At 47.3% G+C, this 60,240-nt stretch overlaps 1 protein-coding gene across 1 annotated transcript; it reads right to left on the reverse strand.

The window, feature by feature from the left end:
- Positions 1-3,511: 3,511 nt before the first annotated feature.
- Positions 3,512-30,089, reverse strand: WDR44 (WD repeat domain 44; the record flags this gene model as incomplete). Its single annotated transcript, XM_082488203.1, has 20 exons — positions 3,512-4,588; positions 5,024-5,155; positions 5,839-5,966; positions 7,394-7,509; positions 8,981-9,082; positions 9,243-9,434; positions 10,378-10,500; positions 11,319-11,432; positions 12,599-12,663; positions 12,759-12,897; positions 14,390-14,541; positions 15,538-15,644; positions 15,950-16,033; positions 17,043-17,179; positions 18,129-18,221; positions 18,316-18,446; positions 19,121-19,751; positions 20,229-20,303; positions 23,282-23,318; positions 30,013-30,089. The coding sequence occupies 20 exons, from the start codon at positions 30,087-30,089 to the stop codon at positions 4,494-4,496; spliced, it is 2,730 nt and encodes a 909-aa protein (XP_082344329.1). The 3' UTR covers positions 3,512-4,493.
- Between the last annotated feature and the right edge of the window lie 30,151 nt (positions 30,090-60,240).

Genomic DNA, 60,240 nt, shown 5'->3' on the forward strand with positions numbered 1-60,240 from the left:
GAGATATACAACCAGAGAAAGTGGAAAAAAGAATGAAAGATGCCAAGAAAACACCGTGAGGTTGGTCAAGCACTGGGAGAAGTTGCCCAGGGAAACCGTGGGGTGTCCATCCCTGGAGATATGAAAAGCCCAACTGGACACGGTCCTGTGCAACTTGCTCTAGCTGACCCCGTCTGAGAATGGGGGTTGGACTAGAGCGCCAGAGGTCTTCCTGAACCTTGAGTATTGTATGACTCTGTAACAAGCTCTTCTGATAATCACCATAATACAATGACAGCCTTTATTCAGGAGAGAACTTCGGGATATGCTTAAATTTACATGTGAACCCTACAAAAGTCAAAGGAGTTACCGTTACTGAAAGAACAAATGTCTTTGCACAGCTCTAAGCATATGCTCATCACTTACTGCAGTTAAAGAAAAAACTACCCACAGGCTTAAACAAGTACTCAGATCCTTTTCTGAATGGCATTTTGTCTGTTCTTTTGTACGCAGCACTTGGCTTCACTAGTTTTTCGTGCTCCATTTACTCAGCATTATAGTCTGATCAGACATCCACGCAGAAGCCTGAAGCACTGTCACTGAAGACACATAGAGGAAAAAAAAACGACCAGCTTCTAATCACGTGAACTGAAAAGCCTCTGCAGCATCCTGGCGGCTGGCCAATACTATTAGCAAAATACTCGGAAAGCAGAAGTAGCAGCTATAGCCGTTAGCATAAAGAACCTGGAATCACAACTCCAGTACCACGTCCTCAGAATTCGTCAACAGTTCCCTACAGCCTTCCGCTTTGTTCCCACGTTCACAAAATGAAGCCATGTGCTTACACGCAGTTCTCAAACAAGTTACTGTATATATAACTAGAGAGAGAAAACATATAGAAAACAAAACATTGACAAAATAAATTTGCATTGCTTGATATTCCAGTAAAAAGCAGCATGCAAGTTTGCTCCAGAAGAGAGCAGCTTAGCATTCACTTACGCTCGCAAGTTCACTTTGAATCACGTTTGAACAGTGGCCAGTTTCCAACATTTTCCTGACCACATGTGCAGCGAATTGCTAATGGCAGGCAAACCCCCCCCCCAGCAGCTTTCCCTGTGCTTGATAAATCAATTCTGCCATGTCTATGGCTAATGTTCTTATGTTTAATAGTGTTAGCATCATCTCAGAGGCCGAGTTCTGCATCGCTTTCAGTTAAAAAAAACCCCAAAAACGTCAGCAACCAAAAGAAACAAATACCCCCACCCTTTTTAACTTGAGAAAGTATGACTTGTGCAGCATTTAAAGATCCGATTCTAGCATTATTCATCTACTTGAACTGCTGGTTTTGTCCTCTGCACACGCACTGGGCTTGATGCCCAGCACTGAAAGAGACAAAGGTAGTAGAGAAACAGCTCCGGTTCCATTCACAGCTGCTTGCTGCCGAGAGCCAGCTACAGTGGGAATTAGGTGTTGAAGGGAAGAGTTCAAGTGATCTGTGACACTCCAGCCAGGTCATTTGATTGATTCTTGGGAGGGGATGGAGTTAATTCGGACACCTCCTGCACCAAGATTCTGTACCATGACAATTCCTCGCTTTTGCCTCCTGGGAAGTTTCAATCATATTCTGTGAGCAGAATTTTGATTACGTGGATATCAACAACTTCTGTTAAAGAACAAAAGGTTAAGTAAGCCCTGGGAAGAAGCAGTCCAGAGAGGAACCCTCCAGCACAAGGGAAGCATTTTATTTTAAACGGACCTCCACCCATGCTTTGCTTGTGTTCAAGGGAACATCACTTCCCAGTGCCAGGGCACTACCTGATGTACCTGTGAAGGCGCTCAGCTGAACAAAACAGGCTCCGCAGAGTTAGTGACATTTACCTGCAAGGAGAACTCAGAGGCTCTAGACAAAAGCAGAACCCAGCTGTGTAGGGCACCAGGCAAGCCTTAAGACCCAGCAGTGGATGAGACAACAGAATGGAGCACCACTCACACTGGAGTACCACTTAACTGATGCAATGTTGTAAGAAGAGGGAAAGAAACACTGATTTCTGAATGATTACAGATGTGCAGCACAGTTCAACTGGGGAAAAAGCAGAGAGACTACTGGATCACTGCAGAGGAGCACCAGAACTGAGTGCTAGAAGCTAAATAGCAGCTAAATTCCAAGCTAAATGGAAGTCAAACATCTTCCTCAAGATCAGCTTTGTTTCCTGCCCGCACAAGATCCTGGATAATGAAAAACAACAATAATCTTTTTTTATGATCACCTGAGTACTTAACAGGTCCAACACAGCACCTTAATAGAGCTTCTGGCAGCTACAAGACAAAACTACAGTTCAACTTAGGTCTCCAAGGCAGTCATGTTTAAATCTTAAGAAAACCCAAAACATTCAGATCATTAAGAAATTACAGAGGAGACTGTGTAGAACATTTAAAACAACCTGCCAAGATGCAAGCCAATAATGTTGCAGGATCCTTCCTGAAGCCCACTGAGTCCCAAATCTACATCAAACACTGCACGTTGACAGTAGACAGTTCTTCAGTCACTCTGAAAAACTGGGCTTAGAGCCATCCTCTTACTTGTATTTCTTACCAGCTCATAAATGCTCCCTCCTCTTGTTACTCGTTGTTAATTTTTGCAATTGCTGTTTTAACTATAATATGGGGAAAGCAGGAATGGGACAGCAGCACACCTAAGAACATAAGCATACCCTAAAAAACCAATCCTCCAGTCTGGGCTTCTAGTTCCAGAGACAGGATGGCCATATGTGCCAAGACACTAGAGGGAAGGCACCTGTAAGCAAAGCGACAGTATTCATAGTGCACAATGCAGCTTCTTAGCTCGCATGTGTCACTAAATATGTAGAGTATCTAGTGGAGTATCTATAGCAAGCTCACAGGAATCAGTCTTCTACATACATAACTTATTACAGAAACTCATTTTTGGAGTCACAAACCAAATGCCATCTTGTGCTTCTCCTGTCAATTCAGTGGAGCTCAAAGTAACAAAAAACCCTTGACAGTTCAGCTTGTCTCATCTATACAGGTATTTTCAAACTTACTGCAAGTGTGCCAACTGAAAATAATTTCACGTAGCATGTACCATTTTTGTATTGATTTTTGTCTGAAGGTATACCCCTTGCAAGCGCCTTTTCTTGCAAGACAATTTTACACAAAGTCATGGTCAAATTCACGTGAGCAAAAAAGAATTAAAAGATTGAGACCCATCTCCTGCCTTTCCATGACTTCGTTCTTCCACTAATGGGAAGGAGAGGATTCTTTACACACTTTTGAAGTCTCCTCCTCACACTGAACTATCATATAACTACTTTTAATTCTGCTTAATATCCAGTTCCAGTACCCCATTACTTCAGAAAGGCTATCATCCAAAAAGTGACAAGACCAGGAAAAGCAAAACTCAAAAGTTAACAAGTGTACGCAAGATCAATGATCAGAGAAAGAGGTCAAAACTACATAGACAAAAGGCAAATTCATGGATCAAAATGGAAAAGAAGCAACAATTCCCAAGGGTGCGACCAAGTTTAATGATACATCTGTTCTCTGAAACACTTGACCATCAATAACATTTCATGGGTTACTGTGCCCAGAATGTTACTTCATAGGTGTTTTATATGAATATTTACAAAGACTTTCAAAATTCAGTGGCACTAGACAAACGAGAAGAACTTAAAACTTTAAGCTACAATGCTTAAAAAATGTAAACAGTTTATTTTACATAGTTGTAAAATATAAGAACTTTCTAATGTAGCTTAATTTTATCTGGAAGGTGAATATATCCTGGTGCCCGTGAACAAGGAATGAGAGAATTCTTTACACAAGTATTGTGCTCCAGTGTGCAAAAAATTATACATAAGAAAGGAATCTAAAGTCCACAACAATTAAAAGACAACAAAAAAATTTGCATGTCCCGAAGTTGAGAAATTTATAAAAACATTTACACATGGTTGCTGACCCATCAAAAACTTGCATAACTTAAAATTCTGAACAATAGCTACTACAAATTCAAGGTCTTTCTCAAATGGAATTTTGTGCAAAGATCAGACTAAATCATTCAGCATTTTTCTAGCCATACCTCCTACCTTCCCTTCCCATCCCCATTCCTGACACCTAGTGGCAACAAGCACCACTAAAATCCTTTTGATATATATTCAAATTAGTGCATGTAACCAAAAGGCACACACATGTGTGAATACATTTTCGTGCAGACACCTGTGCAGGTTCACAATTACATTGCAAAATGACTGTTCGTAGGAAGTTTAGAGTCTAATGTTTGGCAGGATTATTCTTACACATTCCTTTCTACTCTACAAGCCCAGGTGTTAATAGGTAGACACTGCTTTCCAAGGATCCAATATTTGAGTAGCCTTAAAATAAAGATTTAAAAATAAATCAGCCTGTAACATTATTATATTAGATACTTTGCTTTTGCCCGCATTGTTTATGGAATTTTAATCCCACAGTACCATAGCTTTACGCTGTCAGTTGCAAAACAACTAAGATACATATTTCTTTTTGTTAATGAAGACTTTGATTGCTCCAGTAAAGTCAGCCGATAAAAGCACTTCTGTGTGATCTGTCTTCAAAGCTCCTTAATAAGGAAAGAGAACAAACTGTTAGTTCACTAAGGAAAATAAAAACATATAAATCAAGCTCTCATTAGAAGACAAGCTATCACTGTGACACCCTTCTTCCTCTATCGCACTCCCGTTACCTAGCCAATACTTCAACAAACTTCTGCATTTCTAGGAGAGGGACTTTTTCATTATATGTTGGTACAGCTCTACCTCTTAGCAGCTCAAGTGTGAAAACAATAATCCTAAAGTACACAGGACAACAGCTATACCCCTCACTTCACATTCTCAAGTTTTATGAATGCAACAGCTGCCAAAACGTTCAACTGCTAAGGCAGTCCATTGCAAGGACTTTTCATCTCAAGAAACCCCCCTCCCAAATTGAAAGTAGTCTTCATAATCTTTTCCTTCTTATACCACGGTATCAAGCAGAGCTTATCTTAAACACCTACCAGAGGGTATGGTATCTGATGTTTCACAATCTTCTCCCTTACTTTCAGCTTCTTGCTTTTCAGAAGTTTCCAGTGACACCATCAAACCAGGATTGGGAGCAAAAATCGCAGATGTGACCACTGCATTGTGCGCTTCAGAAAAGACAATTCAACTTTGATTACCTTGTTTTAAGGAATTGGCAACTTTACAAGAGTAGCAGGCACAAATTTTAGTAAATACCCAAGAATCTCAGTGCTAGTGGCACCAGGTAAGCTCATCATTCAAGGAGCGATTGTCATTGTTTTATAAGCTTAGGGATCTCAGAAGTTCCTGTAAGTGCCCAAAACTAACTGCCAAGAGCTCCAAAACATGTTTCATATAAATATGGTCCCATGTTTCCCAAAGACTGTGTGTGTCAGAGATAAGAGTTGCTCTTTTTTTTTTTAAATCCTGCCATGAAAGAAAAAACATTTGCATTGTTTTCAAAGCCACTTTTCCAAACAGGATCTAAGGATTAATAATTATTTTGATTACCACAACCAAGTTGTGCCAGTGAAACACTACAGTCATTCAGAATCTCATACCAGAGCTGGACAAACTCTTAGCTACTCTGCCTCTTGCCATCGCAATCATGCATCTGTAGAGAATTTCCTGTGGACACAGTTTTCTGACAGAGTCCACTTATTGAAAATCCACCAATTACAATGCATCTTGCTAATGATTTCTTCAAAATAAATGAACAGCACTGCTGAGCAAATAAAACTGAGAAGATAAAAATATTTAATTTTTGAAGTCATAAGCTTCAATAAAGCAAAGATCAAAAGTTGATTTTTACCTTTAATGCCCTCCCAGAAGTCATTACGGTCTCTTCTTACAGATGTAAACTTGCTCAAGTCATGGTATGTACTCCAAATATAAACATACTTATCTTCTGAACCACTTACAATGTAGGTGAAGTCATGGCTAAAGATTCAAAAAAGGAAAAAACATTACTTCGCTGTTCAAGCAACTGTTACAGTAGTTCTCCAGATGACTTGCAGCTTTTACAAGTGCAATCAGGTTAAGTTCACGATTCAATCTGATCCTTTATTGTAGGGACTGCAGCTCAAAAAAATACACAGTCCTTAAATGAATGGGCATGTAAGCTTCCTGATGCTGTCCCTCTGGAAGAAAAAGCAGTTCTGATGAACAGCACACAGAAGCTGTTCTCCCGCAGCTTCCGACGTTAAAAAGGATTAGTCTAACAGCTATACGCAGCAACATGAAAATGGCATAATCTTCGAGTGCAATTTGCATCTGTTTGACTCTGGAACCTGTGTGAACACCTGAGATGGTGTAACAGGAATTGTTTACAATGCAATCATGGGCAAAAAAACCCATTCATGAAGGTGGAAGATGAAAGGCATTAAACAAGACTGTAAGCAGATCACTGTATAACAAGCACTGACAGAGACAAAACAGTACCTGCGGATTCAACTCAAGTATTTACTTTTAATTCATCTACTGCATGAGTATGCCACATACCTAAACTATGATACAGTCCTGTAAGTAGAGATCACTTCATTTGGGAAATTAATCTTGAGCAGGGGGACTGGACCAGATCATCTCCCAAGGTCCCTTCCAACCTCAGCCATTCTGTGAAATACTGGGTCAGCCTTAAAGATGTTCTCAAAGGCCAACAGCTGACAATCAAGATTAAACTCGGAATTATTCCTTAAGCACTGCTGCCCTCCTCTGCTCAAACAACCAGGTTAAACACATACCCAAGCATCTTCCCCTTTCACTTCTGCAAGACTCACAGAAAGAAGGACAGAACAAATTTTTCCTGTCTACTCCTGCTCTTTTACTACCTTAAAAAACAGTATTTCCATGACACTCACAGTAATATACACAAACTCAGAAAAGCATCTTAGGCCAGAACTTAGAAAGAGGAAAAAAAGAATTCTAACTCAGATTTGCAGGCTGTTTCCTGACAGTGATGATACACAGGCAGTGGCGAATAGCCTTGGGCAACAGTTGGGTAACCAACACGTCTGCAACAAAACCTGACAAAATTAAGGAAATAAACCCTATTTATCATGAAGAAGAGAGAAGATGCAGCATCCCAGCCCCACCAGTTCTACCACTGTTCCTGTATTTACAGCAATAGTAATGGACATGCATCGTACTGGCAATACAAAAGGATTCCCTCATTCACAGCAGCTCTCTGCTCACTGGCAGCTTTGTCATTCTTGACCAGAGCTTTCAGTTACCTTTGTAGTCCCAGCCAAGTGACATTTCAGAGGTTCAGTTTCATACTAAGGTACACAGATTATTTAAACAAAAGCCTCTGTACTTCAGCCATAGTATTTCCCAAATCCAACAACTCCATTGCTCTAATACTGTCTTACCTGAAGCTGGCTTTGATTTGGCTGCTGCTGTTGACATAACCTTTGTATTTCATAGATAAAGACAGATCTCTTAGGTCATACAGTCTGATTCTGGAATCATTTGATGTCACTAGAATCTAGAAAAGAAAGAAATAAAAATTTAGAAGTGGAAACCATTAACACACCCAAGAAGGAGCAAAAGAGTTCATTCAAACTGTCAGAATTCCAGTTCTTTTGATAAGGGGGGGGGGGGGGGGAGGAGTGACCTACACAAAGAATAGGCTCAAAGAAACAGAACAAGGTTTAGGACAATGACATTTTTCTTTCTCAACTTCCCTGTCAAGATCATCCTGACTGGTCTGAACCAGAACAGCTGCTCTTTACTGAAGTGAAACATGGGCCCAAAGAACAGTCATCAATTTGCAAAGGTTATTTTGGAACACATTCCACAATAACATAACAGAACAGCTGTTCCAGTGAGGTAAATTTCTGAAGCATCATGACCTATCAATCACAAAGCACCATTCAGGGACCACCATATACTATATAAGCAAACTGGGCTTTTCTCTTGGTTGATATGACTTTGCTTCCTTTTCACATTTTTCAGATCAGAAACTTAAACGTACTTATAAGGAAAGGAGAAGTCTAGGAAAGGGTTGTCAAAATGCGTACAGGCATTCAGCTGATTAGCCCTTTTATGGTACCTTAGAAGTGAAGCAGATTGCAGGTTAGCAATAATTCTCAAGATGATACTAGCAGAAGGGTATAGTGGAGTAGGAGGCAAATACTGACTCCTACTTATGTACTCATTTTATGCAATAAAATTGTGACAACTCTTGAAACACCACCGCCATCAGATTGCAGAACTTCCTATTTGTTTTCAAAAGAATTCATGCTGGCTGTGTGTCATTACATCATCTAACATGCCAACACACAGCATCTGATGCAAACCCAAAGACACTATTGATTTCTAAATCTTCTGCATGTCTTTGGAATTAAATCAATTCTGCGTCATTGACAAGAGTATAATATAGGTTGTAACAGCTGGTGATCTGCTACTCTAACAGAGCCAGCTGTTGACCCCACATCACCCCTGAAATTTTGTGTAACAAACTCTTCAACTTTATATTATGACTTTAATACTGAAGAGCAGTCTTTTGCATGATGAGAATTTGATCTTTTCAAAGTAAGACTTCAGTTTGGAGCGAAGCTAAACAAAAGGAGATCCTGAAGAACAGAGCACACTTGTTTAGATATCAGCTTCTGAGTTCTCAGCATTTTCTCAGCTTCTGTATGAAGCATGTTTGCAAATGAGTATTAAATTTGAGAGGGGTTAGTTATGCCAAAGAAATTTTCACTGAAAGCCACTGTAAGCATTTTCTCAACCTTACATTGACCAAAACATAATGTCATTAAAAAATTTTCTATTTTACCACTATTTATTATTCTATTAGTCTAAATCAGCTAAAATTAGTGCTCATCTTCACGCTGCTAAAAGACTTCTGATTTAAGTCGTTGACATAAACAAGACTTAACACAGATTTACTAAGCATTAGATATAAATATCAGACCCCAGTACTAAGCCAAAGTTGCACCGAAAGACAGTACCTTATTCTCTCCAGGCAAGGGTTCAATGCCAGTGATTTTTCTTCCAACTCTATTTCGGCCTCTGGTAGAACGCACATGTATTTGCGTATGGTACTTCAAGTGCTGAAAAGATTAAAATTTATCCTGATTTGAAATAATTGTGTAAAAACTTTAAACTATTTTGCTTCAAGTTCTAGTAAGTTTGGTTTTTGATATTTAAATAAGCATGACTTAAATCCATTAGTTATTTAACAGGAAAAAAATAGTCTCCAAAACATTTTACCTCTGTGTCATAGAAGATGCATCTTCCATCATATGTGCCTATGACTGCGTATTTGCCATTCTGACAGAAGTTGGCAGCTGTAATCAATTTTGTCTGCCCATCTACTTCATTCCATAATGCCACTTTTTTGTCAGGAATGTTCCAGAGTCGGAGTTTCCCATCCAATGAACCACTTAAGAAGTACCTGTCATCCTGAGAGGACAAACTACATCAACCTCTGCTTGCACTATGAGTATGCCCCGATTTCCTTAAAATCTTCCCACCCCATTTCCAAACAGCTTCTCTCCAGAACCTCCCAAATAAGAGCTCTCAGATGAGTTGATTATAATGTTTAAGACGACTGAAAAGACAATGTTAAAATTACTGTAAGTGGAGTTCCGCTTCTTACAGATTTTTTACAAGATTACACACATGCAGCGTGTATACCACAAGTCAGAAAACTGTTCACTGTTACCGCAGTTTCTTTGTACCCTCTCAACATAATTTAGAAAAATACAAAATTGGTCAGGAGTTGAAAGCTCCTTTCAGAGTTCCCAATACATCTACCAGTTATGTATGCTCAGGGAACACCAAAAAAAGCTTTTCCTCTACTTGAGTTTTGTTAATATTAGGAAGTTTTATTACAGTATTTTTTAAAAATCATCAAATCAAATCGGTTTGAAGGGATCTCTAGAGGTCTTTGTTCCACTTCCCCTGCTCGTGGCAAGGACAGCCTCAACAGTTTGATCACGCTGTAGGGGGCTACATCCTGTCAAGTTTTAAACATCCCCAGGGATTATGTGATCTCTGAACAATCTGTTCTATTTCCTTATGATTTTTTCCACTAATATTTAATCACAACATCCCTCATTGGTAAGTCTGACTTTTCACAAAGTTACTCAAAACTATACCAGCTGTGACATTATAGACAATTCACTTCCCATGTCATGCCTACAAATGGTTAAACCACATGGACACTTCTGGTAAAGTTTACTGAAGATGAACACTTATAGTTCCAGAATATTATCCAATAGGGATATTTTTCAAGCGCACAAACTCTACTATTCAATTGTTATTTTCTATTGAAAATAAAGGGGGAGGACTCTTGTAATTGCAAGTTCTGCCTCTCTAGAAGAAAAAGAGCAATTAAACTTACCCTTGGATGGAATGCTATAGCAGTGACAAAGTCTATATGCTGGAAACAGCAAAGACATTCTCTTCTCGATATGTGCCATAGTCTGACAGTTTTGTCCATAGAAGAAGAAAGCAGGAAGTAATTCTGTGAAACAAGAGAAGTCCATGGTTATTAATAGACACAAAAGTAACAGAAAATTGAAAAGCAAATCAGATTGGTAACATCTTACCAATTTCTCTGTTGCTGTGCAATTCAACATTTTATCCTTTCAGATAAAATGTTTTATCCAAATTATCATTACTGACTGGTGCTCTTCCTGATGCTCAGTTACAGAACATTTTCTGGAAGAACCTCAATGGATATGTTAACTACTTGGAGAGTAGTTAAAGTATTCAGAGAATAAACAGCACAACAGGCTGCGGAGAAGGGGTGAGAGTCTCTCCTAAGACCCTTCAGCCAGACTGTGTTCTTAAAATTACAACTGTATTCCAATGTGACAAGTTAACTGAATAAGCTTTTATGTGAAACATTTTTAACGTTAAGCATGAGGTAATTCTCTAATTTTAAGATATATGTATATATTCAGCACCTTTAGAATCTGTACACTGCATAAAAACAGTTAAGCATACTGAAGACAAGAAAAGCAGTAATACCATACATCAGACATCACACCACTCAGTGGAATTTCCTTCCACTCTAAACAATTTAACTCCACTATTGAATACAAAATTGCAATTGTTACTAGCTAGATTTTAATTTTTTTAAAGAAGACTTAATTAATGAAGCCCAAGAAGTTTGTTCATTTTATCCCAACTATTTCAGCTGGAACAACTGTTGTCTCTATAAACCTTTTCTCTTCATTTCAGTTTCACATTGTTCAGATGTATGGTTCCAACGGCAATTGGCAAAAGAAAACAACGAAAACACAGGAGAACTGTGCAGTCTGTATTAAGGTGCCTTACTTTAGACCAGGAAAGATCAAGAAGATCTGCTGTATGTCCTTTGTATTTGCAAAATGGTCGTTGACGGAACGGGGCATTTTTATCATCTGGATCTTCATCAACTCCACTGCAAATCTATCAGAAAAGTGTACAGAAACATCAGAAAATATTAGCTGGAAAAATTAACAATAAAACAGTTACTGCTTACAAAAAGTACAGGGCCAGCAATTTGAAGAACAAATCTTCGGACTTTAAAATAAAATAACCAAAGTCAATTTCAAGTACAATCAGCTATGAAACATCATCTTGAAATGAAGGAGCTCTACATTTTCCATCCATACAGTTTTTGTTCAATGGCATAAGCTTGACAGTAATTTAAGGAAACATTGTAAGATAAGCTTTTGGAACAAAGTATATAGACCTTGAAAACCGCATTCCAATTTAGGATATAAACTGTGAGTTAGTTTCCATACTTCTAGTGCATGTCAAAAATGTTAACCTCCTAATAAGAGACCCTTTCACAATAAACAGGTGCAAAACCAGAAGTTCCTATACAAAAGCTCTACAGCAAAAAGTAACTCAAAACAACATCACCGGTGTGTGTGGCTAAGTAAGGATATTCACTTACCTAAGGTAAGGAAATATCCACCTCCCCTCCCTCAAAACAGTGCACACTAAATGAAGCTAACACTAAAATCTTTGCTTAAACCCTGATTTTGTCACCCGTTTCTTACACTACTGGAAACCAAGGACAGGAAAAAAACCTTTAATACATTAATTTTAATGGCTGGTTTACTAAAGTATCTAAACATTACAAGTAACAGTGCCTTAATGCTTTTGGTCAATCATATTCTATTTCATTCTACACAGATGTGAAAAATTTTTAAATGCCAGGTTTTATTATACTTCCGAGTATTCCATTGTTCAGCTTGGCCTTCCTCAGAAAAGACATCATCAACTCAGATGTTAACCTTAGGTAATGCTCAGAGGCAAAACACTAAGACAGGAAATTCAGCAATGTGGGGCTTTTTTTCCCTTTAACATTTCACTCACAAGTCTGGGAGGCAAGTTACCCGGCAGAAGGCCACAGCAAAGCTATGCAGATTTCGTAACGCATTGTTTAGCGACTTCCTTTCCTGCTTGCACCCCATACACATGGGATAACAGTATTTGACTGAAGATGTCTACTGATAAGTCTATGCCTCAAAGAAATAGGCCAAGAACTCTTGCATAAAGCAACAATTAAGATCTGGCATTACAGAACAATGCAAACAGCACCCCCCAATATCTAGTGTACATACCCCTGCGTCAGTATCAGACTTTGAAGAATTCAGACTCTCTTGAGATGGGGAGGGAGAGACACGGCCTAGAACACAGGCAGAAACACCATGGTCAACTCTAAGTTCTCAAATAACTAGAATTTCTAGTGGTTTAGAGCTCTAGCAATGCACAGAAAGATACCTTCTGTGTTGTACTTCATTCGCATGTTATTGAAATAGTCAAAAGCATTCTTTAAAACCCATATTCTCACTACATTGTCCTGTCCTGCAGATGCAAGTAATCGACCACAGTGAGAGAACTTCATTGTCCAAACAGCACCCTGTCAAAACAAAAAAGATCATTGTTTAAGTTACATAAAGTGCCTTTTTCCATACCAAAAAGACTTTCTATAATGTAAACTGACAAGATTTAGGACATATACAAGAAGCCACAAGTAAAATAAATTGTAGGTCAAAACACTGAAACGCAATTGTTAAAACTGGTGGGTTGAGCAACATACTTGCAAAAACAGTTTGAAAGGAACAGCCCACAGGGCAGATTACTGTAGGAGAGGAGTTAAGGGAGCTCAGCGCTACCACAGCATTCTACATAAAACTGGTACAATTAGTAATAGTCAGCAAGTCGGGGTTCTGAGTGACTTATAACCTGCTATTTGATTTGTAGAAGCAGCGAGTATTTGTAGCTGCACTTGAAGCTAGCACAAGCTGTGCTATCACTTCTTTTTTTAATAAAAATTGTACTTGGTTACATCAATTCTGGCAACCAAATTGAGCACTACATTATATCTGTTATATTCAGAATTGGCAAGAGGATTTTGCAAAGCCTGTGAAGACAACAATTCTTTCTCCCTTGCAAAGTCTGAAGAGTCAGTAGTCAATAAAACACATTACCACACAAGCAATATTCCATTTCCTCCTGTTATTTAATGAACACCTATCAGGCATTTGACTCCACCAACCTAGGATGCTTTCGGGGAAGTTCCTAGGTTTTAAGAAGTCAAATACTGGCATGACAGAAACTAACACAGACGGATTACCAGTAGGACTGGAAGCTTTAGTTGTGGATGACAAGCCTGAACTCTCCAGTCACCAAAGTGATTGCTATAGGTCATTATCCTTTGCCTAACACTTAAAGACGGGGGACCGCTTCAATTGTTGTCAGACAGTTGCTGTCAAGCAGAAGAATCTGGGAAGTCCAGAATACTAGATTGTATTGCAGATTCTGCAGGGAAGCACGTGTGCTTAACAACAGTGATGAATAGGTAGTTGTTCTGCCTCATTCTCCACGGGCATCTCTGCAAATACCATATCCCGGTCTCCCCCCTCCTTTATCATTCTGACCCACATACCCCATTAATCTCTCCCCATTTTTGCCTCCAGAACCAATCTAGCATTTCTATTCAATACCTGTGTTCATATCTCTGATAGGCAGACTAGTTTATTTGCCGAGTAGGTCAACCCTGCTGCTCTGTGCTCAGTTCTGGTAGTGGACCATAGCCATTGCAGCCTAAGTTTGGAATTACAAGAACCAAGAAACCAAGTACCACTCCATACCAAAACTCTTCAAGGAAAAGCTCTTGAGAATCCCTGAAGCCTGAATATCTACAGACTTTGTTTTCTTTTCTGAAGATCTGCTCAAACCAGCCAAATTTTCATTTCTTGCCAGAACGTTATTTTCCAGAATGAAACTGGTCTTCAAGAAGAATAAGTCTGGCAGTAATTTCTGGAGGTCACCAAGTAGATGAAATCTAAAAGTTGAAACTCAGGCTGAACAGACTCAGCAAAACCACAGATGAAATTTGAGAGACCTACCATATGCTCTCCACTGAGATCCTGAACAACTTTAATTTGTTCAAAATCGTAAGGTCCCTTGAAGCCATGTGCTGCTTTGAACTTAACTGGTCTTGTATATGGCATCCCTTCGTCATCACTGGAAGAGGGATCATCTTGATCTGTATGGAAGACTAAGAAGAACACAAATTCAGCAGTACATATCGCAGCACACATTTAATGTATTAGTAAGCAATTGCCAATACTTTTTGGTAGCAGGTTAGTCTTGAATTAGCAAGTTTTTACAGGCAATATTGAGATCTTAAAGCAAAACAAGAATACTGTTGCATCAATGTTTAAAAATACATCCATGCTAATTTCACGTTGCAGTGAATCCAAACACTGAACACTCAAAATAAGAACTGCTATTCATTTTTGTTCTGCTCCTTTCTTTGCACCAGGTCTTGCATTCAGCAGATCCTGCACTAAGTGGTTTCTGGCAGTTTAATGTGTGCTGAAAATTATCCATTTCATCGTATTGGTTTCTTCAGACTGAATACGCTGAAAGGGTCTGTTGATCTGCCCATAAAGAACTGCAAAATTTCTGGGGCAAACAGCCAGTGGCAACATAAGATGCTAAAAGGCAGCAGTTCTATGGCACTTCTCTCAAGCTGTGGTTCAATTGGCTTACTGCAGTACTAGAAGTCTGTCTGAAAGAAACACTGACAAAACAAGAAGGGGAGCAATCAGTTGTAGTTAGGAAATCTTCTAACAGGAGCTCAAACTAAATGAGAACTCTAATGGTGGCACTGGTTGCCAGAAAACAATCTGATTTTATTAAAGTAATGAAGACAACCCCACTTCTACCTTTGCTGGAATAATTTTAAAAAAAAAGTTTACCTTTTGATATCCAGACAGCCTTCTTAACAGCACAACAAAAATTATAGTATTCAACTGGTTTAGCTGAAAAGATCTCTCAACTACTACTTTACCAGAATTCGTCCTTGTAACCCACTAGTCTCAGAATGCCAAGCTACAAGCTTTAACTCTAAAAAGCCACATTAACTGTACAGTGGTAGTATACAGCAGGAGACGTCCCTCAGATGTCTTTGATTTCTAGAAGCCCAAGGAAAAACAGACTATCCTATTAAAAAAAAATATATAAATACAAAAATGTCAGTGTCACTGACCTTCATCTCGAACACTCTTAACTTTATTTACAGCACGTTCACCGTATTCTTCAGCAAGGTGCTTTGCTCGCTTTACAGATTTGCCAAGGAATTTCTTCAGCTGGGTCCTTAAAAAGCAATGGCACTTTTTCAACAGATAACACTGGCAAATTCTCTTTTTTTTTTTCTACTATGAATCAATAGTTTTGATTTGAAACACAGTATTATCTCTTTGCATTACTGCTTCTTAAAATAAGCATTTAATTCGCCAGCAGTCATGCAATCTTCTGTTTAACTGCAGAGCAATGGGCTTATGTAAACTCAGGTATCACTTGTACTTAAAAGGTAACTTTTCAGAAGTCAGGAGGAGAGCTTCAGCTTAGAAAAAACAAAACCTGCCTTTTCTTTATAGGGACATGAAACAGCATCTTACGTTTTTTGTTTTAACCTCCCTCCATCAGAATCGGTTTGCTGTGTCTGCATTTTGTCTTCATCATCAGACTGTGCCGCATCATTACTAGGAAATACAGAAGCGATTATTTAATACAAAACCATAATGAATCTAGATTGAATGACACATTAGTAAAGTAGGATCTGTGTTTCAGAATCCATCTTTATTCCTTCATGTAACACATTGGAAAAAACACAGACATGTTAATCAAGTAATAGAACAGATCTTTCCGTTCCCAGGCATCTTCATACTAAAACCGTACACACTCTCCAGATGCCAGAGGTACATTACTCTCCTCCACAAATTTCAAACTTAAGATTATTGTGATGCTTTGAAAGTTAAGAGCTGACAAAATACATGACTAGAAACTAGTAACACGCCACCTTGTTCTCATACCTTGCTTTCCATAGATCAAATAAATTAACAGTGGTTAATTCTGAAGCAGATGTTTGTACACAGAAGAATACAGTTCTACAGAAGTGAGCTTTTCAATGATAATTCAGCAATGCAAAAAACCTAAAAATTGTCTGATGTATAATTCATTTGAATCTAGGCCTTTGAAAAAGACATCTAGACTGACATGATTTCCTGATCATTAAGAAAGGGTATTTTTCTATTGAAGTTTACAAACAGACTCAGCTTTAAACAGTAGAACAGCCTAAAGCCCTGTTGAGAACAGGAAAACCTCAAAGCAGTCAGCTATACTGATGACCACATATCTTCAGAGCACCAAAGTCTACTAAATTAAACACTGAAAAAGCTACAGGGGGTGAACAACATCTAGTACTTGAACATAAACTGTGTTTAATTCAGTACAGAAATGACAACATTTAGCACATCAAGTGCTAAATGCAGTCCAGCTGGATTTTCAGACATACTTGCCTGGCAAGTTCCAGTAATATCATCAATTTTAGTTAGCTTAAAAGAATTCAATAAACAGCCTAGTTAATAGAGAACTGGAAATTAGCACAGATGGATTGGGACTCTCTTTACTTGCGTAAGAGCAGCCTCCATGTATGCAAAAACTACAAGAGCAACAGTATCAGAAAGAGCTGAAAGCTATTATCATTCATACCTGACGTATTCTTTAGTTCTCCTCATGATATGCAAAGTTAGGGGATTAATGCCTGTTGGCAACTTTTCTTCTGCCAAACTCAGGGGTATTTCTTCACCTGTATCGAGGTTTTTTATCATTACACTTGCTAGAATTTCCTGTGGAAAAAATAAGATGTGAAATCAAGATGACTTGATTAGACTCCAAAACCTAGAGCTAAATATAAGTAATCTGATCTTACAGATTATTTATCTTAATGGGAAATCCTGTAGCTCACTATATATTTATTATACAAAGACTAAGCTTAAGTTAAAAATTGCCTTTAGCGTGTTAACACAAACATTATCAACCACTATACAGATGAACAATCATGTCATCACAAGCTTCAATTTCATAAATCAGAAATGCAGCTATACAGACATCAGCCACTGCCTGAAATCTTCCATGCCAATATCAAATCTACTATGTAATTAAAAGAGATTGAAGTCTTCCCCTTTCACATATTTTAACAGCTGTAGTTTAGATTTAGTCAAAGACAACCTTTACCCATACAGAAAAAGCATTCCGACCTAACTAGTACTACACGAAGGAAAAGATTTTTTTGGAACAGCTCATGAACACATACATCTGTTCAGCAATAGTAAAAAAGCCATACACTGATACACACAAATAAAAACTGGCAGCAGCCCAATAACAGTACCATCAGGATTAACAGAAGTTACCCGAAGACGCTATTTTTTAATATTACGAAAATCATTCTCCTATTGCTGACTCCTTCCCCTTTTAGATGCATGATAAAACACCAGGTTTGCTGGTGTTTCCTCACAGTGAAATCTTGTAATGCGTTTGCATAGCTACAAACACAAACTCATAGCATTTCACATCTATTACAGGTCACACTTTCAAACACTAATACCTCATATGACTCGGGAATCACAAAGTGCTTAGGTGGACAAAGCCAGCGTGCCACCACTCCTATTTGCATCTCTGGTCACAGTATATAGTGGTTCAGAGCGCAAAGAGTAACATGTGACTACTCGAATTCATTCAACAGACTGCAAAAGCAAGCACAAGAATGTACGATATACAAACCACATTGATTAATACCTCATCTGTGAGCTCTCTTCCAGAATTAGACCTGGGTCTTTGTGGTCCAAGTACTTCATTTGTTGTGTGGCCATCGGCTGCTTTCCCATTTTCCTGAAATTTTGCACACATAGAATACCTTATCTCTACTGTAACACTAAAGTAATAGAAAATATTAATTATTGAACTTATAACCATTTCCCAATACCTGTGCAGTGACTATTTTATCTCCACTGGTTGCACTTGCCAAATCCAAAGAAGGCTGAGAATCTTTGGGCATGCCCTCTGTCACTGCACTTGGAGTTAAAAGACCACCAGCTGTGAAGTTCTCTCGAGAAACTGAAGAGAGATTCATATTAGAAAGAAGAACATAACACTTGCGTAGACAGGCTACAGACTGTTAGACTCCTAACATCATAGTTACACCCCTGAGCATGCTTTCTGACAAGTTCGATTGTTTAAAAAACATCGCTGCCACCAAATCTGCCTTATCAATTATATATTTCATATATAGTTGGAAGCACAGGCACAATTTCACACCTAGTCCACTTCAAGTTTTATTAACAATTATATTTTCTGTAGTCATCTCCCAAGTAACCCAGGACTACTGATTGTCATGGGACCTCAGTCTACAGCTCGACTTGTATTTCTATGCAAATAGAGATTGCACACAATTTATTTGAAGTGCGTAACTTTTTTTTAGTTTCCGTATTGATAAGGCAACTTCTCCTTGCTAGAGAAGTACCTATTTTGGTAGTAAGTGTTAGTTTACAAGAAAGTCTATGAATTAGGAACACTTGTAATGCAAAAGGGTATTTCTCCACCACAAGAAGCTAAGATTGTTGAAGAATTTGTTTTTTCCTCATTTACACGTCAACTAAAATCACAAGACTGAACGATTCCTCATTTACATGTCAACTTAACTAAAACCACAAGATTGCATGATTCTTCACTCAAAACACAAAAATAGTAACCACGTAGATAACCGAAGTCACCTAAAATAGGACACTTGCCTTCTAAAACAGGTTTTTGCACTTCAAAATCCAGTTCACTCTTCTTCTTCCGGGGTGGTGGAGCTGGCCGTGCAGGTGGTGGTGGTCTCGGAGGAGGAACATTTGTTGGAGGTGGTGGCCGTGCTGGGACAGGTTTCTTTGTGCTAGCAACTATATCAGGTTCTACAGTAAGCTGCCTTGGTGGTTTTGCTGGAGGCGTTTCTTCTGCCATAGAAGGGTCTTTGGTAGATAAATCTGAAGCCCTTTGTTCTAAAGTATTTGCCTCTTTCTTGTCTGTTATGTCCTCATTTTTTGATGTTTCCTCTTGTGCTTCAGTTTCATGCATTTTATGGTCAGTTGCATTTGTTACTTTTGTTAGTTTATGAGTTTCCTGCTGCTCAGAAGTAAACAAGGGCTTCCCTGACTCCAATTCAGTGTTGTTACACACACTCTGATGCACTGGTTCTCTAGTACCTTCTTGTGATGATATTTTAGCAGCTAATACTTCTGGAATACTACTAATGATACCTGCTCCAGAAATCCAAGCATTTGCATCTGAAGTTGGAACAGTCAGTTCTTTTCCTCTACTAGCTAAAGAATCATCATCCAGTTGTTGTGCCTTCTTGCTTTCTTCTATAATACTGTCAATAATCTAAAAAACAAAACCAAAACCATTCTACTGTTAAATGGCAGGCATTTCTAGGGTACACTTACCTGTCAGTCTGTACAACACCCACAACAACTCTTCCATTGAAGAGTTGCTTTGTATACAAAATATATTTTGTTTAAAAATACTGGAGACCTAGCTGCAGAAATAGACATAACTGAAAAAATAAAAGCAGCAACTAATTTCCATTCCTCTTTAATATACTTTGAGAGAAAGTTTGGAAACTCTTCAGTTCTGGTGCATTGCTAAATATGGTCCTGTAAATTACACAAATAATTCAACACTGTGAACCCTAACTATGTTTTTAGAACACTTAGTCCTATATTTACCCTTTAGATGGACACTCTTACTAACATTAACAACAAATTCTAACCTATGCTAGTTTCAGGATGAAGACTGGATTATTAAATTATTTAATATATCTAGTATGATGCTGGAAGCTCAAAGCAGTATTTAACTAACCTCTTTTGAATCGTCTTGTTTCATTTCTTGTACAAAGGTTTCATTTCCAGCTTTGTGTAGCTTGCTGTCTGTATCCTATGGAAAAAAAATGGTAGATATTTAGGGTTTTTTTTAGTAAGATGATCTAACAAAAATACAGCTACAGCAAATTAAATAGCATAAAGGACATGAATTCTGCTACATTTTCACACATTACTGCCATCAGATAGGTGTTTAAACAGGAAAGCACAGTACACATGAAGAGTCCTTCACACCACCATATACAGAGAGAAAGCCTGCACACTATTAAACAAAAAAAGCAGTCATCTTTAAGAGGTTTCAACCTCAACTAAAATAAAACTGAAGGTAGCATGAAGTTTAGAGAAACATACGCATTTAATAATCTGCAGCAAGGAAAATTAATATTAAAATATTTTTTCTTTATCAGCTTGTAAGAAAAGATGCAAGAACTGTATTATCACAACATAATAGAAACTTTTTTAGAAATTTCCAGGTTAAGTCAGGCAGATCATTCAAGTGGTGACAAATACGCCTTGGAGGTTCTGACACAGAATCTTACATTCTACAATTTATTCCTAGTGCACATTGTCTATTTTTGCCAGTCTTCATGCAGATCCTTCCAAAATCTGCAGCAGAACAAATGAAACTACTGAATTTAAGCAAAAAAAACCAAGAACATTTTCAGAACATTTGGATGAGAGACTGCAAGAATATTCAAAGCACAGTATACTATTTACTCTTTATATATGCATAATAAACACTACCAGGATATTATAACTACCGATGTCAGCTTGCAGTTTAATAAGTATAGTTTTGAGACGTGCAAACAGCATCAACACTTTGGCGTATCCTACCAAACAATGCATTAATACAATCTATTCACTAAAGGTGGCCTCATGTGTCAAAACAACGTAGTATATCTTTGTAATAGTTTAAAGTCGTATTTAATTAAAAATAAATAATTAAAAATAATTAAATAAATCATAGGCAGCCCCAGGAGCATTAGAATTAGATTACACTTTGGCCATTGTCATGGTTTAGGCTGGGCCTAAGCATGTGCATGTTAAGCATGGATATTGTATACGAAGTCTGAAGCAAACAGAAGTGAAAATATTCTATTTGTGAGTGAACATATTCATCAACTGAAAAATCTTAGGTTCAGAAAAGTAAGTAGTTTATACCATAGAAGGATACTGCTTTAACCTCAGTTAGCACGGTCCAGTGAGAACTTCATCATATGCGTTCTGTTCTACTCCTCCTTCCAGTCTACACATACAAAACTCTCTTCTACTGAAGTTAGCAGTCCTCAGCTGTCTCCCCACAATGTTAAAGCCCCCAAAGGCTAGCTGTTACCATTATAAACTGCTACCGTTGGGCTATTAATTTAATTCCACCAATAAATCTCTGGATATGCACAAGATACCTGTTTAATATGGAGATTAGGTATTTTAAAAGACCGCTCCTTTTTTTTTTTTTGGACCTTGACAAGATTTAGAGTGACTGTCTAGTACAGATATCTAAGAAATTTCTCTTTAGACCCTTTTTAGACACTCAGCTAGTCAAACAGAATCTTTATAGTGTACTAACATACCATATCATGCTTGAAAAAAACCCACACAATTCTTGTAGACATTCATCTTTGAGAGTTCTGACCTTGAGAAATGGCATATCACACAGCTGCAATTACAGAAAAATTCTTCCTCCATCTCCACTCCCTCTCTCTCCTTCCACAAAGTTTTTCTAATCTAAATGCAAGTTCTACTTTGCTTTAGCACTCAAATCTATCTTCAAAAGTATGACGACTTAAATACTTATGTGTAATCAGTGTCTACAGAAGCCCATTATATTAATTTCTAATTTTATTGACATTAAACTCACACACCTGTTAAACTTTGGACTTAGGAAATATTTCTTACCTGTTCCAAGACAAACTATACCATTAGTCACACATTCACTCAACTGATACGGTACCAAACAGAGAAGCAAGTACTTTTTCCACCTTCAAAAACTTAGCTTTTAGCAAGTGACTTAGGAAGATACTTAAAAAAAAATAAGAAAGCTACAACCAATATACAGAACTTCATAGCTAATGAAAAACCTACAAGCAACATACAGAACTGCATAGCTCATAATTCAGTCGACAAGACATTAAAGTTAGTTTTGAAGTTCATTGATTGCATCGAGTTCAGTCAGAGTGATAGAGCGAGATTCCTTGAAGGACTTGCACATGTAATACTTAATCATTACAGGGACAGTAAACAGAACACAAAATAGGGCATAAGTCTTGGTTCCAGAAGAGATACCACAAGATATGGTATCACTGTAGAAAGATTGATTCAGAGCAGAGTGCTTCTGACAAATCAGAAATACTGTTTTCACTCTGATTTCCCAACACTGTGCAGACAAAATGTCAAGCCGCCTTTACTCTATGTAACAGTGCTGCATAGCATCACCTTTGACCCTTCCGAGACCAGGAAATAAGTGTTATTTGTACAAGGTTCCAACTCCTCACTTATTTAACGTGTGCCAGATTCAGCTGCACTGTCACTATGCACAGATGCAGCATACCAATTACCTGCGTAGGAAGTGGCAATGCTGTCTCATTAAGCTAAATATAGTGTTTTATCTTCACATAACCTAGAGAGAAGGCTTTTGAAGCACAAACACTAAGATTTTTCTTATTTTGAAGACAGAAGAGAGAAAAAGTCAACTATTTCGCATAAATCAAGGCCAAAACCTAAGTGCTGCAGAGACTTGCTTACTACTCACAAATCACTTGGAAGAGGGTACAGGAATTAAGTAGATCTCACTTAAATTGCACATATACATTTCAGAATAAAATTAGCTTCAAGACATGTTAACATACCCTAAATAAAACTGAAGTTGGAACTTTTCAGAGACATAAGCACAACAATTGCTACTTACAACAAGAAAGGCCTATAATTTCCTGTCTGTGTAGATGTTAGGGCTACCGCAGCACATCTGCTTTAGGCAGAAATGCTCAACACTACGTTCATCAACAAGCATTTGATCGACTTTAAGAAGAAACTCACCTTTAATACATGGGATCCAACTTTCGTTGGTGACCTGCTAAGAAGAGAAGACAGACTTAGGCAGAGCACCAAAAAAAAAAAATATCTCTTGACAGTAAGCTTCATATTAAACAGTCTATAATATAGTCTTTCTTTACAGTGAATATATACCTGATACTTTAGACCAGCAAGAAAGTGAATGTTTTTCATACCACTCCTTTACACAAAATGTTCCAAATGAAGTGCTCAACTGTCTACAATGCACAAATCCACAGCCTCTACAATCCCTGAAGTTTCTCAGCAGAATCTCCTAGAAAATCTTTTCTAATAAACTGATGCTATTCAAAGTACAGATTAAAAAACATTTTACATTAAATTTAAAATTAGCATGTACAGGCAGCACAGGATGTACATCAAAGAAACCAAAACTCTCAGAAAGCAGAAGTACAAATGCTCTAGTAGCTTGCAAATCAAGTGCCTGAACCCTAATCTGCAGAGTCAACAATATGACAGCCATTCTGCCCTTCAGCCTCTCTAGTGAACGCAAGGTCTTGTTTCTAATCATGACACTCAGTATAAATACAAGTATTTACTTTAAAACAAGAGGGAACTAGTTTTGCACTGCTTTCCAAAAATCCATACTCTGAAAGAGTGAATTTACATTAGCATCCACTCACATAACCTCTCATTTCACTAATTACATGAAAGAACAAGGTATCTTAGGGGAATGGTATCAAATAATTACTTCTCTTCAGGTCACCACTCAATCCAATCAATGAACGGTCAACTCTTATTATATCCTGAACTTACATTTTCTGCAAGATATTCAGAATTCTAGAAGACATACTGAGTCACACTGCTTACTCTGACTACAGTGTCTTACTCATGTATAAAGATGTTGAAAGGCTGGACCAGATGATCTTCCGAGGTCCCTTCCAGACTGAGCTGTTCTACGATTCTACTAGTTTGTCAGTCACAAGCAGAGACCAAGTTACAGATTACTTCCTTAAAAGCTTACTACCAGATGCAGTACAACCTGGATTGTACAAGCATCCCAGCTGGCTACCAACATCAGGGACACTTGACAGCTTTGAGTATCATCTTGTACCAAGCAACGCAGCCAAATACAGAGATCTCAGTCTAACTTGCCACTCCTGCCTCCAAAATAATGGTTTCAAGGGACAACTTCTGCACAAGAAAACTATTTCCATTTCATTTTTAAGAATTTCAGCTCTTCTCTTCGCTGTCTGAGAGCATTTCATCACAAAAATAAAAGACCACATTTATATAGCAGAGTTAAGTAAACAAGGAAGTACAGTGGGTTGGTATATAAAGACTGTATTATTTGTAACTAATGTAACACCTTAAACCTAGATGCTTTTGTCCAGTGACTGACACTTAAGAAGCACAATATCTGTAACACTGTTTTGAGGCATAATCCTCCCAGAAGGTGCTAACCCCAGTATGCAAAAAAAGAGCAAAATCAGTATTTTGACCTGAAAAAACAAACACATCTTTTGTCTTCCAAAATATGTTGCTGGGAAAGGCCATAGTCTGTGTTGAATTTCTGGTTACTGAAACATTCTCAGTTCCACTATCAACTCCTGGATTTCCTTGGAAATTGTGGCAGAAATGTGTGTCAGTTCATTAAATCCACAAGATGACTAGCAATTAAATATATTTATAATTACAACATTAATGCCTAGGCTTCAGCGAGGCATAGGGTCTTACTGTACAAGTCACTGCTAAGACTTTACAACCTAAATAAAATGCAAACCCCTCAACTGCAAACAGATACTTTCATTTTCTATCGTGACACTTTCCACCAATTACCATGTCATTTCTGGTACAGGCAAACCATTCCTCCTCTGGTAACACTAAATATGAGGTTCAAAAGACATTGCTACCCTTTCAGACTTCTTTAGCTAACTAATTTTGTGGAAAATCCACACTCAAACTAAACCAGCTGTTATTTCCCACTCTCATGCTTTACCTTGGGAAAAAGCTGCTCAAGCGGTAAAGGTTACAGAGATAGCAGGTATAGAATAGAACATGGGGCTGATAGTTTAACAGAGCACACATACATGTCTTATGTTAACGTGAAGCTTTGTCCACAAAATTACATGGTTTTAAAACACTGCAAAGCTTCCATAATTGTTTGGCAATAATACCACTTTCAGGTCCGTTTATAATATAGCCAAGTAAGTTTAGTGGCTTGCCTGAGATTGAGCTATGTGTTTACAAGCACCATCGCTCCCTTAGTCACAATTAGTTGCTGCTTATGTGCTATTACATTTTTAAAGACAAAAGTCAGTCACAGAATAAGTTTGATAACTGAAGTCTCATGTAGTTCAACATTACTCTGGAATGGTCTCCCCTTCCCAATCACCTGAAGTTACCAGCCTTCTCCACTCCCCAGTTTTACTTTAAGGCCACTAGTTTTATGGATGCACTATCAGAAACGCTTGCATTTTTTAAACAGTATATTTAGTGGCAAAAGTGTCTGAAAAAAAAATTCTATGAAGAAAAAAATCCAATGATCAAATACTGATTTTGCTTTGAAAGGTCTGTAGTCTGTAGCTTTACAGGGTTATCAGGCAGAACATCAAGGCTGAGAAATACCACAGAAAACCTAAGGTAAAAAAATAATTGTCATCTAGCATGAGTGTTTAGTAAATAGTGGAATTTAAAAATTGATAGCAATAGATCTTGTAGACTGCACTTCAAATAACACTTCTAAGAAGTTTTCTTACATGATACCACTGTAACACCAGTTTAACAAAGGAGGGTTTCAAGGTTATCTACAAAAATTAAACAAAATTCAAAGAAAAATCCCAACACAACCAGATGCCTGATGAATCTGAAAAGTCAAATAAACTCCTAAAGAACTTTTTGTGGTATTTATTCAGCTGTCAAATTCATCCTAATACTGACCAGACTATAGGAAGCTGCCATTCCCACTATCAGGTAGCCTATTCAAAATAAGCATCACATTTTCAACACACAGTTGCTAAGTTTTGTGACAGAAAACAAAACATTTAGCCCATTAAAAAAATAAATAAAAATGATGTGAATGACTGGCCTTGGTCAAACCCCAGAACCACACTGCCTGCTTTCCTGGGAAGATGTACGCTGCTACACTGCAGGTGTGCTACCAGACAGATGAAAAGAGCTTTAAAGTGTATATATAGCAGCAGTGCACTGCACAGAACACACAGGTTCAGCAACCAGCCCACTAACTGTATTTACTGCTGTCCTTCAGCTTGCAGAGGCACACGGTGTTTTCCTCCCTCTAACCTGTGGCTGGCCTGGAAGCCACAATTATTCCTGAAGTAGCTCTCTGGCAGTCCACACCTTCAAAACCACAAGGATTCATTACTGCAATGCACTGTTCAGGCTGCCCTTGGAAAGCATTCGGGAACTTCAGCTAACTCAGAAGGCAGAAACTTGTCTGCAGTGCTGCAAGTCACTACAGCAACATAACTAACACTTCACACTCCATCTGTTGGCTGCCAAGATCAGTTTTGCTTGTTGGCTAAAATACACTACAACAAAAAGTTGTACTAAGCATGTCCCATGTGTCAACAGGGCACAAATTAACATTATCTAGCTTCCTGCACAGAAGAAAACTAGATTCTTCAGGGAAAGCATCAAAGCATCTGCAAAAATATAGGACTACTGAAGTCAGAACTCAAGAATTTAAATTAAAGTACCAGAGGATATCTCTCATTATCTATACCATCTCTTGAATCCAGTGCTTTTTGTTTGGTTTCTGATAACAATTTTTAGGATACAAGTACACTAGGAACAAACTTGCTCCTTACTGGTAAGCGTATGACATTCAAACTATTAGGTTTGGCAGTTCTTGATTTCAGAGTGGGTGGATCACTTTTCTTTTAAATAAAATATAAGAGGGTCTGTCACATGCCTGCATCCAAACAAGCGTGCTTCATATTTTCCTTCTTTCAGACTGACATCCTCCTTCATGGGACAGTTCATGCCTCTGAATTTCAGGGTCTTTTTCTAACTCTCTTCCGCGGTTATAGTCTTTTGAAAGCAGTGACAGAGGTTAAATAAGAGTATCTTCTGTCAAACTACATCTCCCTCTCTCTCCGCAACAAACAGATGCCTTCACTGACCAGTCCACAAAGGCACCTAGGTGTTTTTTCTAGGGTCTAGAAAAGCATTTAAAAAGAGACATTGTTTGGGACCTAGTTATCTAACAGACGGACACTCGCCACACACCCTGTCAAAAGTAGAACTACGTGTAAAAGGCAAGGTCTACAGAAGCGAAGCGTACAGGCCTGATAAATATAAAATTCAACAGTCTCCAAGCATCTGGTTTAAACACACTTCACCCCTTACAGAAGTCATCAATCCAGGAGAGCTATCTCAATCCCTTATTATCCAAAAGAAACATTTTGTAACAAGTTCTGTAATTTTTGCTAATTAATTCTTAAAGAGCACCAGTTATATACATACTTGAGGACACAGATATGGTGCTTCAAAGAAGGGCTTAAGCATCAGTACCTATTGACTTAGAGTAGGAATTGGGAGCTTACATCCAGCTTGAAAATTCTACTCTTCCACATCACATGAGACAATTAATAAAACAAATAAATAGCAAAGAAGTCAGCAAGTTTACATAAACAGGTATCACCACTTTCAGAACTTCTGTATCAGCAGTTATTAAATTTCCCCATACAGAACTCAGGGCATGGGAGAGGAAGCTACAAAACCCACATTTTTAATGAGGGCAAATGATATATACACTGCTTTGCTAAAAACTGGCTATAGCACGTGCTGCCAAAAAGGATTACCAAGTCTTTCTGCTCATCGTCAGAATACTGAATGCACAAGGAAATGCCTCAAACTGCAGAGGGCAATATGCACTTGTTTTCAGTTGCCCTTCCTCCCACGAGGAGGTTTTGATTTTTTTTTTGTGGGTCCCAATTCAATGCCATTACACATGCACAGGTCTGAAAACTACAATCTATGAGCCTGCTTCCAAGAAGTGTCCGATGTAAATGTGAAATTAGCTCTTAAGAAATCTCAAAGCTTATTTAGAGAAAATATTCTCCATATTGTCAGCAGAGACTCAATAGCAGACTGAATTACAGATTCAGTATTGCAAACTAAGCCCTCCGAGGTCACCTCCTTACTTGACTCAAGCTGACAGAATTCCATTGACTTAAGTCAATGATGCATCCTTATGGATTATAGAAGAGCAACAGAAAAATTAAAAGCATCTTTCATTTTAAGTTTTAGTGATTGACTTTGTATTATCAACTTCTGCTTAGATACAGGTGGGGGAAACCCGCAAAGTCAGGACACCTGGCATTATGTGTATCAAATAAAAGGCAGGATGTGCGGCTGGGCCAGATTTAATGGCCCACTTCTACCAAAAGGTCTGGTTACCCCTTCCTGCCTGCAGCTTCCAGCCACAGAGATCCCACACCTTCACCCTCTCCTGTCCTCACCATGCCAGGTTGCAGCTGTTTTAACTTACTGAATAGTTTCTGTTGTTTCTAGCTTTCAGCTGCTTTCAATTACTTTGAGTTAAAGGAACTCACAGAAGAGTTTGGTGATCACTAGTGCCAGAGCAAGGTAAGCAGTTAGAGCAACACCAACAGCACTTGTGCTGAAATGAGATTTGGCTTACCACATCTCATGAACTGTATGCCAGGATATGTTTTTCACCAGGCTACATAAAAAGCTACATTCAGAAAAACTTTAATACAGGATGTGGGGGTGAGGACAACAGGTCTAGTCTTTCCTTTGTTCTAGGCATCCAGTGACCACCGACACACAGATTAAAACAAGTCCTTAGTCAATTATTAAAGCTTCAAATGGACGGATCCCACAATCCATATCTTATTGCTCTTTGAATAAGCTACATGAAACCTCATCCTGCAAGGTCAAACAATAGAGAGGTTTGGTCCGGGCTACATGAAAAACAGAACTGATACAAGCTATAACCTGTTTAGCAAACAAGCAGAAAGAGATATTTAGAATTTAAAAAGAGGGAGCATATTTAGCTAACATCAACAATATGGTGACACAGTTAGTTTTGAGATAACAGCACTAGGTAGGAATCTACATTATAAAAATGCTGTTGAAACTTCACTACACAGAATCACACATGGGGTGAATACAAGAAGCATCAAAGCAACACCTTTAAAAACAAATGACAGAGCACACCAGAAGTTGTTTTACATGCAACAACAGTTAGCCTGTTGCTGAAGAAGCTCTCTCTCTCCTTTTTCCTTAGGAAAATCTGTCTTTATCGTATTTCAGGGATTAGTTCTGTTGGCCCCGATTTCATCTCCGCACGCCTTTCCTAAAAACTACATGTCGCCTGCCCAAGGGAGGCAGATATGATCTCATCAAGATAATGGCTACTGCCATCCCCATAACCCTTAAAAAGTACGTGGAAAACTGCTCGGTTTCGTCGCATCCTCTTGACTTCTCGGGCTCGCCACTGGCTCGACCGCCCCACGGCCGAGCGCAGCCGCGCCTGCCCGCGGCCAGGAGGGCCGGGCACCCCGCTCCGCGGGCGCGGAGCCCCCTGCTCTCACCCGGGGGGACGCGGGGCCCAGGGCAGAGCCCCATTCCCCCCCTTCCCCCCCACCGCAGAGCTCCCCCCACTGCGGTAACGGCCGGGGGCGGCCGCCTCCCCCTCAGGGCCGCGCTGAGGGAGGGGAGGGGAGGGGAGGGGGAGCAGGGCAGGGCGGCGGCCGCGTCGGACTCACGGCGCGGGGGAGGCGCCCGCCAGGTGCACGTCCTCGGGCGCATCGTAGAACTCCTCGGTGTCGCTGTCGGAGGCCATGAGGGCGCCGGGCCGAGCCCCAACGCTCCGCGCCGCGCCGGGCCCAGCCGCCGGCAGCGCAGCGCAGCGCAGGGCGGCCGCCGCCACCTCAGGGCAGGACGGGCGGGCGGGGCAGGAGGGGTAGGAGGGGGCGCGGATCTCGCGAGAGCTGAGCCGGCCACGCCCCCTGCCGGGCGGAAGCGGCAGCGGAGAGGGGAGGGAGGGGCCAGGCGCGAGCGGCGTCAAGGCCTGCCCCCGGCGCGTGACGTCAGGGCGCGGGGCGGGTTCGCCGCGTGACGTCAGCGCGCCCCATGCAGCGCCGAGCACCCATGGCAGCACAGTACACCCATGGCAGCGCTGTGCACCCACGGCAGCACCGGGCACCTTGTACAGCGCCGAGCACCCATGGCAGCGCAGTGCACCCAGGGCAGCACCAGGCACCGTGTACAGCGCCAAGCACCCTGTGCAGCGCCGAGCACCCACGGCAGCGCCCTGCAGCCATGGCAGCACAGTGCACCCACGGCACCTTGTACAGCGCCCAGCACCCAGGGCAGCGCCGTACAGCCATGGCAGCACAGTACACCCATGGCAGCGCTGTGCACCCACGGCAGCACCGGGTACCTTGTACAGCGCCGAGCACCCAGGGCAGCGCAGTGCGCCCATGGCAGCGCTGAACACCCATGACAGCAGTGTGGACCATATACAGCGCCGAGCACCCACGGCAGCGCCCTGCAGCCATGGCAGCACTGTGCACCCACGGCACCTTGTACAGCGCCCAGTACCCTGTGCAGCGCTGAGCACCCACGGCAGCGCCCTGCAGCCATGGCAGCGCAATGCACCCAGGGCAGCACTGGGCACCTTGTACAGCGCCGAGCACCCAGGGCAGCGCTGAGCACCCTGTGCAGCGCCAAGCACCCATGGCAGCGCCCAGCACCCATGGCAGCACCATGGACCATACACAGTGCTGAGCACCCAGGGCAGTGCTGTGTACCCACGGCAGTGCTGGGCACCGTGTACAGCGCCGAGCACCCACGGCAGCGCCCTGCAGCCACGGCAGCACAGTGCACCCATGGCAGCACTAGGCACCTTGTACAGCGCCAAGCACCCAGGGCAGCGCTGAGCACCCTGTGCAGCACCAAGCACCCATGGCAGCGCCCAGCACCCATGGCAGCACCATGGACCATACACAGTGCTGAGCACCCAGGGCAGTGCTGTGTACCCACGGCAGTGCTGGGCACCGTGTACAGCGCCGAGCACCCACGGCAGCGCCCTGCAGCCACGGCAGCACAGTGCACCCATGGCAGCACTAGGCACCTTGTACAGCGCCCAGCACCCAGGGCAGCGCTGAGCACCCATGGCAGCGCCCTACAGCCATTGCAGCACAGTACACCCATGGCAGCGCTCTGCACCCACGGCAGCACCGAGCACCTTGTACAGCGCCCAGCACCCAGGGCAGCACTGTGCACCCTTTACAGCAAAGAGCACCCAGGGTAGTGTGGTGCACCCATGGCAGCGCTGTCCACCCTGTGCAGCGCCGGGCACCCATGGCAGCACCGTGGACCCTGTGCAGCGCCGTGCACCCGTGGCAGCGCTCAGTACCCTGTGCAGTGCCAAGCACCCTGTACAGCTCTGTGCACCCATGGCAACGCAGTGCACCCTGTGCAGTGCCGGGCACCCACGGCAGCACCGTGCACCCTTTACAGCAATGAGCACCCAGGGTAGTGTGATGCACCCATGACAGCGGCGTCCACCCTGTGCAGCGCCGTGCACCCACGGCAGTACGGTGCACCCATGGCAGCGCTGGGCACGTTGCACAGCACTGAGCACCCACTTTGGTGCCATGCACCCAGGGCAGCACTGTGCACTCCTTGGCAGCTCCAAGCACCCATGGCATCTCCGAGCACCCGCAGGAGCACCGAGCACCCAGGGCTGTGCCGCGCACCCTCTGCAGCCCCATCCACCCACGGCAGCGCCCAGCACCCAGGCCAGCACCATTCACCCCGTGCAGGGCCGTGCATTCTGTGCAGCGCCGTGCACCCGTGGTGGCTGCACCACGCACCCTGTGTGGTGCCGAGCGCCCATGGCAGCACCGTGCACCCCAGCCCCCCCGGCACGGTGTGGGACGCAGGAACCCCACAGCCCCCAGCATGGGGGTGACGGTCCTGCCCGCCCGGTGGCTGGGGCAACCGGGGCTCTGCAGCACTTTGCCCGGTTTTTTGCTCGTCTGGCAGTTGGTGTTTGGAGGACATCGGCCAACCGGAACAGTGCTGACGGTCACCTTTCAGGTGATGTGCAAATTGAGGTCGATAAATCAGATGGAAATATTTATCCCTGCTGTTGAAACACTGTCGAAGCACTTGGTTAATAAAGGCAAGCAAATAGAGAGTAGAGAAGAAGAAAGGAGAGAGTCTGTTATTTCCGTGTCATTCTGGCCATCGGGGAAATCAGAACGAAGGTGAGAAGCAGAGAATTAAGATCTTCTATCAGACGAATTGCTGAGAAATTTTTTAAAGGCTTTTTTTTTTTTCTCATTAACTTCTGTAATGGATGCTTGAAACTGGTAGCAGGAATTAAATATGATTCCTTATTTGCTTTTCCTCGTATTTTCCTCCCAGTAAATTGTCATGTGGTCTTCCAGGCATTTTTCTTCTGCTGTCAAATTATGACTGATGGGAGAGCAATAATTCATGGAGGAAAGAGGCTTCCCTTCGAAACCTGAAACACTTTTCCTTCTGATAGCTGCACAGCGATGAGTACCTGTTTTGGAGCCGAAGCGGCGTTCCTTCAGCGATACGTGTGCCGTGGGAGGTTGATTATGATTTTACGCCTCCCTCGATGCTCTCTGTGTGCTGACCTCCCGTCCCTGTTGCTCTCCGGCACCCTTAGCTGGGTTACAGCTCTTTTTCATGCATCTTCTCTGACTTCTACCAAGCACGGGGTTACCCCGAAGCAGGGAAACAAACTAAAGCTGTCTCTTATGCACTTGTTTTTGTGGAAACAGCAAAAGCTTAATATATTTGGGACGGGTTTGACACACCGGCACTTGTGTGTATGTAGGCATGCACACCCCCCTGCCCTTGCACACGCGTGTGGGGCCACATCCTCCCATTCCTTTAAAAAAATCACGAAGCTTTTCAGGCGAACTAGCAGAAGGGCTGGGACGAGAGGAAGGAAACGAATTGGAAAGGCACGAGAATCGAATTCTTCTGACTCCTCTTAAAAACAAGCACGAGCCTAGCATACACCTTAAGCTCTTAATCTTGAAGGATTTGGGCAAATAAGTAGTACAGAAAATTACTGCCTTGTGATTCATCGCTGCCTGTTCCTGCTCTAACTGACAGCCAAACACGACGAATGCGTTAGAATAAGCAGGATGGCCTCTAAATTATTAAAGACAACGGTGATGTAACCTTAGCTGGGAAGGCAGACGGCCCTGGAAACAGGGGGGGAAAAACGCTATTGAAAAGCATTTGGAAATGTTTATCCGTTTGTCAGTAACCGATGGCGGCTGCACGACTTCGTGTTTCGTTAGGCAGAGGAGTTTATGTAGTTGCAGAATGAAGGAACATTCAAATAAAAGCCCAACTCTGGCACTTAGTCGGGTCTACACGACGATTAAAATTCAGCCTGGCTGCAGCGATCCTGACCTTCCCGCTCCGACCCCGCTCGCCTTTTCCATCAGAGTGGCTTCTCAGAGCCTCCCGGCCGGTGGGATCATAACCACGGCTCCACCGCAACACAGCCCAGGCTGCCTTTATCCGTGGGGACGAATGTAATATTGGCTACAAAATGTCACTAAGCATCAGGAAACGCACTCGCCAAGGCAGAGGCTGGAGAAGGCGGCATTATTGCCAGTGGTAGGTGCCAGCGGGGTGACCCTCGCTCCTAACCCGGCGGGGTGTCGCTGGGGCTGGGCAGAGCATCGCCAGTGCTGACCGCTGTTATCGGCGCTGCTCGTAGACATCAGCAGGAGGACAATTGGGTGTAACAGGGACAAAGTTTTCAGAGATAGAAGATAAAGGTTATAATTAGTGTTTACAAACGACCCGGGTGTTTTCTCCCCGGGGTTGGCACAGCCCTTGCCCAGGCTGCAGGCCACTGGGGTGGCAGCGGGCGGTAGCAAGGGCTCCTCTCGCCTTGCCATGCGCGTGCACTGGTGAAAAGCGGCGTGCTGTGGCTTGGAGGGGCTGTGGTGGCCAGCTCTGCGAGAACTGGGCTGTTAAATCCCCGAATCCCAGAGTGGTGAGGGCTGGAAGGGCCCTCTGGAGCTCCCCCATCCCACCCCCCGCCAGAGCAGGGGCACCTCCAGCAGTGGCACAGGACACGTCCGGGCGGGTTTGGAATGGCTCCAGAGGGGGAGACCCCCCCCCTCTCTGGGCAGCTGTGCCAGTGCTCTGCCGCCCCCACAGGAGAGAAGTCCCTCCAAAAGACATCCTCAAGCTTATACCAAACATTGCCCCTGGGCCAGTTGTCCCAAAAGCCAAACCCACGTGAGGAAGAAGAGATCATAGGTAAAAATCCTTACGAATCTTTGGCATAGCGGATAGTACATTTGCTGGGATTTTCTAACATAAAATTGAATTACTTGGATTACTTTCTGGCTTCTATGTACTGCTCAACAGATAATCTATGCATTTCACACCCGAGTGAGCACAGACTGGTCCCAGTGCTTCCTCAGTACCCCCTGCCCAGTTGCTGAAGGTCCTACATGCCCACTGACTTGGTGGTGATAGTTTTTATCTTCTTTGGCTTTGATGCGAACTTCCCCCAAGGACTCCCATGAATCAGAGCTCACATGTCAGCTTGTCCCGAGCACCCTGCGGTGTCAGCAGGACCATCCTACCAAAATCACCGCTGACGTGTGGAAGTTTCCTGGCCTTTTGCCGCCGCCAGGCTGACTTCTAGCCTAAAGGGTTGTGTCTGCTTAAGTGAATGTGCCGCTGCTTTCCTACTTCAGAGGCCCAGAAAGCAGAGAAGTCCCTCTCCGTTGTTTCTTACCTCGTTTGCTAGCGCTGCTGATGTTGGCAGATAGGTCTCGTTCCCACTAAATCTTAATATACTCACTGCAGACAGATACAGGGTAGATTTGCAGCCTCTGCAAAATATTACCAGTCTCCTGATTCATCTGGTCACCTAGGGACGTAAGCTCTTAAAGCAAAATTCTTTTTTATCATGGTGTTAAAAAAAAAACAAAAACAAAAAAGGCAAGAAGTATGTCTAGAGAGAACTTGGAGGCGGTTCCCTCCTGCAGCATCGCCAGTGGGCGATCTCCTGTGTGCCCTCTGGGCGCGGGGAGAGGCAAGAGGGGGAGATGTGCTGGGGGAATTGCTGGTCCTGCCTAATCCATGGAGAGAGGAGGGGCGAAGTCAAGCCCAAAACATGTGGCTGAACGGCAAATCGCCCTGAGGTCTCCCGCATCTCATCCCAGGGCCTGGAGATGCTCATCTGTGTGACCTTGCTCCCCTGGGACATGGAGTTTAGTGAGAGTAGGAGGCAAAGATGACCAGCGGTGATGACTATGTGGAGCTGTGATGTGGCTTGGGAAAAGCATCGACGGTCAGCTAAAAGAGGGCGATTCCTCTGATTTAAAGCCCTGAGCACTAAGCCTGGGCCACTCTAAGCGGAGCAGGAAAACAGGAAAAGCTGCATACCTTGAGCACTGCACGCAGGAGCACCTATCCTTGCCAACTCGTTTGACAGCCCATTGATGTAAATCATGATTTCTGGTTCTCTCTGTGAGAACTGCTCCTTCCCAGCCCTGGAAACCGCTGCTGACTCACCGCCGCCGCTCTGGTAGCTTCCCCACCACCACCACCCCAGAACCCGCCGCCGCAGCCGTCACGCGGTGGCAACCCGGCCCCCGCGCCATCCCGGGGAGAGGGGGAACTGGGAGGTTTGGTGGGGTCACCGCTGTCTTGCACAGCCAGCTTTGAGCACAGGGTGGTCACAGAGCGTGAGGTTTAACTATGCACCGAGCTAACAAGAGCCTGGCCCTGTCCTGAGAGGTGTCCAGCAGGAATAGCATCCCGTACTGTGCCGTGGGCGGGCACAGGGGCACATACAGACACACACACGCGTGGGTACGGAGACACACGTGCACGCAGCGTGTTGCTGTAGCTGACACGCGAGGAAAGCAGGCAGGGAGCAAGGCAGCACGACGCAGGAGGCAGCGGGTCCCAAGGAGCTGTGATGTAGCTATGACCATCCAACCGCTGCTTGCGCACAGCTCGGGCAGTCAGGCTGAGCGCGTGTTCAGAGGTGCTTGTGTGTTTCGGTCTGGATTTCCATCGCTTGTATCTCCTTTTGCTTTCCGTTGCTTTTTTCCCTGCCTTGGTGCCAGGTGGAGTCCCAGCAGATACGCCGCACCCCGGTGTTATCCCACCGCGTTGATATACCCCATGGCTGCAGGCTGTTGCAGAGCCTCCAGAAATTGCCACCACCCAAAACGGCGGGGAAGAGCCAGGAGGGTCACGGGAGGATGAGAAGGGACGAGCAGCTTTGGAAGAGTATCGGCAACAAGAGGAACTAGGGGAAACTGGAGGAGGGAGGGAGGATCCAGGGAGCCCAACGCGATGAGGGAACTCCAGTCATCCTGAAAGGGGGTGAAGTAACACACCGGTAAAGGCAAACACGGGGACAGCTGGTGGAATATGGTTCAACACCAGCCTCTGAGCACAGAGGAGTGGGTCAACCTGCACTGGGAGATGCTTTGTGCCCAGCTGAGTGGCTCCCACGCAGCCCTCCCCGGGCATCTGGGTAACAGCAGTGACAAACCCCTCCTAGATACCAAATCAGGTCACTGCGAACACACCGATAAAAACATATCACAGCCCAGAAGGCCAACTGTATCCCGGGCTGCATCCCCCCCAGCGTGGCCAGCGGGGCGAGGGGGGGATTGTGCCCCTCTGCTGCGCTCTGGGAAGACCCCCCCGCAGTGCTGCCTCCAGCTCGGGGGGTCCCCACGGCAGAAGGCCCCGGAGCTGTTGGAGCGGGGCCAGAGGAGGCCCCGGAGATGCTGGGAGGGCTGGAGCCCCTCTGCTGGGAGGACAGGCTGGGAGAGGTGGGGGGGTTCAGCCTGGAGAAGAGAAGGCTCCGGGGAGACCTCAGAGCCCCTTCCAGTGCCTAAAGGGGCTCCAGGAGAGCTGGGGGGGGACTCTGGATCAGGGAGGGGAGCCATGGGACGAGGGGGAACAGTTTTACACTGAAAGAAGGGAGAGTTAGATGAGATATTGGGAAGAAATTTTTCACTTTTAGGGCGGTGAGCCCCTGGCGCAGGTTGCCCCGAGAAGCTGTGGCTGCCCCATCCCTGGAGGTGTTCAAGGCCGGGTTGGACGTGGCTTGGAGCAACCTGGGCTGGGGGGAGGTGGCCCTGCCCGGGGCAGGGGGTTGGGACTGGATGATCTTCAAGGTCCCTTCCAACCCAAACCATTCTATGATTCTATGATATGAAACAAAACGTTTCCTGAAGAAGCTGTGGCGAGGGAGAGTGTTGGCTGTGGCTGCTACTGTGTGTGGCAGGTTTGGAAACTGAGACAGTGGCATTTGCCGGCTGCTGATGGCGAAGTCACGCTGCAAGACCTGTGCCAGGGCTGTTTGCAGCAGCAGCGATGAAACAATTTTTGCATTCCTGCAGGTTATGAGGCCGGCAGAGAGCAGGCGGTGCTGTGACACGTGCCTTTCCTTTCTGGCAGCATGGGACGTGCTCAGCACCGGGCACGCTGGAGGAAAGAAAATATCCCGCAGAGCTGTGAAATGCAGACGTGGAAAATATTTCCCCTGAATGGAGTGGATAGTCTTTTCCTGTTGTGATTAAGAGGAAAAGGTGTTCTGACATAAAGAGACTTGGCGGAGTTGGTTATGTTGGAGCGTTCAGGCTCTCGCAGAATGGTGTGGGCCGGGCAGGCTGCAGCATCCTTCTTTCATGCTGGTTTTATTCTGTTTGCAGCCCTGATGAAGTAGCAGGTCTTCAGGAAAGGCAGATTTCCCTTGATTCCTGAAATGACAGGCTGGAGTAGTCATGTCCCAGAAGGACATAACCCAAAGCATAGATGACTCCACATGGGTGGCGAGACTTTCCCCTAATACTTTTCTGCTCCTTGAGCGGTCCCAGAGCATCCCTGGAGCCACGAGAGGAGCGGTCAGTCCGGGCTGCAGCATCCTTCCTCACAGGGCTGTGCTTCCCACGCCCGCAGGTGCTCAGCACGGTGTTTTTTATGCAGTTGAATCTGTTAGCTTGATTTATCCCTGCAAAGCCAGTCCCCCCCGGGGAAAATCCCCAAATCCCAGAGTGGTGAGGGCTGGAAGGGCCCTCCGGAGCTCCCCCAGTGCCACCCCCTGCCAGAGCAGGGGCACCTCCAGCAGTGGCACAGGACACCTCCAGGCGGGTTTGGAATGGCTCCAGAGGGGGAGACTCCCCCCCTCTCTGGGCAGCTGTGCCAGTGCTCTGCCGCCCCCACAGGAGAGAAGTCCCTCCTCAGGTTGAGATGGAACTGCCCATGGTCATGTTTGTGCCCGTTCCCTCTTGTCCTGTCACTGGGCACCACTGAACAAAGACTGTTCCCATCCCCCGGCACTCGCCCTTGAAGGATTGATAAGCGTTGATAAGATCCCCCCTCAGTCGTCTTCTCTCCAGACTAAAAACGCCTAAGTCCCTCAGCCTTTCCTCATAAGACAGATGCTCCAGTCCCCTCATCATCTCCGTAGCCCTTTGCTGGACCCTCTCCAGCAGTTCCCTGTCCTTCTTGCCCCGGGGAGCCCCGAACTGGACACAGTGCTCCAGATGTGGCCTCACCAGGGCAGAGCAGAGAGGGAGGATGACCTCCCTCCGCCTGCTGGCCACACTCTTCTTGATGTCCCCCAGGATGCCTTCTTGGGGCCACCAGGGCACATTGCTGGGAAAAATGCAGCAGGGAGTCACCATTCTGTGGCCCGAGAGGTGGGAAGAAGCGGGGTTAATGTCCCCTGGGAGATTGGTCCCAGCACAGGGTGAGCCCAGACCAGACCCTGCCTCCATCCCTGCCTTCATCCCTGCCTCCATCCTGCAGGCGCGGGGCCACGGTGCCTGGAGCTGCACGGTGGCGTCTGGTCCCTCGCAAGGAGGAGTCAGGATGGGCTGAGCAAAACCGGCAATGTCTGAGGGTTTTCCCTACTTCCAGAACCAGAACATCAAAACTGGTTTGGTGGAAGTGACGTAGCCTTGTTACTTTTCTGGGGAGGTACCCAAAGTGTGAAACGGGATGGAGCGCAGCTACTCAACGGAAGGAGAGGTGCAGACTCGGTGCCTGCTGAATGGAGTAAGAAACGGTTGAGAAAGCCGCCTGTCTCTCCAAGCGCCCTCCCCAAACTCAGACTGCACATGGATTTGTATTCAAAGAGTTTTCCTGCTGCTCTGACTTGCACTACATCATCTGCTCCCACAAATAAACCAATTTAATTACACAGACACGCTCTTTATTCATTCTTCCTGGCACACTGACAATTTCTGCTTGTGCAGATGAGTTGTGTCTCAGCTTTTGCCTATGCAAATGCTCTGTCCTCCGAATTGCCATGTTTTCTTTTTGGCTGAAGATGCTCAGTAGATGCATACGCTTTCATATACAGTTCTTTCTTTCATATACAATACATTCTTGTTTTCTCTATGCTCCATCTTTCTGTGCCTAAGAGCGTACTGTGAGCTTGTGAATCAGAGTTGGTGCATCACCGTATAGCGGAGCCGTGAGTTGTGCTTTCCTCGGGAGATCTGCCTTTGTTCTTCATTGCAGCTCGTCAAAAGTCACGATGAAAGCAGCGCACGCTAAAAGAGGGAGTGTTTGCTGGTTTTGTAAGGAAGAATTGTGAGCAGCTTGCTCTAAGCCAAATTTTGTCAGGTTTGAAAAGGTAATTTGCTACTTGTGAAGATTAAAAAAGAATATAAAATGAATGCAATTGTTGAATGAGAAACAAACAAGTAGCTTTTACTAACGTGGCTCTACAGAACACTCTTACATTTGGAAGGAAAGTAGAAATAGAAAAGATAAGAACATTACAGTGAAGGAGTTAACATTGCATACATTTTCTGTACGGGACCCAAATTCCCACCAAAATGACTGCATTCTAAAAACGCTCACCAAAATCGGTCAGATATCTAAAGATACAATAACACCACAAAGTACTGTGGTGTCTGGAAGTTATAACTTTATATATGGCATGAAGACGAAGCCGGTCGGTCCTAAGAAAACTTCTTCTGTGGCTCCTGTCATCACGCCGGCGCTCAATAACCCGTAGCCACTTGCCTGGACGCTGCCTCCCTGATGTTGGGCTACAACCAGCAGGTCGATGTTTTTAACTGAGATTTTCTCGGCCGTCGGTCTCTGGTTTAGGCTCCCTTCCTCCACAGAAGAGTGGCAAACGCGACTCCTGTCGCAGGAAGACTGTAAGGAGTTTTACTTGGAGAAAAATGAAGCTGTTTCTGTGGCACGGAGGTACCTGCGGGGCAGAGCGGGAGCGGGAAGTCGGTCGCTCTGTAGGCAGGACCCATGCCGGAGCTGGCTCGGATTTAGGGCTTGCAGCTGGGATTTCAGTATTCCAACTTTCACTACTAAAACTTTCGCTTTCCTGACCAGCTTCTAGTGGTCCCATGGCTTGCTGGGGCTGTGGGCTCAGGACTCCATGTGCGACCTCACCTGTGAGCCCAGATTTATCCGTGTGTGTATTTGCACCCTCCAGGATGGGGTTTCCAGATCTTCCCTGAAAACTTGCATCCTCTTCCACAAATGCACCAGCTGCATTCTCCAGTTACCTGTCCATAAAATGTCCATAAAGTGCCGAGCAAACGTCGACACTTGCTGGGAGGTCCCGTAGAAATGCAATGCCCAACCGCGCCGGCGTGAGTCAGGGTTGCCATGGCAGCCCCAGCTTTGAATTCTCCTGCTTTTGTGGGTTTCTGCCTCAACCGTAGTATTAGTTCAACCCTAGTTTATATATATCTGTGCTTTTGGTGATAATTACTATTTACTTCTACTGTCTTGTTCTTCTTGCCGTTTCTCTTGATGGACTCCAGGTCCCAGAGGAAATTTAATAGTCTGTTGCTGCTCTCTCCAGCGCCCAGAAAGAGCAGGTGGTGAATATTTGCGAACCTGGCTGGCCAGATGTGCGATACCAGTCTGAAATGGGCCTTTTGAGCATTTGTGGAAAGAATCTACCAAAACCCCCATTCACTGAATCACCTGCCCCATTCCTGGAGACGAGCTGTACCCTCTGGTACAAGGAGTGATGTCGGCAGCGGACAGAGAGAGGCGGAGAAGATCAGGGGGTAGCAGAGAGGTGTCCACGGAGGGCGCAGTAAAAGTGGGAATGATGGCAGTCATGGAGTCAAGGAGCCAGCACCCTCCTGGATGAGCAAAGTGTTTGCTGTGGTAACTGCAGCCTGTCCAGGATGGCATCCCTTCCCTCCAGTGTGTTGACTGTGCCACACAGCTTGGTGTCATCAGTAAACTTGGTGAGGGTGCCCTGAGTTTCTCCAGGACCTCCTTGTTCATCCATGCTGGTCTCTTGGTGTTTTTGCCTGGCTTCCTTTTTGTTGGGATGCATCACTCCTGAGCTTGGAGGAGTTGATCCTTGAGTATTAACCAGCTTTCTTGGGCTGCTCTTCCCTCCAGGGCTTGGTAATCGCAAGCAGATCCCTGAAAAGGCCCCAGAGACCCCACTGCAGCTGGTCAGTGCGTAATCTTTCTCTTTTCTGCTTTTTCCTTGCCAGCAGGGACTGTGCCTTAGTCTGCCATCGCGCTCGATTTCGAGGATAACAGGGTGCAGCAAGTTCCTGAAGAACACTTCCCTTTGTGCCTCTTTGCTGCTTGAATATATATTTTTTAATTATAGCCAGCAGAAGCAATTGATTTGTTTCGTGGTGCCCAGGATTCATACCCGAGGGAGGTCTCTGAACATGACCGCAAAGCTGATAAGGATTAATGGTAGATGATAGAACAGTGGATAAGGCTATTCCCACATTTGGGTCAATATCTGCTATTAATAGCATAAGCATTAAGTAAATGAATATCAGGTTATTATATGTTATTATATTTAATGGGAGCCAGTATTTAGTTTTTCTCTAAAGACTGCTGAGGACCACATTATCATGGTTGTACGCTTGGGCAGCCAGGAGAGCAGCCTGCCCTAGCTCAGTGGCTGTGACTTGAGCACAACCATCACATCTGAGCTTTAAAAGTCTGATATGTGGCCTATATGTTTTATTCTTAAACAAAGCTAACAGTATTTGATTCTTAGAATCATAGAATTGTAGAGTGGTTTAGGTTGGAAGGGACCTTGAAAACCATCCAGTCCCACCCCCTGCCCTGGGCAGGGCCACCTCCCCCCAGCCCAGGTTGCCCCAAGCCCCGTCCAACCCGGCCTTGAGCACCTCCAGGGATGGGGCAGCCACAGCTTCTCGGGGCACCCTGCGCCAGGGGCTCACCGCCCGCACAGCCAAGAATTTCTTCCTCAAATCTCATCTAAATCTGCCCTCTTTCAGTGTAAAACCCTTCCCCCTCATCCCATGGCTCCCCTCCCTGATCCAGAGTCCCTCCCCAGCTCTCCTGGAGCCCCTTTAGGCACTGGAAGGGGCTCTGAGGTCTCCCCGGAGCCTTCTCTTCTCCAGGCTGAACCCCCCCACCTCTCCCAGCCTGTCCTCCCAGCAGAGGGGCTCCAGCCCTCCCAGCATCTCCGGGGCCTCCTCTGGCCCCGCTCCAACAGCTCCGTGTCCTTCTGCCGTGGGGACCCCCCGAGCTGGAGGCAGCACTGCGGGGGGGTCTCCCCAGAGCGCAGCAGAGGGGCACAATCCCCCCCTCGCCCTGCTGGCCACGCTGCGGGGGATGCAGCCCGGGGTGCCGGGGGCTTTCTGGGCTGCCAGCGCACACTGCCGGCTCATGGTGAGCTTCTCATCCACCAACACCCCCAAGTCCTTCTCAGGGCTGCTCTCCAGCCATTCTCTGCCCACTCTGGATTTGTGCTTGGCCTTGTGCCCCAACCCTAATGCAGGACCTTGCACTTGGCCTTGTTGAACTTCATGAGATTTGCATGGGCCCACTTCTCCAGCCTGTCCAGGATGGCATCCCTTCCCTCCAGTGTGTCGACTGTGCCACACAGCTTGGTGTCATCAGTAAACTTGGTGAGGGTGCCCTGAGTTTCTCCAGGACCTCCTTGTTCATCCATGCTGGTCTCTTGGTGTTTTTGCCTGGCTTCCTTTTTGTTGGGATGCATCACTCCTGAGCTTGGAGGAGTTGATCCTTGAATATTAACCAGCTTTCTTGGGCTGCTCTTCCCTCCAGGGCTTGGTAATCGCAAGCAGATCCCTGAAAAGGCCAATATCTGCTCTCCTGAAGTCCAGGGTAGTAAGCTTACTGTGTGCCCTCCTCACCGCCCTAAGGATCTTGAACTCCACGATGTCATGGTCACTGCAGCCAAGGCTGCCCTTCAGCTTCATATCCCCCATCAGTCCCTCCTTGTTGATGAGAACAAGGTCTAGCACGGCACCTCACCTTGGTGGCTCGTCTGTCACTTGGAGAAGAAAGTTATTACCATCAATTCGTTCCAGGAACCTCGTGGATTGCTTATCCCCTGCTGTGTTGTCCCTCCAATAGATATTGGGGTGAAGTCCCCCATGAGGACCATGGCTTGTGAACGTGAGGCTGCTCCTATCTGTCTATAGAGGACCTTGTCCGCTCGGTCTTCCTGGTCGGGTGGCGTGTAGCAAACCCCCACTATAATGTCACCTGGCCCTGTCCTCTCATTAATCCTGACCCGTAAGCTTTCAGTCGGCTCCTCATCCATCCCCGGGACTTAGTTCGACTTAGTCTATTTGATTAAGTTTATTTGGCTTTGTCTATTTGACTATTTGACTTATTCTCCATTGCTCGTAGAGAATGCATTCTTGGTGGGGATAAATCTCTTTCCTTCTAGAGGTGTTGATATCTGCTGTGGAAGCTAATAAAGACATTGGTCATCATTTGTATAAGCACCTCCAGGAATCTGTTGTTGATACTGTTGTGGGTTATGCAGCAGCTCCAGGTCCCCGCTGTGCCCCGCGTGAGAAATAACAAAGCACCTCCCTTGCTGACGCCTGCACTTTCATTCTCACCTCCTTTCATTTCAAAATAATAATAATAATAATAATCTCAGAAATATTTAGGAAGTGCAGAAACCCAGCTGTGTCCTGCACGTGGTGGGCCGACGTGTACGCGTAAGCCCAAGTCAGGAAGCCCCTCTCCCCCCTCAACAGCCGCTTCCATGGGGCTGCTTCCAAACAGCTGCATCCCACCGGGATTCCTTCCTTTATCCCCAGGTTTCCTTTGCTGTTCACCACCTCTCCCCTGCTCGCCCACCCTTCCAGCCCGCCTGGCGCCCGCTGCGTGGTTCCTCCAGGGCCACAACTGCTTCTCGGCTTCCCCTACAATGCTTTGCTAAGCCAGAGGCTGGAGATCCCCATGGAAATGAAGCCAGACCATACCCAGCAATAACTTTCTGGGTAGAAACAGGGGTTGACTGGGCAAGTCAGGTTATCTGTTTGCCACTTTGAGTCACACCATGGGCCTGGGGGAGCCGAAACTGCTCCAGGAATCCTTGAGGCTGTGCTAAAAAAGAGCCGGATTTATGGTGCTTACTTAATAGAGGAGCAAAAACCTCTGGCAGCGGGCAATAAACAATCATCGATGGGAATGCAGAAAGCAGCGGTGTTAAAGGATATAAAATTGAAGATATTTCTTAATGGTGCGGTTACTTGAGAAAGCTGAAGCGTCGAGCACTTCACGCAGTGCTGCACGGCAATGCCAAGCCGTGATGAGCAACCTCGCCGGACCGGCATCTGCACCACCGTGGGACGGCGAGGAACACGCTGCCCTACAGAACGCACCGAAAGCCAAGAGGGGACCCGTAGGTCGCAGGAGCCAAAGCCAAAGAAGGGAACAATGAGCCTCTGTTCTTCAGGACGGAGGCAAAACTACCGGTGTGTTGTTTACCCCATTATTTTATGGAGTGCTAAGCTGAAACCCAGCACACCTGGGAACAAACCCTGGTGGTTTCCTGCACTAAGCCCCTGGGGATGAGGAACATCTGTGTGCTCCAGAGTAGGACCGGCATCACACAGAAACGATTTTCCCATCTTGGGGAAATTTTCTGTCTTTTGTCGGCCAAAAATTCAAAACTAGGGAGAAATGGAAATCTCAGACATTTCGTTTTGAACAGAGCTCCGTAAATCACGCAGCCCCATAGGCAAAAGGGGTTACTTTGTTTAGATCTTTGCTCTAAATTTACAGCTTTTACTGGCTTTAAATAAAATCCTTGTAGTTGCTTATATACAACATTTTTCCTTCTCTTGGTTTAATTTTAGATGTGTACAGCTAAATGTTAAATATGCATTACTAAGTAATTGAAATGTCACAGTCCTAGATTAAACTCCTCTAGCGGAATTAAATTAAAGGTTTAGGCTCCTGGTTTAGAAGAGCATTGTGTGAGTGTTTTATAGCAGCAGCAAAGCCAGAATTACAGGTTAGGCTCCCAATCTCTGGGCATGACTAACACCAGGAAAAACAAAACCAGCTTGAACTTTGAAAGGCTGGAGTCAAGAAATAATGAAGGAGATGTAACTTTCGATCCAGCTTTCTGCTGGGAAAAAGCAACTCCTGCAACGGCCCCGGGCTCTGGTGGCGTGGAGCTGGGGGTGTCCCCCAGGGAGGATGCCCAGACCCCGTGTGGATGTGGTGTGTTCATCCCCGATGTCCCATGGGGCTCGTTTTGGTGGGCCTGGCCTTGCTACTGCTGGCAGCAAAGCTGCTGAGGCTGTGCCATCACCCCTCTGTGTCTTGCTGGAAGTGATTTAGGAGCTCACAGCCACATCGACCACTGTCAACGGTTGTACCGCGTCACAGGGTCAGAGTTTGGGCAAATCTTATTGGGTAGAGGGAAAGAATCATAGAATCACAGAATCATAGAATGGTTTAGGTTGGAAAGGACCTTGAAGATCATAGGGTTCCAACCCCCCTGCCATAGCCAGGGACAACTCCCACCAGCCCAGGTTGCCCAAGGCCACGTCCAGCCTGGCCTTGAACACCTCCAGGGATGGGGCCTCAACAACCTCTCTGGGCAACCTGGGCCAGTGCCACACCACCCTCACAGTGAAACGCTTCTTCCTAATGTTCAATCTGAACCTGCCCTCTTCCAGTTTAAAGCCATTCCCCCTCATCCTATCGCTACATGCCCCAGTAAAAAGCCCTTCCCCAGCTCTCCTGTAGACCCCCTTTAGGCACTGGAAGGCAGCAATAAGGCCTCCCCGGAGCCTTCTCTTCTCCAGGTTGAACAGCCCCAACCCTGGTTGTGACTGCTCACCACCTCCTCTGCACGGAGCCAGCCCAGAGGTGAGGCACGCTCTCAGGTAAGCATTTGGGGGGGAAAATTAGACCTCCTGAGGCAGTGGGCTGTTAAAGGCCAGCCCTCCCTGTCACGCTGGCTCCAGCCCTGCCGGCGGTGGGAGGGAAGCGGCCGGGAGCGGAGGCTGAGGAAAAGCCTCCTCCAGGTTTTCCTGTGCCCCGGCCAACCCTGACAAAAACAAGAGAGGTACTTATGTCTGCTCCCATATTTAGTACGGGAGGGAAATGCCCTCTCCAGCAGGAAAGCAGCATGCTCGACCCTCCTTTCTGCGTGTCTCCAGCACGTGGGGCAGCAGTGACCTTCACCGGAGGGGTGAGGGACATGTCTCTGCCTGCTTTTGGGGACAACATGGCGCATTTGTCACTGTTGGTCTGAGGCAACTGGGAGCCCATCACCATCTTCAGCATTGCGGTGGGATCCTCCGCCTGAGCTCGTGGCTGGGCAGGGGGTGGTGGTTATGGAAGGAAGCAGCAGAAATGCTCCCCGCTGCGCCGGTTTGGTTTTAAACTTTCACTGGAGGAATGCTGAGTCTTCCAGTAGCCGCTTTGCTCCTCACATGGGCCAAACCCACCCGGGGGGGTTCGGCTGGAAGGTGCTCTTCTCAGCGGGCCTCCGTTTCCTTTTCTCTTCAGCGCCTCAGCCCCCTTTGTGACGTGCCAGGGAGTATAATTTCCCATGTCCTTCCTCAGCTAATCCTGAGAGGGACAATAAATAACAAGAGAAGTCTATTATAAGCGTGTATAAAGTACTCACATCCGCGGCATGTTACTAAAGTTATAGGGTAATTTGTCCTCAGAGTATCTGTGGGTATGAGCAATATTTGGATAGGTCTGTGCTACAGAATGTCTTACTTCTCCTTCAAGGTTCCCTCTGCAGCAGCATCCTTCCTCCTGGAGGTGATTCCCTTGAGCTGGAGCTGATCAGGACACAAACAAACAAAAACCCATTTGATGTGAAAAGAGATCCAGCCAAATAATATCACAGCGTCTTTTGGAAACGGTCTAAAAAACTCTGTAAGAGACACCCTGGAGATGTCCGGGGTGTCCCTGAGGACAGAGCAGAACTGGAGGAGGCAGACAAAAGCGCTGAAGGAAAAAAATCCAGTGCTGAGGGTTAGTGCCGCAGCTGGCAGAACGGGGTGGGGGTCTCGGACAGCCTTGGGGCAGAGGGTGGGGAGAAGGGGGCCAGAGAAAGAAGGGGTCGGTGAGGGACCGAGGTTGGAAGGGTCTGAGCGAGGGCTGGTCCCAGCGATGGGTGAGAGGAGAAAGGACTGGAGGTGGGAGGTCCCCGGGCAGGCGGCACGGGGAAGGATGCTGCGATTCGGGGGGATAATTCCAGGTGCATAACGGTTGCAGATATTGCTCCTCCTTGGATATCTTGTGGTGTCACAGCAGCGTGGTGCAGCTGGCTCTGCAATGACCAACAAATACCCTCTTTCCTCAGCTGTAAAGGCAGCACAGAGGCACAGGGGCACGATCCCCCGGCTGTGGGGAGCAGGAGCTGTTTGTGGAGCTGCAAGCCCGTGAGCCGGGAGAGCCAGCCCAAACTTACAGTCCCTGCCTGGGCATAGCAGCTCCAGCACCGAAACCTGCAGGGCAGAGCCTGGTTGCATGTCGCAGGGCTGCTCGGAGTTACGCCGGAGCCGCTTCTGCCAGCTGCTCGCAATGCCCTTTTCTGGAAAAGTGCCTGCATCCCTCTCTCATGGAGCTCGGCTTATCCAGACTGGGAAATCAGGGCGCAGAGCGCAGTCCCGTCTTGCTGGCGCAGCTCCCGGGGGAACAGGCACACTGGGAAACCGACCTCGCGCTTGGTCACGGGCACAGTCTCACTCTGTAAAAAGGAGACTATAACCTGTGTCTACAGCATTTTGTTGACCACACAGGATTGCACAGCAGTCAGCGAAGACACTCCAGACTAAGTGCTCTGTACTGGTCGACAGTGTCCTCTTGCTGGGGGCTGGGGTGCGTGTCAGGACAGGTTCTTGCTCTGCCTGACGGCATCAGTGGTGGAAACAACAACCAAGAGCGATGGCCAGCAGCCGGGCTCGCGGTCTGCGTTGGCATACTTGGTGTGTGCCGGCAGGGCCAGGCTGCTTTGCAGCAGCAGCGTGCCAGAGCACGGCCAGCCTGACCCGGCTCCGCTCCAGCAGAAGTGTCCTGGGGACAGCAAGGCTGTGATTAAATGCATGATTGATCATGGACCTGTTAGAGAGGGACCAGAGGAGGCCCCGGAGATGCTGGGAGGGCTGGAGCCCCTCTGCTGGGAGGACAGGCTGGGAGAGTTGGGGGGGTTCAGCCTGGAGAAGAGAAGGCTCCACGGAGACCTTAGAGCCCCTTCCAGTGCCTAAAGGGGCTCCAGGAGAGCTGGGGAGGGACTCTGGATCAGGGAGGGGAGCCATGGGACAAGGGGGGATGGTTTTAAACTGGAAGAGGGAGATTGATGAGATATTAGCAAGAAATTGTTGACTGTGCGGGCGGTGAGCCCCTGGCGTAGGTTGCCCCAAGAAGCTGTGGCTGCCCCATCCCTGGAGGTGTTCAAGGCCAGGTTGGACGGGGCTTGGAGCAACCTGGGCTGGTGGGACGTGGCCCTGCCCAGGGCAGGGGGATTGGATGGTCTTCAAGGTCCCTTTCAACCTAAACCACTCTATGATTCTATGATTTTCCTCGGTACCCCTGCGCCCGTCGCTGGACCAGCGACATGCACATGGCCGTGCAAGGGGCTGCATCCAGCACAGCCCAGTGACCACTGAGTGAACAGGTCTGCTCTGGAGCACGGCCGGGCGCTCAGCACCCCTGGGTATTTTCAGCAGGGCGAGGGAGCTGGCCAGGAGCCAACACTGCTGGGAAGCAAGGGCTGGGCCGGAGCCCCCATTCCTCACTTCCCCCCCCCATTTCCCAGGGGCGGCGTGAGGCAGCCACAGCATCCCTGCTTCCCCCGGGGCTAAACCCCCACAGTGCAGAGACCAGGGATGCTGGAGACGGAGAACCAGAGATGCTGGAGAAGAGGAGCCAGGGATGCTGGAGAAAGGGAGCCAGGGATGCTGGAGAAGAGAAGCCAGGGATGCTGGAGAAGAGAAGCCAGGGATGCTGGAGAAAGAGAGCCAGGGATGCTGGAGAAAGGGAGCCAGGGATGCTGGAGAAGAGAAGCCAGGGATGCTGGAGAGGGGAGCCAGAGATGCTGGAGAAGAGGAGCCAGAGATGCTGAAGAGGAGCCAGGGATGCTGGAGAAGAGGAGCCAGGGATGCTGGAGAGGGGAGCCAGGGATGCTGGAGAAAGGGAGCCAGGGATGCTGGAGAAGAGAAGCCAGGGATGCTGGAGAGGGGAGCCAGAGATGCTGGAGAAGAGGAGCCAGAGATGCTGAAGAGGAGCCAGGGATGCTGGAGAGGGGAGCCAGAGATGCTGAAGAGGAGCCAGGGATGCTGGAGAAGAGGAGCCAGGGATGCTGGAGAGGGGAGCCAGGGATGCTGGAGAAAGGGAGCCAGGGATGCTGGAGAAGAGGAGCCAGGGATGCTGGAGAAGGGGTGCCAAGTCCCGATTGATGGGGAGGGGGGATCAGGGGACCTGGGCGGGCAGCGGGTCCGGGGCGGCTCCGGGCGCGTCCCCAGCGGGTGGCGCTGGGTCCCCGCCGTGCGACAGCGACAGCGACAGCGCGGAGCGCTCCTGCCGCGCGGATGCTCTGCCCGCGGCAGCCGAAAGGCACAACTGGGGTGTCTGCTGCCCCGGGGGTCCCCCAGAGCAAGGGTATACGGGAGAAGCGAGAAATTAACTGGGTTGCGGTGGATAAAGCTAAAGGTCAAGGCTAGAGATTTAAAAATACGGGAAAATGGTTTTGTCTGGCTGAGATGATCTTGGTTTTGCTTCAAAGCAGCACCCTGCGCCGAAGCGGCAGAGAGCAGCTGGCTGTGGTTGGGGTTCAGAGGCAGCCCCTGGCGAGGTGCCCCATGGAGGGCACAGCCCTGGGGGGCGCGATGCCCCCAGCGCCCGGGCAGGGGACAGGAGCACAAAGCCCCTGCACCCTCCCCAGTGCCTCTGCCCATCCAGCCCGGCCGGGACTCCCTGGGCTGGGCCACACTGCAGGCCCCCAGAGTCAAACCCCACTGGAGGCTTTGGGGCCACCAGTTCCCCGGGGTCAGCATGGGTCTGATACCCCAAGGGGGAAGAGACCCTGTCCTGCCACCGCTATCTGGTAGCTGAAGGCATCCTTAGGGGGAACGGATCGTGCCTCCCTCCAGCGGATGGCAAAAGGTACTAAAAGTCATTTCTTTGCTTCCACATGAGGGCTGAGCATGAGCGGGCTCGCTCCCGTGGGACCTTTCCACTTGCTCACCTTTGCGGAAGCTTTCCTGAGTTATTTTTATCTTCTCTGCAAGAAATAAGACCCCGGTGGCTTTTCCCAGCTCGTTCCCAGCAGTTTGGTTCATGGGTACCAGTTGAAATGCTGGATGCGACGTGTCTGCAGCAAAGCGAGCCGAGGTCAGCCCCTGCCCCATGCACCTGTCTCTTTTCTAACTGAGAAACGCAGAAAGCCCACGAGCTCTCCTGCATAGACCCTTCAGGAAGGCTGAAAGGCAAAATCAATTTTAAATGGATTAACTCTTACGAGTGTACCTCTGTTTTCTTGAATATATATATATCACGGAGCCATCGAAATAGATTAACTCCTGCGGGTTTACCTCTGTATCCTGAATACCACGGAATTAAGGAAATCTTGTTTTGTAAGATCTCTGGGAAGGGCACTGATTCATCGCGCACAGCGCAGGTCTCGCAACAGGCCAGTGTCTATTGGAGAGAGCTCGCTGCATTGCTTAGGTCGCTGGTTGGTGCTTATCTCCCCTCACAACATCTTAAAGCAGAGCAAACATCGTTTCACTGCACCCTTCCTCGGGCAGAAGTGAAAGGTAATTCTGGTGGAACGGAAAAACGCCGCTGCTTCTGCAGTAATGACTTGGAAAAACGTACTGCTGCAGGCAAGAAATGCAATTTGGTGCGGTGGAAATGGAGCTCTCCCCTTCCTCGACGCTGGGGCAGAGCAGGAGGGGGTCCGGCGCGGGGTGCCGTGCCGAGGATGGCACCCACGGGCTCCTCTCCACCTCCTGTCGACCCGGTTTGGGTGTTTCCAACAGCGCTGCGGCACTGCCACGTGCAGACGGCACCGCTGCGGGGGGGGGGATGACCGTGTGTTCACAAACACAAGAGCCGTGCTGCAGGCGGGGGGGACATCCGCTGCCAGAGCCATTCCGCCCCCACAGCCAAAGCGGTGCCAGTCCCCCGTCCCCCCCCAGCACACCCCATTCGGCATACGGGCTGCCGGGATTTCGTGTGAATACCTGGTTTGGAAGGCAGTTTGGAGAGCCATGGGGGGCTGCTCCTGCCCGGCACAGCGCTGGAGGGGCGACACTGGCATCGGGACAAGGGGCGCTGCTGCAGCGCCCAAAATCCTGCAAGGGCTGCCAGGGCTGAGGGCGAGCGGGCTACACCGCGGGAGCACTCTGTGAGGCCTTTCTGATGCCTTGTGTTAATAATCACATTTTTATCGACTGCTGTCATTAATACTGGGAAAATGACTGCAAACGCATAGTTAAAATCATAGCAAATGCTCTCGTAGCCATCCCGGCTTCCAGATTGCCCAGATAACGTTGCAGAACTTCACAGATGCCCATCCATGGTGTGCTTGCAGGCCATTGTCAGCAGGACATCCGCTGTCTGCCCTCAACACAGGGTGTATGAGAGAAGGCCTTCGCGCTGACGCCCGGAGCCTGGTTTCCCTCAGCAGGACAGAGCCATGGAAATGGCTTAACTCCTTCAAGGAGTTCAACTTCAAGGCAATTCCCTGTAAGCGAAGGACCTCTGTGCATGGTTGTAATTGAGGCTGGTGTGCATGCAGAGACCAGATAACCCGTGTCACGTGGAAAATCATAGAATCATAGAATTGTCTAGGTTGGAAGAGACCCTTGGGATCATCGAGTCCAACCGTCTACCCTACTCTACAAAGTTCTCCCCTATACCATATCCCCCAACACCACATCTAAACGTCTCTTAAACACATCCAGGGATGGGGACTCAGCCACCTCCCTGGGCAGTCTATTCCAATGCCCGACCACTCTTTCTGTGAAAAATTCTTTCCTAATGTGCAGTCTAACTCTGCCCTGTTGGAGCTTGAAGCCATTTTGGGCTTGTTCTGTCATTAATTACCTGCGAGAAGAGACCAGCACCAACCTCTCTACAGTGTCCTTTCAAATAGTTGTAGAGAGTGATGAGGTCTCCCCTCAGCCTCCTCCTCCTCAAACTAAACAGTCCCAGCTCCTTCAACCCCTCTTCATACGATTTGTCTGCCAGGCCCTTCACCAGCTTCGTTGCCCTCCTCTGCACTCGCTCCAGCACCTCCATATCTCTCTTGTATTGAGGTGCCCGAAACTGGACACAATACTCGAGGTGTGGCCTCACCAGTGCTGAGTACAGGGGCACAATCACCTCCCTACTTCTGCTGGCCACTCTATTTCTAATACAAGCCAGGATGCCGGTGGCTTTCTTGGCCACCTGGGCACACTGCTGGCTCATATTCAGCCGCTTGTCAATTAGAACCCCCAGGTCTCTTTCTGCCCGGCAGCTTTCCAGCCACCCCTCCCCAAGCCTGTAGCGCTGCACGGGGTTATTGTGGCCCAAGCGCAGGACCTGGCACTTGCCCTTGTTGAAACTCATACCATTGATGTTGGCCCAATGATCCAATCTAAGTCTCTTTGTAGAGCTTCCCTATCCTCCTGGGAACCAACACTCCTGCTTAACTTGGTGTCATCTGCAAACGTGCTGATGATACACCCTCTGTCCTTATCAAGATCATCAATAAAGACGTTGAACAGCATTCAGTGAATCACATCCACTACAGTTTTTATCTGTCTCCATCAAATGTGTCTCTGCAAGATGGTCGTTTTTTTCCCCCTATTGTTTCTCAGGTGGCGCAGCCGTCACTGCTTTTAGATGTAAAACCTTGCAGCCTAAGCGGGATGGACGAAAGCTCACGGGAGGCGGAGGGGGGAATGGATGAAAGCTCCCGGAGTGATGCTCCAACCGTGCCACGCGGCGGGGTAAGCCCTGTGCCCGTCTCAGCCTGCGCCGGCCTGGGACCGGCAGCCGCGGCGGGCAGGGACCCTGCATCACCCTCGCCGCTCCCGCTGCCCACCGGGGCCACCACCTCCACCACGGCCCTGCTCCTTCAGCGCGGGCTGTGCATCCCCCACACAGTGCTTGGAAACACAGGATAGGATCTTCCTGCCTTGCGGATTTGAAGCCCTCATTTGTTTTTAAGGCAGCAAAATGAGCAGCTAATTCTACCCAGCCCATAAAGACAGGCTTGCCCTTTCCAGGCACGAGCGTGCTTCCCCAGGCAGATCACTCCAGGTGTGCAGCAGAAAGAATAAGTCAAGGAACAGAAGAAAACACTTTAAGAGATAATCATGGAATCACGGAGTTTTCAGAGTTGGAGGGGACCTCTAGAGATCATCCAGCCCAACTCCCCTGCCAAAGCAGGATTGCCCAGAGCACATCACTCAGGACTGCATCCAGGCGGGTCTTGAACATCTCCAGAGAAGGGGACTCCCCCCCCTCCCTGGGCAGCTGTGCCAGTGCTCTGTCACCTGAACCGTAAAGAAGTGTTTCCGTGGATTTGAACGGAACTTCCTGTGTTCTAACTTGTGCCCATTGCCCCTCGTCCTGTCACTGGGAACCACTGAAAAGAGCCTGGCTCCATCCTCCTTCAACCCACCCTTTAGATACTTCTAAGCAATAATAAGGTCTCCCCTCAGCCTTCTCTTCTCCAGGCTACAGAGTCCCAGCGCTCTCAGCCTTTCCTCATAAGGGAGATGCTCCAATCCCTCAATCATCTTAGTTGCCCTTCGCTGGACTCACTCCAGCAGTTCCCTGTCCCTCTTGAACTGGGGAGCCCAAAACTGGACCCAGCATTCCAGTTGTGGCCTCACCAGTGCAGAGTAGAGGGGGAGAATGACCTCCCTCGACCTACTGGCCACACTCTTCCCTATGCAGCCCAGGATTCCATTGGACTTTTTGGCAACAAGGGCACATTGCTGGGCCATGGATAATTTACTGTCTACTAGGACCCCCAGATCCTTCTCCTCAGAAGTACTTCACAGCAGGTCCACCCCTAACCTGTACTGGTGCCTAGCATTCTTCCTCCCCAGGTGCAGGACCTTGCACTTGCTTTTGTTGAACCTCATTAGGTTCTTCTCTGCCCAGCTCTCCAGCCTGTCCAGGTCACGCTGGATGGCAGCACGGCCCTCTGGGGTGTCACCCACCCCACCCAGTTTGGTATCATCAGCAAACTTGCTGAGGATACACTCTGTCCCTTCATCCAGGTCATTAATGAATATATTAAACAAAACTGGACCGAGTATTGACCCCTGGGGGACACCACTGGTTACAGGCCTCCAACTAGACTCTGTGCTGCTGATCACAACCCTCTGAGTTCTGTCCCGCAGCCAACTCTCAATCCACCTCACTGTCACCTCATCTAGCCCATACTTCCTCAGCTTCCTAATGAGGATGTTACAGGAGACAGTGTCAAAAGCCTTGCTAAAGTCAAGGTAGATGACATCTAATATCTGTGTGTAAAAACCCCAATGAGTAACGACCAGTATGAACTTTGAAATAAAGGAGGCAAACCCTTCCTGGAGGAGCCACGGATGGATGGGGTTGGAGGGCGCTCGCCGGGGCACCAGGTCTCGGAAAGGCTCTTTGGGGGGCTCAGAAACGCGGGCTGGCGGCTGAGCACCTGCGCTTTGCGGTGCTGCTCAGCAATACGGGCAGGGTGCCCCACCAGCTTGCAGTAAAAGCAACTATTGACATTTTGGTGAGGAGGGAGGAGAAACTTGTAAATAGCATCTGGGATAAAACTTTATTTAAGCAGACAGAACCTTTACGCTCACAAGCAATGCAAAATCCCGCCAAGACCAAATGTCAGGCCGTAGCCTTTAAAGCAGAAGACAAATGACCACAGTAAAGGACACATTACAATAAGTAAAGCTGAAATCGTCAGCAGCCCTCAGAGCACTCGGAGGAAATAGAAGCTGCTTCTGCGGAGCCCCTGTACCCACGTTTCTCCATCACGATGCGAGGCACGCTATGGGTGGCAGGAGCCAATTTCCAGCTCGTGCTGCTGAGGATGACCACGAACCAAAGGCAGATGGTTTTGTCTCCTTCTCCAGCGCATGGCAATGTTGGCAACGCACTGCTTTGTGGCACGGAGCAGCTGCACCAGGGGGACTTTCCATTGAGCTGTTCCAAAGCAGCGTTCCCCCTGGGGCAAAACTGTGGGGCTCACACACCTGCACCCTGATGATGCTGAACACAGCGATCTTAACCCCAGGCACTGGCGAAGCAAGATGGGCACCCACCTACCCGAGGTGGGTCTGAGCTGGAAGGAGCTTCTCTGGGTGAAAGAGGCACAGCAGAATCATAAAGTGGTTTGGGTTGGAAGGGACCGTAAAGACCATCCAGTCCCACCCCCCTGCCCTGGGCAGGGCCACCTCCCCCCAGCCCAGGCTGCTCCAAGCCCCGTCCAACCTGGCCTTGAACACCTCCAGGGATGGGGCAGCCACAGCTTCTCGGGGCACCCTGCGCCAGGGGCTCACCACCCACACAGTAGAGAATTTCTCCCTCATATCTCATCTAAATCTCCCCTCTTCCAGTTTGAAGCCATTCCCCCTCGTCCTATCCCTCCATGCCCTTCTAAAAAGTCCCTCCCCAGCGCTCCTGGAGCCCCTTTAGTCACTGGAAGGGGCTCTGAGGTCTCCCCGGAGCCTTCTCTTCTCCAGGCTGACCCCCCCCACCTCTCCCAGCCTGTCCTCCCAGCAGAGGGGCTCCAGCCCTCCCAGCATCTCCGGGGCCTCCTCTGGCCCCGCTCCAACAGCTCCGTGTCCTTCTGCCGTTGGCACCCCCCGAGCTGGAGGCAGCACTGCGGGGGGGGTCTCCCAAGAGGGCAGCAGAGGGGCACAACCCCCCCTCGCCCTGCTGGCCACGCTGCGGGGGATGCAGCCCGGGGTGCCGGGGGCTTTCTGGGCTGCCAGCACACACTGCCAGCTCATGGTGAGCTCCTCACCCACCAACACCCCCAGGTCCTTCTCAGGGCTGTTCTCCAGCCATTCCCCACCCAGCCTGGAGTTGTGCTTGGCATTGCCCCGACCCACCTGCAGGACCCTGCACTTGGCCTTGCGTACTCTGAATGAAGAGGGACAAGGCTGAGCAGGGCTGTGTGGCAGCATCGAGGCTTGGGGCACCCTCCATGCCCGGCTGGATGCGCTGGCAGGGCAGGGAAACACGCGCCACGCTTTGCCGGCCCATCGCTTGTGCCTCTAGCCAGCGCTAAAAATAGTTCACTTTCGTCAACCTCAACACCGAAAAGGAGAGCAAGCAGATTTAATTCATTTGAACAGAACTTTGCCCAGTCTTCAAGGGGAAAATTCAAGCCTGACTTGAATTTATTATTTATAAAGGCTGGAAACCCTTGTGGTGAGGCAGCGGGGCCAGGCGGGGACTTCGTCCCATGGCAGCTGTGACAGTCTCTCCTTGTTCCTGCTAATGAGGGTCGGGCCAGGTCCAGTCCTGTCTGTGGCAGCAGTTCTGCCGAACCCCGGGGATTACATCCAGGCTCAAATCCCTTCCCATCAGACAAGGACTGAATAGAGCAGGCTCAGTGGGGCTTCAAGCCCCCGCCAAAGCCCCGCACAGCACACCGCACTGGGCACGCGCGCACGCAGAAATGCCGTGTTCACCTCTGCGGGGGCGATGGCCGCGGAAGAGACTGTCACAGGGGGCGGCTGTCGCAGAGCCGTGCTCTCAAGGGACACGGCAGAAAGCGCGGCTCGGTCCGTGTTTCGAAGCGTTTAACTCAGGTGGAGCAGCGTGTTAGAAAACGCAGTGTCCGTACTCTTGTGGGATGCATCTGGCCCTCGGCGTATTGACGTTCAGACTCCAGTGTCATCTCAGCCACTTACATTTGATCCCCTCCTCAGCCGGGAATGATGTCTCTATTCCTGCCTACTGTAGTTCATTAATCCAAAGAATAACCGTATTCCTTCAACCTGAGGACTCATCCAGCTTTTTATGCTGATGTGCACTGACACAGAAGCAGTCAGGAACGGGAAACTATGGCAATATTTGCTTTGAGCCCACTACTCTGAAGTACTCTGGGACCCAACCGTGCCCGGATGCCCACCCCAGGGCTCCCCGGTGCAGCGGTGCCGCGCCGTGCCGTGCCGAGCGCTCCCGTTACAGCACCACCGTCCTGATCCCGGGGAACATCATGGCTCCGGCTCAGGCACCGACGGCTGCTCCCACACGGATAACACCACCGTCCTGGCTCGCATGGAGACTATTGTGGGAAAATGCTAATGTGACTTTTGCTGTGTATTTGCTGTGGGCCAACGCCGGCAATAAGAAAGCACAAATCACACCTGACGGTAGAAAAGACAAAGGCAACTCTGCAGAGTGACTTCAGAAATCAAGGACCATGACCCACAGACTTACTGGCATGTAACGGCATCCAAATGTACCCGTACTCCCTTCCACATGTCCTTCCAGATGGCCTGGAGAGCCGACACCGGTCTGTCCCCGCTGCCGCCATACCCTGCACTGCATCGTCCATCGGCGAAAATCCAGCCCTGGTTTGGACCTTCAGCCTGAGCAGCCTCGTGGGTGCCAAGAGCCGTCTCGGGACACGATGCTCGGGCAGCTCATTGTTCACCAAAGGTCAGCACTGATGGGGAGAGGCCTGGGGAGAAGCCAGCAGCGTGATATATTATTGTGCCCCGGATCGGGTCACTGTGCACGTATCACGCCTTTGTCAAATAGAAAATTAAAGAAAAGAAACCCGAACGGGAAACTGGGAAATGCCAAAACATTTCAGCACCGCGCTGGGACTGCCTGTCCTGCCACGGCGCCCAGGGAAGCATCGTGTAAGGACTCAACTCCCAACCGCTCCTGGGGTGCCAGGCACCTCCTTGGCCATCGGCCACTCTCCCTCCGTAGGCACGGCTGGGTGTTTGCTCAGCGCGTCCCATACCTGCTCACGCTCGTGGAGGGGCAATTCAGGGCCTCCTGCCTGCATCCTCCTCCTGGAGACAGCCCCCAGCTGGGGTCAGGGCCACCCTTCTCTGGACACGATGGTGGCACAGCCGGAGGGAGGATGGAAACAGTTTTTATTCGATACTGCAGAACAACAACCATCAGACCTCGAAGAGGGGGCTCAAAATTAAATATTTCATTTCTTGGTGGGAAAGAAGTGTTTCAGCACAACCAAAATGTTCCAGTGGAAAACACAGAGTTAGCAGATGCCACATTACCTTCTAAGAAAGTTCAACTAGAAAATCCGGGGCTGAGTCCTGCTGGGAATGTGCAGATGGGCTTCCCAGGGCTTGCTCAGAGCAAAGTTGCGCCATCTTCTCACACGTGCGTGGATTTGTTTTGTGCTCTCTCGATTGCACCTTTTAAGATTAAGCAAAAAAATCAACATTATTAAAAAAAAATATCTACTTGGTAGCTTGGAAGATGCTGCTCTGGAGGGGAGTGACTCATCTTTATGATAGAATCATAGAATCACAGAATGGTTTGGGTTGGAAGGGACCTTGAAGATCATCTCATTCCCACTCCCCTGCCCTGGGCAGGGCCACCTCCCCCCAGCCCAGGTTGCCCCAAGCCCCGTCCAACCTGGTCTTGAACACCTCCAGGGATGGGGCAGCCACAGCTTCTCGGGGCACCCTGCGCCAGGGGCTCACCACCCGCACAGCCAAGAATTTCTTCCTAATATCTCATCTAAATCTCCCCTCTTCCAGCCTGAAGCCATTCCCTCTCGTCCTATCACTCCATGCCCTTGTAAAAAGTCCCTCCCCAGCTCTTCTGGAGCCCCTTTAGGCACTGGAAGGGGCTCTGAGGTCTCCCTGGAGCCTTCTCTTCTCCAGGCTGAACCCCCTCAACTCTCTCAACCTGTCCTTGTTTATCCACAGAGCAACAGCTTGCTCCAGCGCTCGCTGTGGGGATTGCAGATGCCACGGCGGTGCTCAGGGGGAATTAACCTGAGCTCTGCGGGTGGTTGGTGTGTGCCAGGAGCGGGTCAGCCCTGGGGGCTGGAGCCTTCCTCCCAGTTTGATCCCTGTGGCCGTCCTCCCGCACCAGTCGCAAGGCTCTTAGGGACCACCACCAGCTCTCACACCTTCTTTTTCCCCCACCCAGAGTGAGAAGCAAACCTGTCCTCAGGGCACAACCGTGTCAGGGGTCTGCGGTGTCCACCCCACGGGGCAGGGGAGACCCGGGGCCAACCTGCTTTCCCCAAGCCCTGACCACCCACCAGCCGAGGGCAGCGGGTGGCATTGCTGCAGGGAGGACTCGCGCACCGGCACCTGAACCCTCCCTTTCCCAGGGGTGACACCGGCGCTGATAAAAGACAATTTCCCACACGTTCTGCAGTTTACATAGTGATTAACTTCTATGCTAATTCCCGGGGGGGGGTGGCTGGATTATAATTGGATATATGACGTGGCAAGGGCGTAGAGACTCCTCAAAAGCCTTTTCTGAAGCAGATGGGTATCTCGATTACGCCGCCTGCGTAATCAGTCAAATGTTGGTCGGACGAGGCACGGTTGTTATCGGGACGCGACGCAACCGGGTGCTGAGGCGGCGGCTCTGAGCCCGCGGGGACCCGGCGGCGGGACAAGGCGGGCTGGGGAGCGGGGGGGCAGCCCTACGCGGGCTCCGGGGGGACACGGGCAACGCGC

This window comes from Vanellus vanellus (genome assembly GCF_965231255.1).
Source record: "Vanellus vanellus genome assembly, chromosome: 10".
Taxonomy (NCBI): Eukaryota; Metazoa; Chordata; class Aves; order Charadriiformes; family Charadriidae; genus Vanellus; species Vanellus vanellus.